General features: G+C 42.6%; 7 protein-coding genes and 3 long non-coding RNA genes across 17 annotated transcripts; 5 read left to right on the forward strand and 5 right to left on the reverse strand.

Moving 5' to 3' along the window:
- Positions 1-284: 284 nt before the first annotated feature.
- Positions 285-4,967, forward strand: LOC103996160 (protein TIFY 4B-like). Of its 3 annotated transcripts, XR_672571.3 has the most exons (11): positions 285-685; positions 787-947; positions 1,024-1,220; positions 1,502-1,586; positions 1,669-1,813; positions 1,894-1,959; positions 3,164-3,221; positions 3,323-3,537; positions 4,125-4,470; positions 4,584-4,643; positions 4,764-4,967. XR_672571.3 is itself a non-coding variant. In XM_009417014.3 (9 exons), the coding sequence occupies exons 1-9, from the start codon at positions 544-546 to the stop codon at positions 4,136-4,138; spliced, it is 1,083 nt and encodes a 360-aa protein (XP_009415289.2). In that variant the 5' UTR covers positions 285-543; the 3' UTR covers positions 4,139-4,744. The 3 variants fall into 3 exon arrangements, 1 of the variants encoding a protein (XP_009415289.2); XR_672570.3 differs by having other exon boundaries at positions 4,125-4,643; XM_009417014.3 differs by lacking the exon at positions 4,764-4,967 and having other exon boundaries at positions 4,125-4,744.
- A 442-nt stretch (positions 4,968-5,409) lies between these two features.
- LOC108953513 (uncharacterized) lies at positions 5,410-7,316 on the forward strand. Of its 2 annotated transcripts, XR_001979221.2 has the most exons (4): positions 5,410-5,523; positions 6,518-6,792; positions 6,973-7,075; positions 7,182-7,316. It is a non-coding gene; the product is annotated as an uncharacterized LOC108953513 (long non-coding RNA). The 2 variants fall into 2 exon arrangements; XR_010489571.1 differs by having other exon boundaries at positions 6,518-7,075.
- On the reverse strand, positions 7,214-9,881 carry LOC135619950 (perakine reductase-like). Its single transcript, XM_065122473.1, has 7 exons — positions 9,739-9,881; positions 9,025-9,192; positions 8,601-8,804; positions 8,340-8,512; positions 7,930-8,026; positions 7,678-7,831; positions 7,214-7,582 (listed from the first exon to the last, which is right to left on the reverse strand). Exons 1-7 carry the CDS (start codon positions 9,802-9,804, stop codon positions 7,392-7,394), a joined length of 1,053 nt encoding a protein of 350 aa, XP_064978545.1. The 5' UTR covers positions 9,805-9,881; the 3' UTR covers positions 7,214-7,391.
- On the forward strand, positions 8,691-9,877 carry LOC135619951 (uncharacterized). Its single transcript, XR_010489572.1, has 2 exons — positions 8,691-8,824; positions 8,925-9,877. It is a non-coding gene; the product is annotated as an uncharacterized LOC135619951 (long non-coding RNA).
- Positions 9,882-12,317: 2,436 nt separating the features above from the next.
- LOC103996158 (uncharacterized) lies at positions 12,318-18,728 on the reverse strand. Of its 5 annotated transcripts, none has more exons than XM_018829775.2 (8): positions 18,505-18,728; positions 16,995-17,251; positions 16,753-16,872; positions 16,493-16,651; positions 13,421-13,593; positions 12,861-12,966; positions 12,563-12,642; positions 12,318-12,479 (listed from the first exon to the last, which is right to left on the reverse strand). In XM_018829775.2, the coding sequence occupies exons 2-7, from the start codon at positions 17,247-17,249 to the stop codon at positions 12,613-12,615; spliced, it is 843 nt and encodes a 280-aa protein (XP_018685320.2). In that variant the 5' UTR covers positions 17,250-17,251; positions 18,505-18,728; the 3' UTR covers positions 12,318-12,479; positions 12,563-12,612. The 5 variants fall into 5 exon arrangements, with proteins under 5 accessions (XP_018685320.2, XP_018685316.2, XP_018685317.2 ...); XM_018829771.2 differs by having other exon boundaries at positions 16,995-17,286; positions 18,505-18,678; XM_018829772.2 differs by having other exon boundaries at positions 16,995-17,359; positions 18,505-18,678.
- LOC103996157 (meiotic recombination protein DMC1 homolog) lies at positions 17,208-22,538 on the reverse strand. The gene is made up of 16 exons (XM_009417010.3): positions 22,507-22,538; positions 22,329-22,408; positions 21,940-22,031; positions 21,773-21,844; positions 21,626-21,664; positions 21,466-21,523; positions 21,291-21,336; positions 21,159-21,204; positions 21,023-21,084; positions 20,816-20,882; positions 20,602-20,694; positions 20,454-20,522; positions 20,308-20,386; positions 19,970-20,136; positions 19,679-19,760; positions 17,208-17,251 (listed from the first exon to the last, which is right to left on the reverse strand). Exons 1-15 carry the CDS (start codon positions 22,518-22,520, stop codon positions 19,716-19,718), a joined length of 1,029 nt encoding a protein of 342 aa, XP_009415285.1. The 5' UTR covers positions 22,521-22,538; the 3' UTR covers positions 17,208-17,251; positions 19,679-19,715.
- A 6,589-nt stretch (positions 22,539-29,127) lies between these two features.
- On the forward strand, positions 29,128-33,583 carry LOC135619953 (ATP sulfurylase 1, chloroplastic-like). Its single transcript, XM_065122477.1, has 5 exons — positions 29,128-29,856; positions 31,367-31,772; positions 32,026-32,286; positions 32,995-33,081; positions 33,174-33,583. The coding sequence occupies exons 1-5, from the start codon at positions 29,306-29,308 to the stop codon at positions 33,309-33,311; spliced, it is 1,443 nt and encodes a 480-aa protein (XP_064978549.1). The 5' UTR covers positions 29,128-29,305; the 3' UTR covers positions 33,312-33,583.
- On the reverse strand, positions 33,555-36,686 carry LOC135619952 (protein LIKE EARLY STARVATION, chloroplastic-like). The gene is made up of 5 exons (XM_065122476.1): positions 36,252-36,686; positions 34,784-35,442; positions 34,436-34,632; positions 33,981-34,358; positions 33,555-33,867 (listed from the first exon to the last, which is right to left on the reverse strand). Exons 1-5 carry the CDS (start codon positions 36,661-36,663, stop codon positions 33,855-33,857), a joined length of 1,659 nt encoding a protein of 552 aa, XP_064978548.1. The 5' UTR covers positions 36,664-36,686; the 3' UTR covers positions 33,555-33,854.
- Positions 36,687-37,359: 673 nt separating this feature from the next.
- Positions 37,360-40,772, reverse strand: LOC135619954 (protein LONGIFOLIA 2-like). Its single transcript, XM_065122478.1, has 4 exons — positions 40,343-40,772; positions 38,923-40,266; positions 38,613-38,805; positions 37,360-38,436 (listed from the first exon to the last, which is right to left on the reverse strand). The coding sequence occupies exons 1-4, from the start codon at positions 40,502-40,504 to the stop codon at positions 37,835-37,837; spliced, it is 2,301 nt and encodes a 766-aa protein (XP_064978550.1). The 5' UTR covers positions 40,505-40,772; the 3' UTR covers positions 37,360-37,834.
- Positions 40,773-44,306: 3,534 nt separating this feature from the next.
- Positions 44,307-46,708, forward strand: LOC135618408 (uncharacterized). Its single transcript, XR_010488993.1, has 3 exons — positions 44,307-44,622; positions 44,747-45,927; positions 46,002-46,708. It is a non-coding gene; the product is annotated as an uncharacterized LOC135618408 (long non-coding RNA).
- Positions 46,709-54,624: the final 7,916 nt, after the last annotated feature.

Here is a 54,624-nt window from a genome sequence, read left to right on the forward strand (position 1 = left end):
GACCTATCTATCACTACAAACTGTGATTTGAGATAATGGGTTACTAATAATAGAGAGACTAATAAGTTAACTATAAATAACTTCACCCTTTAAGCATTTTTAGTTTATAGTTAGCGACACTTTGTAGGCCGGTCGTCACCGTGAGCCGTTTAACGTTAATTATCCGATTCCGTTACGACCACCAAAGATAACGGCCGTAGCAGGGGAGGGAAAGGGGTAATTTCGTGAAATTGAGCGGGAGGCATTCATTGGTGGGAGCAGCGCACCGACGTGGCGGCATGGGGGGGTGGGTTGCTGCGGTGATCAGATAAAAAGAAACCACCCTCAACGAGGCGGAGACGCCGCGGCCAATCCCCATCCCTCCCCTCTTCCCAACAACAATATAATAATACTCTTCCAGTGATGGAGTGACGTTTTCCCAAAGCGCGCGCATGGTGCCGAGGTGGCTGTTTCGATAGAGAGCGGGACGAGGATGTGATCTCTGCCTCCGCCCGCCGAGACCCTCGCTAGGCCGTCCCCGGAACCCTGGCCCATCACGACGGGATGCCTCCTCCGGATCCCGCCGCCATGGGCCCCGGGGAGGTCGCCTCCCGCTCGCCGCTTGACAAGCCCTTCGCTGACCTCACCGACGAGGACATCGCCCAGCTCACCCGCGAGGACTGCCGCCGCTTCCTCAAAGCCAAAGGTCTCTCTCTCTCTCTCTCTCTCTCTCTCTCTCTCTCTCTCCTGCTACTTTATCGGTAAGTGGTGACTTCGGAGTAGCCGAGGGCTAATGGGCAAGTGCAGGCATGCGGCGGCCGTCGTGGAACAAGTCGCAAGCGATTCAGCAGGTTATCTCCCTCAAGGCACTTTTCGAGGGGCGGCCGGGCTGCGACGACTCCCCCGCAGGCGGAGGGATCCTTCGGAAGCTTCCCCCTGTTACTTCGGCGCCGGTGTCTCCGCGGCAGGTAGTCACTTCCCTTTGGCGAGTGCTAACGTGGCGCCCTCGTTTTGATCTCTGTCTCTTGCTGTTGCTTCTTCCAGAACTCGCCACCTCCGGCGACGGAGGAAGGCAGCGGCGGGGGCGGCAGTGGAGCGCAACCTCCGGCGAAAGAGCCCTCGCCGTACCGGAGGAAGGATCCGCTTCCCCCGCCATTCTTTGCCGGAGACCTGACCTGCAGTACCCCGATCGCCGAACCAGACCGTCCTCACCCGCCGGAGAACCGATGCTTCTCCCCCAGGTTCGTCTGCTTGCGCGCCCCAAATGGTCCCCAAACCCCCTACCGCAACCCCCGGCCACGATGCCGCTAACATGCGCCGGGTTCTTGATCCGACGGCCGTGGGGCGTTCGTCCCCGTACTAAGTGGGCCGGTTGCCCCATTTGCTTGCATGATGGAGGACGGAACCTCCCCTGCTCGCTCTTCTCGCATACGGATTTTCCTATGCGGTGACGAACCGGCGGCCTTGATCTCGACGGCCGCGTCATGTGCTTCGGCGACCCTTTCATGCTCTCCATTTACAGGACGACGGCGGACCTACCGGGAGAGCAGATGACGATCTTCTACGACGGGGTGATCAACGTGTACGATGACGTCTCGGCCGATCAGGTGAGTCGACGATCGCGAGCTCCATACCGGCACCGGGGACCGTGACGGGCGTTGCACTGACACGGCGCCGCTTTGTTCGCAGGCGAGGGCGATCATGGAGCTCGCTGCCAGCCCGGCCTGCTTCGAAGACCCGACTGATCCGCTTCCTCCGGCCCGGCGGCCGGTCTTCCGCCTGCCCCCGGGCCCCGCTCCCCCTTTCGCCCGAGCCTTCCGAATCCGGGCGACAGGTGAGACCTCCCTGTCCTCCCCCCTTTCCTCGGTCAAGCAAAGCCGCCAGATCTTGATCGGACGGTTGCCTGTGGTGCAGGCAGGATGCCCCACCGTGTGGCGGGCGGGTTGGAGGGCCGGAGGGTGCCGCGGGAAACAGAGCCTGGTAAGAGAGCGGAGCAATTTACCGGGTAAACATGCGACTTTTTTGTTTGCTGGTTCATACCATCACTGATTGAGGGACAAATCTTGACCCACGCTGGGACCCATGACTGCACGGCACCGGGAGTCGTTGCCTTTACCTGGGCCCCACCTGCAGTAGTGGGTTATGCAGTCAAAATTCAATGTTGTGCATGCGAAGTAGCGTACTGCAACGAAGATGGGTTTCATAGCGGTAATGGTGGGTGCTGTGGGTGGCACAGGGCAAGCCCGGGTGCCAATTATTAATCGTGTCGGCTTTACCTGTGTCAATGGACTGGAGGCGTCGGTTCACAAGTGTCGAGTGGTCCATTGATTGGTCTCGATGCCCATTGAGATCGGATTGCCCGCCATTGCTGTGATCGTATGGTCCCGGTGTTCTTCATGGGTCCCCTGATCCAACCCACGAGAATCTTCAGTGAAGAAAGTTGGTGGTTGTTTGCAAACACCCAACCTGGTTGGACAGGTTGTGTCACAGGCCTACCAGGCTTTGATATCAAAGAACCTTTAGTTTGAGTTGTGTGTCTGGAGTTTCCTCCATGCTATTTTTGCTGATTCAGTTGGACCAGACTGTGATTCAACTGAATCAAATGGCTGTCTTTGTTGTGCATCTCATTTTTTAATTCTTTGTAGATAGATAGAATCATGTTTTCTGTAAGTCATAGGAACATTCAGAATCTTTACATTCACTGTTTTTGTCACGTATAGCTACTGATGTGAATTTGAGTGTTCAGAATCTTCTAATCTAACCCTTGAAATTTTCTAACCCATTAGTTCACTTACCTAAAAGGTGATTTACGTGAACCCATATAAACCGAGCTATGAGAACGTTGTATACATCGGGTTCGTGAAATAAATTTGTCTATCCTGTATGAGTAACTGAAACTTGAATGTAGAAGTTGGCCGTCAATGCATGATCTATGATCCCAGGTTTTTATTGGCTGTAAACACAATTAGGCTTCATGATTACTTGCTGAATCTTGCTCAGGTATTTAATTGTTTATTCTCACAGCCTTTACAAAATACTATGATATTGACTATGACCATAGATATGTAAGCACGAAGGCAGTTCATAGTGGATTTGTTCATTTTAGCTTCATAATGGCAACCTAGTCAATCAATCTAAGTCTATCTATTTTTTCCATGGACTAATGCTGGTTTTCACTTCGCAGAAGTTCCAACGAGTAGAAAAGCATCATTGCAAAGGTACTTGGAGAAAAGGAAAGATAGGTATGACCTTTTGTCTTCAGAAATGATAAAACAGTGCCTATAAGCCATATTACAATCTTTGGTGAGAAATGCATTCCATCATTGTTTTTTCTTCTATGAAGGTTTAAGGGCAAAAAGATCCTCGGAGGTTCAACTTCTTCCGATATGGAGATGATGTACATTAGCCAAAAGTTGAGATGCCTGAACCATAGTGAGCTCCCGAACCTGAATGAAACAAGCTTCCCTTCTCTGTCGCAGTCACCTCAATCACCAGCAAGGTGCAGCTCGGCAGAAAACCAAAGTGGAGACAAATATTTCATCGATCTCAATGATGACAGTGAGTGAAGCTCTTATTAGTTGTTCAATTATCACAATTCTCAATTTCACTTTTGGTATCAAATTATATCTTACATATTTCATAAGATGCATGTACTTATCCAACAACTGTTTGGCAAGTCTCATCTATTTCTGGGTCTCTCTTACGCCAAAGGTCAACAAACAGATATTATGTTTTGCATATCTTTATTTCTTTTTCTGCTTGAAATATATTAAAACTTGCTTACATATTTTCATGCACTTTGTTTTTAATTTTCTTTACATCTATTGATTAGTGGTGCTAGGATAGACAAAGGAAGATTGAGGGAACTGGTTGGGGAGGCAAAAAGATCAGATAGATACCCTATAATTGATTGGTGTCATATACGGTTCATCGGACTTAATTCTCTGCCCTAAAGAAGAGCATGCATCGCACGTCATGACATTTTCCGATCAATCACATCTTAGTTATTTTCCTAGTACAGCATCTATGATGATGGTCCAGCTTGGAGTTAATTCTGTATACACAAATTTGGTTGGTGTTACTACTATTGGTTTAGTGTTGCATGATTGTGACTCTGATATAATTGTATCTCAATTTCTTAACAGGCGGCGGAATTTAAGATTGTTGGATGACCACCAAACGGGTCCCAGGAGCTGAGAGACCCTGGTTCTGTGGCTTCCTGCCCTGGGTTTTGATATATCCAAGAATCTTGGCTTGTATGCTTTTGCAATGGCAGCCATGCTTGGCAATTAATAATGTTTCAAGATGCCAACCCCATGGATGAGATTGAAGACTCAACAGAAGCTGTGATTTGCCCTGGTCCTCATTCGTACATCAAGCAATTTGCATGTGTAAGATCAGCCTTCCAGTTTCTTATGGCAGTGCAGCCCATCAGAGGACAGTCAAAATCCAGATCATTATTCTCTTCGTGATCACAGCCGCCAGGTGAAGGTAATTACAGTCCGATGATCCTATTTGACCGGAAAGAACAGATCATGTATCCTTTTGTTGGAAGTTCATGTACTAAAAAGACTAACACAGACTCTTGCGGTACTTGCTACAAGTCCTCTGGAGGTTGCGGCTACCTTCGAGTCACGAAGGCTTTGCTCTCGAGGGATGCTTGGGTATGTATTGGATACCTTCAATCCAAACAGCTATTTCGCAGGACTGGTCGTACGCTGAGATTCTTTTTATTCTTTTATGATTCCTTAGAGATTCTTTTTCACGTCACTTCAATTTCACAGGAAACATCAATCGAATGTGATGATTGATGCAGTACAAGTCCTTCACCCACTCGATATATATATATCGCCTTCAGTCTCTCAAGGAAGCAAGCTCGAGCGCGCAGTGAAAGAGGGGATTACTGCTATCAGTAGAAACTCACCAATCTGTAAATGAGGCATCACAGAACTTAAAAAAGGCAAATTCCAATTAAAACAGTTCAATCACATCTAGTTCTTTTGTTTTGTGCCCATGGCAACTTGCAACCTGAGCATTGTAGCATTATCACCTTCATAAAGAGGGAACTCCGAACTACAAGCTTTTGATCCGTTAGTTTAGTGTTTTCTCTTCTTTGGGAAAACACAAACAAAAAAAAGGGGAAACAACCATAAAATGGAATCAAGAAAATAAATGAAACCTCTTCAGGGATGCCGATCGAATCACACCCCCCGAGTCCAACAAAGACTCCGCGAGGGCACGAAACTAACGTGTTCCCTCTGTTGCATCGTTCTACGTGGCACGATCCGGTATGGTTAATCGTCATCGTGGATATTTTAACGGACAGAAAATCGAGCGTCTCTGTAGTTAATCCATGACCGACGGAACATATGCGTCCCGGCTTCATCTATATAAACCCTTATGCAGTCCCCAGCACGCCAGGAAGATACAGCGAAGCGCAGAGCGTTTCGAGTGATCCTACTTTCTTAACTAATCTTTCCGTTTCTGATTCTTGATTTGTTCTTCTTCTTTTTGGTTTCTAGGAGTAAACCGACTCTGCAAGAGGTGCGCAGTCTCAATCACGATTCCGATATGTTCAGAGAGGATCTCAGTTTCTTTATTCTTATTTTTCGAATTGTTTATAGGTTTTTGAAGTCTGAGACATGTTAGGGGAGAAACATCCAATGTTCGCGTGGAATTTTCTTGTCAGCATTTGGTGTTAGGTTTCTTTCTAGTTGATGCCACTTTCTGTGCAGAAACTGGCCGATCGGCCAACTTTTCTGTTCCCTGATTTTTTATGATCCTAAGTTGAGTAGATCTGCCAAAGGTTTTGGGCCGTTCGCCTATTTTCCTGTTGGTTCACATTGCTTGCTCGCTACTTTTAGCGATTGGATCGGTTATCTTTCCATCCATGAGTCTTCCTGACAGTTTCTTGATGTAGATCAAATATTTTATGCTCATAGAAATTGTTGATGTGCAGCATATACCATCTAAGTGCTTTAACAATTTGGATTATAGAGTTTGTGCATTCTCTCGCATGAATTAGTTAAAACATAGAAATTTGTTCTCAATAATGAAAATATATCAATGTAGTTGGGATATTACACACAAACATAGAAATTTTTGTATGTGTGTATGTATATGTGTATGTGTGTATATACACACTGAAGAATGAACAAAGGAAAGAAGAGAAATAAAATAAGGGAGCAATGCGAGAAAGCAAACTCAACAAGCAACTATTCCCAAAAAAAATATTATAATTTAAGAGATAGATAACTACAGTTGAATGGAGTCGAGTGAAATGTTAATTGCTATACTTCATAGGTGGATATGCTTGCGTCCTCAATTTTTGAACAGTTTTCTTTGGATGGAAATATCAGGGATAACTCTTGTTTTTCCTTTAGATCAATCATTTTGAATAATCCATTCTCCTTTTTTGTTAACAATGAATTTTCTCTGATCTATGTTTGTAGTGGTTGCACTTACCGCTTTCTGGAATCAAATCACAAAATGAATTCTTAGTAGTTAATAACCAATTTCTCTTCTCCATTTGTTATAGGGTCACATGGAAGAAGTTCTCCAAGCATGGTGTATGGATGACAGTGAGGAAGACCAGAGGCAAACTTGCAGGTTGTGTGATTTGATGGCAGTGGTCCAAGGCACAATCACAGTAATGTGTTCACTCTATAAGTGCTTGCAAGGTCGGGAAACAACAGATTATGCTTGTTTCATTTTGGACAGCTTGGAAGATGATTGATTGAAAGAATGGGATCTTTCTTGGAGTCCTATAGCTTTCACACATAGATGCAAAGTGCTGTTGTCCATAGAATTCAGGTGAGTCTCCAAGGAAACACATTACTATTTAGCTTTGTTTGCCTAAGAATTAATTCTCGTTGTTCTGCTGTGTATCCCATGAGGCTGCAGCCCATATTGTTGGTTCATGGTATAGTTCTTTTGTCTCTGCTGTCAAATTTCATATATGTTGAAGGTAAATCCATTTAAAATCTCTCATAGTGATGCAGAAATTGAGGCTCTGTTTAACAGGCAGGCTATGGAGAGAAGAGAAGGGATTGTAAAAAGATGAGAAGATGGAGGGAGAAGCGAAGAGGACAAAAAGGTAATCGCATTTGCTTTGCCATGTTATTGAACCCCCTGCCTGTTCATTTATAATCTTAAGCTTAAAAACAGGGCAGGATAAATTCATTGGTTTCCTTTCCAAGCAGGCTGCAGTGATGGCTCATTCAGTGAATGTGTCTTGAAGAAATAAAATCATTCATTGCCTCTCAGGACAAACGGATTTATGCAAACACACCATCATTCTGAAAGTTTATTCAGTTTTTGACAGGACTGGTAGGAGCAAGTGTGGTCAGCTGAGAAAACCTTATCTGCTAGAGAACATGAGTGCTTTTTTCACTGACATTTCCTCAGCTGATTTATTCGAGTGGGGTGGCAGGAAGTGGTGTGTTAGCAAACTTCCATGAGCAACTGGTGAAGAGCTCGATGTCCCTCTCCCCACCAATCTCATCCACCGGCATCGCATCAGAAACCTCTTTCAACTCCTCTTCACTTAGCTTCACATCAAGCGAGGCGATATTGGCATCCAGGTGCTTAACCTTTGTCGTACCTACAACAAGATGGAAAAAGAAAGGTTGGATGCTAGCATCAGTTGTTGATGATGATGGTGTGCATTGCAGCATTCACAGAAAGTGGACGACATACCTGGAATAGGCACCACGTCTTCTCCTTGGTGGAGAACCCAAGCCAGAGCTAGCTGGGGGGGAGTGCACCCGTGCTTCTCAGCCAGTTTGGTGACTCGCACGAACAGTTTCTTATTCTTGTCAGCATTCTCCCCATTGAACCTGGGATTGAGGGCCTGTTCGTAGGCAAAAGGATCAGCTCAAAAGGCGAGGCTTTGTAGCTGAAAGAAGAGAATAAAATTACTGGGATGGGCTTCGAAGACTAGTACAATACCACTATGCTCCCTTCAGGTAATCCTTCTGTGCCTGCTCTTCCAGCAAAGAAACCGTGTCCAAGAGGGCTATATGCAATTACTCCAATACCAAGCTCTCTGCATGGGAAATGGGTAGCTTATGCATCATAAAAAATATTTTAGAGCCTTGAAGTTGTGTGTTCGTATGAATGAAGCAAAATATGCTTTAGAAGCTTTAAATATCGGCTACAAAAATAATAGAGAGAGAAGATGAAGGTCTGGCACACAGTAGAAATTGCTTTAAATATCAGTAAGTAGGTCGCTGACATAGTAGCAATTTAATGCTATTTATTTCTGTCATGTGTTTAGCAGATTGCAAACTCTTTCTAGCGAAACGTAGAAATTGCTGTAGTTCGTGTATCCAAAGCAGTAAGAGTTCGACAGAAGAAACCGGCAAAGGGGAATTATCTCGTCCTCGATATCACGAGTCCACAGCGACCACTCCATCTGCACAGCTGAGATGGGATGCACAGCATGCGCACGCCTTATCGTGTCGGGACTTGCTTCGCACAGGCCGATGTACTTGATCTTCCCTTCCTCCACTAATTTCTTCAGTTCATGCATCTGCCTCGGCGAACAAGGTAATCAATCAGCTTGATGATGACTAAGAAGAGTTTATGAGGTAAAGATGAAGTCAGCAGTTAATACTCACAGTATGCTCTATCGGCACTGTTGTGTCCACTCGGTGAGGAAAGTACAGATCGATGTAATCAACACCGAGGCGTTGGAGACTGCCTTCACAGCATTTGCGAGCATATTCCGGCAAGCCATTGATCAGCAGCCGGCCGTCCTGGAAACCAGCAATGCCGAACTTGCTTGCTATCTGCACTTTTTCTCTTGGCAGATGCTTCAGAGCCTTCAGTTTTCGGACACAGAGTTAAGAGTTTACAATAACTCCTCTTAGTTACAGTATTTGCTAAACTATTTGTGTTTATGATACCTTAAAAATCACAGTTTTTGTTTTTTGTTCATGCAGATTAGCCATATAACTTGCAAAATCGTAGCAGCAGTTCAATAATGTATGCATGCTAAACTCGTCTCATGGCATGATCAAGCACTTGAGATGGGAGACAGACCTGCCCAATAAGGTTTTCATTGTGTCCGTTGCCATAGGCATCAGAAGTGTCGAAGAACGTCACCCCCTTATGGAAGGCATCAATGACGATGGCAGCACCTTCTTCGTAGGACAGAGGATCGTTGAATATCCCTGAGAGACCCGAGCAACCAAAACCCAACTTTGAAACCTGTTAAAAAGACGGAACAACACGGAGCATTACTACAAGTCTACAAGACTGCTTGAAGGTTGAAACATGTGAGAATCCTTCATTATGAGGCACTTAGAAGGGATGTTTTTAGAAACTTGATGCTGCAAATGTTGGAGTTCAATGAAATACAAGCAAGCTTTACGGGGAGCTCCCAGCAGCATATCAAGTACAGAGGACATGAGGCGGTTCTAAAGCAGGGATGTCAAGCTCCTCTTACACATCCTTTTTTCGTCGACAGGAAGTTCCTCCTGACATCCATGTTCTAAGAAGTTTCATGCAAGCATGGAAACTTGGCACAAAGCGAATGAAAGGATCCAAGTGCCTTTGGGCCTACCTTAATAAAAAGGTGTAAGACATGAAAGTTTTCACATGTCGATAGGGACTCAAGAGTACAAACTAACTGAAGGGTGCTATGCTTCTTCAGCCCTTCAGGGCCGAAGCACAACTGGAGTTTGAGGCTTCATGTGTTGGAGAAACAACACAATGGTGCATACCAACCCTATGATGTTTCTTCTCAAGGCCTACCTCCAGTCCTTGTGTCCCAAGCTTCACTTGTGGGACTCGAGTCCGCTGTTGTGCCTTCTGCTCCATGCTGTCCCGTCCTCGAGGCTGCCGCTTGCGGTACCTGACGCCGTCAAGATTTCTGAGCTCTACAGAAAGTAAATGATCCATCCATGTCGGGCGTTGCTACTTATAACCAGAAAGCAACGGAGTTCCTGCATCCACTTTGCTAAAAGTGAGTTTCGGTTTGAAAGGTTGTTGTGGTGGTAGCTGAAATGTGTTTCATTCTCTCACCTACTGCTCTCCCTGAATCATTCATCTTCCTTGCAGCACTCATAGTTACTGAGAACATTTGAGAGAGAGAGAGAGAGAGAGAGAGAGAGAGGGTGATGGGCCAGTGCATAGTTTATATTCGGTAGATCACGTTGTGTGCAAACTGGTTGGTTTAGCTACTCGCAAGCTCTTCTTGGCCTTTAGCCTGAGCTCAGGAATATTTCATGTGGACAACAGTAACTCAATTCCGTGGTGGCGACCACTTCAAGAGTTCTGCGTAATTGGTCAAACCTAGGAGGATTTTGGCCTCGTTATGGTTGATGTGTTACGGACGATGGCGAATATGAGACAATTCCTGCTTCCATCACCGGTTAGGCAGCACCGATAACAACACTTTTTCTTTTTCCCTTTAACGGGTTAAACATTTTGATAATATGTTTATATATATATTTTCCTTATATGTATATATCGTTGTTTTCATTTGATGATATAAAAGATGTCTTCCACTCTCACACACTATTAGCCACATTTAAATTGTAGCGGCCGTGAACGGTTTTTTTAAATATATTGTTACTCTCTATCCACGCTACTTAAATCAATAATTGAGATTCGATTTATTAATTTTTTTTATAATAAATAGTTATATATATATATATATATATGTGTGTGTGTGTGTGTGTGTGTGTGATTTAAGCTTTAACCGGAATCGTGTCCGAACGGCTTCCCTTAATTACGAGAGCCAAAAAGAATGTAAAGAAGTGGTCACAAGTGACTGTCCCCCGTTGAGGTGCTTGTTTTCATTAGATATGTGGTGAAGGCGATCACATGCACAGAATTTCTTACTATAATTCTATGTGACTGAATTGCCTCAACTTTTATTACGTAACAAATGTTGAATTATTTACGGTCCAATTGTGATGACTCTTGCATAGGTTAAAAAATAAATTGAAAAAAAATCTCGGTTCAAAATATATTTTTTTATTAATATTTAGTTTGTACAAAACCATTAGGACTACAGATCATGAGATTTATATTATGTATTATGACTTTTTTGTGCTTAAATTAAATGATATCATGCGATATCAAAATCATGATTTAGGAGGCATAATTTTTCATTAGTGAATTTTGATTCTCTTATCATCGATTAAAGAATTATGATTACGATGAATTCAGTTGCAAAATAATCATTTAAGTCCTACCATTGAATATGACTTTTTAAGTTGTCCCAATATGTCTATGATTCACAGTTATTTATTTATTTATTTATTTTAATGTCACAAAACCATAATATATCGATTAAGATGTTTAAATATTAACAAATTAAATCTTGATTCGGACGTGCCAAATAATACATATTTATGATTATGTATGTATCCAAATTCGATGGTCCGATTTGGGCATGCCACCTAAAATATCACTTAGCTATCATTTTGTTTAGGATGGTCGCTTCACTAAGCGACTACAGTCTTCGTCATCGATGCATTCCGTGTGCATCCATCGTTTTAAATGCATACATGAACTAATGAAATCATTGGAGGTGACTCATTTATCGATTCATTTCTATCGATCTGGCCAATCCTCAGCATCCCGTCATTGGTTGATTCGTACCACCCGTTAAATAGAATATTCAGCTAAAAACATTATATAAAGTCATATAAAAAACATAGGGATATCTTTAATATCAATGATGATGATCAGTTTGTTCATAACAATAAAAGAATTTTATCAAATATAAGTAGAAGAAAAAGAGAGATTTCCAGGCATCCATCCTAGTCACAAAATATTTTTCTTTTTACAGCCAATCAACCAGTTTGCAATTCCATGACTATGGAAGTTTGTCCATATAAATCTTTAAACCCTGAGCAACCTCTTTTCTCGAGTCTTGTTTTCCTGCATTCTAAAACACACTGTATCAACTTAGCATTGAACTGATCAATCGTGTAGCCAACATCTTCAAACCCCTATTTGGAGAGAGAAACCGACTAAAACATGTTTCTGCTTACTTGGAGGAGACTGAAAATGCTCGGTCCAGTACATGAAGATATGACATGAAAAATAGATGGAGGAAAAGGAGGAAGAAGCTGCAAACCCAGAGCTGAGTCCAAAGCAGATATGATGTCAAACCGGAATGTGCCCAGATGAATGAAAAAGCTACTTCCAGCCTGGTATATGATTCCAAACTAGATCCAGAGAATGTGTACTCACTCATATGATCTATCATCAAACCTACAATTTACCAAATCTAAATACAAGACTATCATCAGACTAATCATCAGACTAATCACAGCATGGAAAATGGGTGAGAACTGCTACTGTGAACAACTGAGAACTGATACAGGATCTGCACATAGGGGGTTCAATTGCATAAACTTTCTGTACATTGACACCATCCAATAGCATGTGAAATTTACATGTATTATTTGGAAGCTCTATGTCCCAGACAGAAACTTATACAGGAAACCTTCCGATCAATGTCACATCCGATTTGATACCTACGAAAGATTTTGAAATTGAATGAACTATCATTAAGAAAATTTCACTGGGAATTGAGTTGACATGTCACCGAGAAGATTACCATCATGGAGTATCGGTGAAACTTGGGTAACAAAACAAACAACACCTAAGTCAAACTCGTGGCCACTGAGGACTGACTACCTGCAGAAACCAAAATGATGGCATCAGAAAATTTAAATCACAATTTTCCAGATCCTCAAGTAATCAAAAGCCAGACAAGCGATGAAGGAAATTTGTTGGTTTGATTACATGTGTTTCTAACACAAACAGATGCATAGTATTCACAACACTATAATGTGCATTAGAGTGGCAATGATAAAACACTGATCTGGTACAGAAGTTGAAGAGCACCCACAGACCTCTAGCGTGCTGAAAACTAATCTCATCCGACTTGCTACAACAGCTGGTTCCTCAGAACTGCCCATTACCACCATTTGTTCTAGCTGCAAAGTCTTCACTGGTAACCTGTGCTAGCATATAAAAATAAAAACATAAAACACAGATCAACACAACTCAATTTACATACTTTCAGGTGACGTTAAAGACACAAAATTCATTAAATGACATAAAGCATTAACAAGAATAATCCCATTCTATAGGCATTTTATCAAACATAATAGTGTCAGGATGATTATATGAAAACTAATTATTTAGTATTAGCATATACGTGTGTTCATACAACATTCAAGGATAATATTGAGAAAAAGCTTTATGTCGTCTATGTTGTAATTGACCAAAAGAAAACTAATTAATATTGAAACCCTCTGGTAATGCAATGTTAGTACAATGATGAGTGTATCAGCCACAATGATGAACTGTATCTTTAAAAAAGCCTCTTTTTTATTTGATTATTATGTTGACAGTATGTTATAGAAGAAGATGAAGAAAAAAAATAGAATAGATCTTGTCAAATACTCACCATGCCATTCCCCTTGTATAATAAGCATTTGCAATGATAGCACAAAATCCTTTCCATTGATGCATGGTTTCAGCTGACACCGGCGGCGTAGATGACCACCTGACAACTGTGGGTTGTGGCGTGCACAGGATCGTGATAAATACAATACTCAACCATAAAATGCACTCATTGACCTATATCAAACAATTAACATGAAAATTAAAAATTCTTAAAATTTTGTCACACACTATAAATAGCTAATAAAAAAGAATGAAGCCAGCTTACTTTTAGGCCATCACCTACTATAATGATGATGACAACAACATTGATAAGCTATTGATCTCTACTGAGAGAGTCACACTAGTCAAACTAAGGGCAATCAAAGTCCTTGAAATTGTATTTATGAAAGACTGCTTGACCTTCCTTTGTCTCTCCTCGGACTATTAATCTGAATAACTCTCCTTGCCAAAGTACAGTTACAGATTCCCTTCAGAAACGTCCAAGACATCTTCAAAATTTTCATCATTTTGTTTTTACTTGTCATTTCCTTTAGTTTTTCATGTATGCAAACATTTCTTATTCTGTCTTTTAAAATAAACTCATAATTCATCTCACCATCCTCATTTCAGCAAAAATGAATTTGTTTAGATAAAATATTCCCTAAACACCTGATGTTCTAGGCCATAAAGCGTACTGACTTATACCAGTATTATGAATTTTTCTTTAGATCTAACAGCCATACAACAGTCAGAATGCCCTTCTTTAGATCCTATTCCGAAGCTCATCCAGGGTGTCTAAAACTTCTGCATTTTGGACCTTCTCATCTATCAATTCTACCTTGAATTGTCTTCTTGTTCTGCTAAAGTTGCATTTTATATATTTGGTCTACTTAATTCAAAATATCTAATTTTAAACTTGTCTCCATGATTCAGGTTTAAAACTTAAACTAACTTTGGTAGCATCACTCACAACAATATCATGTTAATCCAATACACCATGAAAATTCATACTTCATCTGCCGAGTAAATTCATCTATTACAAAATATATGTCAGTCCTTGAGAAATCATAATTGCCTCTCTGGACTCTCTTCTTGTCCTAAACTAGTGGCTACGCTTATTCAGATGTCTTATAAGGTATAACTACTAGAAGCCTATTATTTTCCTAAATTACAGCATTTTTTTAGAAATTTTATTGCAAGTGTTTCATGAGTCAATAAAAACCAATATGCAGGCCTTTTTTCTCCTCTCTAAATTCTTCATTAATAGGTCAATAAGGAAATAATTTGAACGAATTATCTTTATAGTATAAATACTAAACTAATTTCCAAAGATGCTTGCTTTGTATTCTAATCTCGATTCAATTGCCCTCTCCTAAAGTTTCACAATAATTCATTAGTTAAACTATCTGATGGTTTGAACTTTTTATTCATTAGTACTAAGAATTGAGCTAACCTTCGGTACTTATTTGATTTTCATATTTTGGTGCAACCTAATCTCTGCAACTCTTCCAAGCCTCAATAAAGATGTCATCGTGCCCTATAAACTTCACATTGTTTTGTAACATTTCTTTCAATTTCCCCCAATCATATTATTATATTCTATCTCCATAACCAATAATCTTTAAGCAGTTCGCTAAAAAATTTAGAAAAATAACTATATCATGTTAAAGCACTAATTTAATTTACAAATTTTATGGTTCAAAATTCAAATATTACCTAAACCACTAATCCATATTTCTCTAATTTTGTAAACTTATATATGCCTTTTTCTGAGTATTTTGTCCATATCTCACAGTAAAGAACATCTGGCTGCTTCAATTGTATACACTTTAATGTGGAAGGCCCGGAATGAAATTATATTCCGATCCAAGAAAGGCACCCCTTTGGGGATCTTTCTCAAAGCTCTTGCTTTCTTTGCTATACTTGGAGAGATGCCTGAGGGGATGAATAACTCGATCAATCAGATCCTGGTTAGATGGAGTCCCCCCCACCCTCCTGGCTGGTACAAGCTCAACTTGGATGGCTCCTTGTCTAAGCAATCGAGGAGGTGGGGGGGGGGGGGGGGGGGGGATTGACTTTCTACTTAGAACTGATTATGGGCAATGCATTCTTGCAGTTGGGAGGCTTTGTATGAGGAAAGACAGCCTTTATTCTGAGTTAAATGCTATATCGGAAGGGCTAAGGAGTGCTGCTCGAGAGGGGGTGCAGAAATTATAAATAGAAATGGATGCTGAGGTTGCTATCCAAATTTTGAAAAAGGAATTTGTCTCACCGTGGATTACTGCCAACCTTGTGCAAGATATTTTTTACCATATGAACACATTTACAGATGTAATGGTATCTCATGTATTTACAGATATTTTTTAACCTTCTCCAATTTTTTGTGTGCTGATCTCCAGGGTACAGACTATAGCCATTACCTATCTTAATACTATCAGTTTCTTTTTTCGAAAGAAAAAACATGACTAGTCAATGACTTTCACATTGCGTTTTCAATTTCTATGGTCATCTCCATTCTATTTCTGAATTGCATCATATTTCAACTCTCTAAACAACCAATTAAGTCTAGTATAACTGTTTCCATGTTTTTAACTTTCATTATCTAAAACATATATCCACCATTTTGTCAATGTAGTGAAGTTTCTTTTATTTCTTCTTTTGTTTAGGACATTACCTAATATGCGAACTATATAATGATATATACAACACATACTTTTGCTCAGTTCTAGCATAATGGTAAAAAATGCTTTAGCGTACTTACAGTTTTATGACCATGATATACATGACACATACTTTAACTCAGTTCTAGCATATCAAGTGCACGTATTTACTACTTGGGAGGTCCATAGAAGCAAATATATAACAACTAATATTCCAGTGAAACAAACTATGCTTTGCTAGTGTTTACCAAGGCAAATAAACATGTTGTCTTACTGGTGTCAAATAGCTTAAAGTGAAAATACCAAGATAGTTCAACAATTAGAGATAACAAATATATTTGGCAGGATATTGACAGAAGGATGGTTATATTCATAAAACGACTTCAAAGATGAAGAAAATGAAACAAGTAATATATTTGTGTGCGAGATCTCGCCTCCTCGGTGAGAATTTCAAACTTCAAAGTGGTTCCTCCACTATGACTTTGAAGTCCTTCAATCTCAGCACCAGAATCCTTCATTCTAATAAGTTCTTTTCTTAGACCCTCATCAGTACAACCAAGAGCATATGCATTCACCCCAGCACTGATAAACTCCTGATAAGATTCCAATGAATGTATCAGTTGGAAAAATGGAAATATCCATTAAGAAAAATATTTCACATATGGTATGCAATGCTTGGGGGGAGAGAAAATACTTTAAGGTTGTCTCCTCCTCCACGATCAATTACAATTCTGTACCGTTTCAACAGGCTTATGGCTATATTGCGTGATGAACGATAATCGTGATCAGATGATGCATTACTATCCCAATGACACTACAAAGAACTAGAAACATGTAAGTACAAAAGAACATTTAAGTACTTCAGAAATGCCATTTCGGTTGCACAATGGCATTCTAGAGAAGAACAGAACATATATTCACTAAAGGATATAATACCAGCCAGTTTTTTCTGGTTCCATCTTTTGAGGTTCTCCAGAGGTGATGGTTTCTTAGTCTGCTATAGTGAGACTTTAAGTTAGGAGACATCCAAAGATTTTGTATACATGGTCTCTCCAAACAATGCCGGAAGGCTAGAAAGCCTTTCATGTTATAAGCATGCCGACTGCTGTCTGAACACGCTGGCACATATGTCTTTCTTTCTCCATCAATCCAAAAATTTTGAATGGCTCCCGCATGATGTACTGTCAGCATTGCTTCATAGGCAGAAGGAGATTTGTCTTTTCAAGATCTGAACCAGAATATATAAATATATAATTTCCTGATAAGAAAAGACTGTTTCACTAGCACATAGCTCCTCTCATCTACAAGCACAAAAAATGGTATAGACCAAGGTTCGCAATACCGTACCGTACCGGTGTTTCGACCTGGGCTCGGTACCAGTACGGTATACCGAGCGATACACCCAGGTGTGTCGAGTACTGTAGCAGTGCTACAGTGCTACAGTACACTGCTACAGTGCTACAGTGCACTCGGACCGGTAACAGACGGTCCGTGTACCGACAATCTATCAGACCGGTACGTACTACCCGTACCGGGCGGTACGGGTTGATACTGTAGACCATGGTATAGACCATGACTCATGCAATGAGTACTTACCGGCTCTACATTTGATAATGTTAAGTTATTCGATAAATTGCACATTATACAAAAAAGGAAAAACATAAAGAATCTTTTTGTGACACTATTAACTCGAGGAATATTCATGCAATCTCTACAGTTAATGGAGATTCGCCCAACAGTGACGAAGAATAGATGGATGCAGAAACATAAGTGTCAGCCAAGTGGGATGCCCTTGTCTAATACAATACCATTGTACAGCTTAAGTAACTTTATGTATATTCAGAATCAAAACATGTGAAGAACCAAGGATTACCACTCAGCGGTGAACAAACACATTCCTTACTTATGTCTAACGACCGAGACACAAGAATCGAGTAAATAATAGTCAATTAAAGTTTGCTTATGCTCGCAATGGTAGCTTCAGGCAACAAAGAATTTCACAACAATTTCAACTACTTCTAATCTCTATTTAATAGAACAAGTCCAAATCAAGTCATAGCAGTGACATCCAATGAGTAATCTCCCAAGACAGATTCCGTGTATACAAATTCTTTTTTAAAAAAATAGTAATCAAAATCTGAAGTGAACAATATGAAAAGTTGTATTATTCGAATCGTAAATTACAATCCTAACTCCAAACAGCATATGCTCGAAGTACAGTCCAACGAAAAACCTAGAAGAATGGACTGTATCAACAGTTACAATCACATTTGTTATGCCAACAATATCCACGCAAAAGTGATTCAAGAAAAATAGAATAACGTCATTATTTTGACAAGGTTGAATCATCGGTGGCAAAATTTAGCACAGGATTTAAATAAAAGACCAGTTAACTCACAAAATTATCCAATAACCAACCAATAAATGATCAACTAGGACAAACTACCTCTATCGTACGCTAGAGCGATGGCTTCGCAAAGAGGCCAGAGGAGGAGGAGGAGAAGGAAAGAAGGGTCTCCTCTTGTCTCTCCGCGGCCACAAGATACGAGTGGCGAAGGGAGAGGGGATCGCAAGTAGAGGCGGAGAGGAGCGGAGGGGCCGCCCTCGCTCGGGCTTTCGCTCTCATAGAATCTGATCGAAGAAGGTCGTACGAACCCCTGCGTTGGCCATTGAATTTGGGCCTCCGTTACAGCAGGTGGTGAGCGGAAACATACTGGACCGCACTGGCCCAGATTAGTCTCGTTGGTGATGGACTGCTTCATTAAATATTTTCTCAAAAATATAAATTCAAATATATATATATAAGAAAGATAGATTATGGACTGTGCTGCTTCATTTTTTATCCTATTTGTCTTGTCTTCCCATGGTGTTAAAATACATCAAGTTTGATATCAATTCATCTTAAAAATTTAAATTTTTAGGTCATGGATCATATTATATATGTATATATACATATATATATTTATATATTTATATATTTATATATATATATATAATCAAACTCTTTTAATCCTAATATTATAAGAGTATTCACTTAATATATCTTACAACGTGCCTCCAAATGGATGACAAAAATCAATCTACAGATGCTCAATATTACCCCCGGGTCCCGCATTTGGGCCTTGGTTGTGTTGATTTCCAGCCGGGAGGCTTCTTTTGTCGCATGGACCCTATAGGTGACAACCAATGCATATAAAATTAAATTGTAAAGGACGATGATAAAAATGATCTGGGACACTTCATTTTGTAGATTGTACGTGTTGGTCAAAGCATATTTTTTGTCAACTTATGTCATGCAAGTTCATCAATATAATAGTTGGGGAAGTACATCAAGACCAGAGGAATCAATCACGAAGAATACCACAAGGATCAGTCCCAGCTTCTTTGGATGGTTAATGATGCTTTGAAATGGATTAGATTGAGAAATCAGAAGCTATGATGAGCAACGTAGTCTAGGCCTCAACCATACATATACATGCTAATCTTTTCGTAGAAAGATGTACCAACAGACTTTATAAAAGATAGTAACTACAATGGAAACTTTTCGCCTATTGCCTCACTATAGAGCATTGATATGTCAAAACGCTACAAGAGAGTAAAATGCTATTTCTTTATGTAACCTGTAAGATTAGGAAAGAAACATAGTTTTGAGTGTCATCAATCCTTCACGTCTGTGATGCCTCCTGGGGTTATCTGGAAAACGTGATCCCCTTGGTCAAGGTTCAACTATAACCAGTTCCATTTTTTTCTTCGATAGCAAGCTAAAAAAATTAATTATCTGCTGTCTTTTCTTTTTGATCTAATCGCTGATATAGGACTACCTATGATTTCTACCAGAATAAAAATGACAAAAATAATATGATTATATATATATATATATATATATATATATGGCTGGAATTCAAGGATATGGCTTCGGCTTCGGGAAGGTTGGGAGCGTCATAGATCTTGCAGACGCGCTGCTCGCCTTTGCCTTTCCTCAACATCAGCCTGATGGTAGCTGAGTGGGCCAGCACGTGCCCTCCCGCTGGCTTCTTAGGATCCGATATGAACATCCCTCCTCCAGGATCCGCAATCACTACCGCACAGAAAAATACACTTCACAAAACTATAATTTCACACAAGTTCAGTTTATATGATGCGAGATGAGATATAAAAAAGGCGACTAAAGCATATGCTATTATTAACAAGTGCGAGCTTCCTCGGACCGACCATTGGTCCATCATGAGGTCGAGGTCCATAAATTTACCTTGGTTCGTTATGTAAACCGCGACGTTGAACTCCTCGGCGATCTTAATGAGGCGAGAGAGCATTTGCGCCAATTTTTGCTGAAGGTGCAGATTTTAGTGCAATGCAACATTACGGAGAAAAATTGCGACTAAGACAGAGACATACCTGGCGCTCCGCGAGCTCGCCGCGCCCGCTGAAGTCGACGCGGAACAGCGCGATCACAGAATCGACGATCTGCATGCAATCACGCTAAAAATATGGAATTGTGATCTAAACACAGCATAATTAAGAGCCAGAAAGAGAAAGGACGGACCAGGAGCCTGAAAGGCTCTTCGGACATTTTTGCGGCCAAGCCCAAGAGCAAGTTGTACTGATGCTCGTAAGTATAGGCACGCGCGTATATAATCTTCTCTTCCGCAGACACACAACGTTTATAACAAGAACAAATAAAGATTAATTATCTTTTACTTATCATCAAGGTTTTCAAAATAATTTTGAGGATAAAAAGTAAAGGTACATAGCCTTACATTGTCGAGAACGGCACCCGCATCCATTCCAAACCTCTCCGCGATGGGAACGATCCGATCTGGACGGCTTGAAATCCATTAAGGCTAAATATATATATATATATATATATATATATATATATATATATATATATATATATATATATATATATATATATATATATATATAATTCATCACAAAATTATTATCCTACAAGATAAGGATACAATGTCCCCTCGGTATCAATGTAGGCGACCTTCCCGTTTCCGCCGTGCATTTGGATGGGTAGCTGTGGAATACAAACACGAGTGGGTTCATAGATCTTATTATCTCAATCATTATAAATAATTGCTTTTCGCGCACCTGTGTGGAGACGCAGAGGGTATGAGCCAACTGAGTTTTCCCCGATCTGTTGGATCGTCGATAAACGATCACAATTCCAGTCTAATATAATTACGTTTAAAAAATAATTAATTAGACTGAGAATTTTCTGACCGGAATTCTCCAAATGCCTCTGTTATTGAAAGCGTCTCGATCCCACCTATTTGATTTCGAATGGATTATGTGTTTAGATTAACATTCGGAAGGTCTATGATTGTACAGTAACCGTTCGATATTGATCAAATGGCTCTGTTTTTTTTTTTAAAAGGATTTTGTTTTTGAATCTTACCGCCAAGTAGTTCATCCAAAGCTTGGCTCCCCGTCGAAATTCGAACCACCGCCTTCCTCTGGTAAAAAGAGAGAAGTAATGAGGAAAGGGAGGGGGACGAAATATCAGCACAAGATCAAAGCCGTTATATCTTCATCCAACGGATCGTAACATATCTTACCCTCAGAAGCAGATCGCTCCCGGTAACGTATCCCATGTTCTGCGACCGTGAAAGCAGGGGAACAAAATGCAGATCAAATGTATCAGAAGAACGCCGCAAGTTACAAAGATTGAACAAATGTTGGATCGAAGGATGGGAGCTTCTTACCACGAGCTTCTCGGCGGCCTCGCAGATCTTATCTACCTTGGCTTCGGATAATCCCTTGATTCCCGTCAAGCTCTGCGAAAGGTCAAGACCCACAAAACTGATAGTGATAGGTTTGGTCGGTGTCTCAAAGGATCCTTTGGATACCTAGCACGAAGAGGAGAACAAACCTTCTTGGTGTGCATCATGAGTCCGTTGCAGGTGTAGATTCCTGCGTCCTGCAGCTTCTTGATGTCGCCCGCGTTGATGCCTTGCACAATTACTGCAGCGATCCCATGGATCGAGAAAGCGAGAAATTCCTAAAGAACTAATCCCAGATTCCATAGATCTAAGAGCAAACCGTCTTATAAACTTGGATCGACTTATAAGGAGATCAGATCGAACGATCAAACGTGAAATATCAATCGGATATAACCCCTTAATTATCCAATCTATTAGCATCAAGACCGGAGCATATGATCTGAAATCAAAACCCTGAACAGGTTCATGAGAAGCGAAACAGAAGCGAACTTATGACAGAAAAAAACAAATGCGAAACGACGAGCCGAGAGATACTTACGTTTGTCGATGGGCTCGAAGCAATCATCTTCCTCGTCTTCCTCCCGCTCCAGCAGCTGCAGCTGGCCTTGCTCTTCGAATCTGGGAGCCATCAGACACCGATTCAAAGAGATTGGTATCCCTCGACGGATCAGAAACCAAGAAGAGGAAGGAGAGGAGGATGGGAGAGATCTATTAACTTGAGGTCGATCATCTTGGCTTCTCGAATTTTGAAATCACAGCGCGCGCGAAAGGAGAGCGAGAAGCTTCCAATCTGGACTCCGCTCAACCTTCCGATACTTATAGCCTCGGACTCGGTGGCTCTTCCTCGAACGAGTTAATCCCAAGTCTCTCGAGTCCGGAGCTTCCGTTCTCATCACTGCTCGAAATTGAGTTGATCGTAACCCAACGGTTAAATTGCATCATTGTCTTTTATTATTTTTTTATTTTTATAAGTCAAAAAATTTTGCTGCATATTTGTTAATAGAAAAAAATGTAATATAGAAAACTCTTCTCTTAAATTGAAATTTTAAAGAATACCATTCTTGATGAGAAATATTTTTTAATCATTATTTTAAATATATTTTAAAGATTCTTAATTTTATCTCCTAGATATCAACTACCTAACAAAATGGTTTTAGACTAAAAATATATCATCACAATTATTTAAATCATTGATAAGGAATATTCTGATAATAAATCCCAGCTCACCGATTGATCGCTAAATAAGTGCTAATGTGGAAGATGAGGACCGGGTCATCCTAATGAAAAAGTGACATGGAGACAGTTATAACCGATCAGCCCCGTGGATAATAATCCACGGGTCAATAAGACTAGCCCTATCAGCCTCTATGGTCAATTGTCCCATGGATAATAGTTCTAGCTTGTACACCCCCCCTCTCGATTGGCCTCCATAGATAATAGTCCACGGGAGACTATTCAGGCATATCGCTCTCGTAGATGAAATGCTAGAATGATGACGTTATAACCTTTACAGATGAATGAGGGGTTGTTTAGGCCTATCACCCCCTTTGGACTAAACGCTAGGAGGAAAGTGTTGCGATTGTTACAAGTGATTCCCTCGATTGATTAAGTACAAAAATCGGATATCTATCTAAAAAATTCATTTTACACTACATAACACGTAAATAAACTAATTTGAATGTCGGAGGGGTCGATTTGAGAAACTCCCTCTGATGCCAATCTTTGTGGAGGAGCCCACCAACAAGTTGGATTTCACCTCGGCCTAACCTCGAGCTTTCGAAAGCCATCCGAAGATCTTCTCAGAGTCACCTTGGACACGTCAGTGCCCCATCAACTGCCTCGCAAGACTATTATACGGGTTCCTCAAACACCCTCGCACCTTCCGATCCGGACCGAATCGAATTGACTCACGATCGATGATACTCTTTCCACAACAATCATATGATGGTTTGTATATGAAATTAGTCAGAAAAATTGAATCAAATTGATCCACGATTATATTAAAATATTTGTATTTATCCACCTATCCATCATAATGTCTCAACTTTGCTTGATGTTACTTCTTAAAAAGCATTTTAGGTTCCAAGCTTCTGAAGTTTGATACAGAATCTAGCTAGGTGGTTATGGCTTGTAATGTAGTTATAGAAAGAAGTATGAACCCTATATTGTAGCAAAACATTAGATTTAGGATTAACAAAGAGGTGAGAAGGGAATTAAAGAGCACAAAGTTGAAACATAACTTGGTCCTTGCTTCAAAAGATAATATGACTCAATTTTTACCTTACATAAACATGGCTGAAGCTAATATATGAAAAATTCAGAATTGTGGTCAATTCCTGAAACACACAAGTTAAGCTGATGTGAGTAAATTGTACCTAAAATGAGGAAACTCTCTTCATGATGAACTACTCATATTTTGTAGGAAACAGGCTAGAGGAAAGAAACTAGGGAGAGATGACCAAAAAATATTTTACTTTAATATTTAGAGAAAGAAAAGAAATTAGTTGATAGCTATATAGGTGGTAGTGAGATAGAGACCTAAAACCTTGGCGAGGTGAACCTTCAACTTCTTAGATGCATCTTGACACTCTTTAATCCATTAAAAACCTTTAAGGTTCTTCGATGCTTAAAAGAAACATAGACATTTTTTATCGGATCGAGATAATAATTGATTAAGTGTTGCTAGCCAATCTATTAAATATTAAACCTCTCTTACCAACAGTACATTTTTAATATGGCTTGTGCCTTTTTAGAATTTGTATATACTCTTCTCTAATGCATGATAAACCCGAGGAGCTTTCCTATATTAACTTTGAAGACCCATTTAGTTGAATTGAGACGCATATTGAATTTTTTCAAAATTTTTGGTCATCTAGCTCTTCACTATCAAGTCATCCATATAAATTTTCACATTTCTCTCGATTTGATACTTGAACATTTTATTTATCATCCTTTGGTATATTGCTCTCATATTTTTTTAACTCAAAAGATATAACTTGTCTGCAATATGTGCCTCGATCCATTACGAAAGAGATATTTTTTCGATCATCCAACATCATTATAATTTAGTTGTACTCTAAGAGTATATCTATAAAAGTAAAAAGCTCATGACCAAATAAAGCATCAACCAATTAAAAAATCGAATGAATGGGGTAGCTATCTTTTGAGCATGCTTTATTAAGATCGATATAGTCAATACACATTCTCCAGTTGTCATTAGATTTTCTAATAAGTACAATGTTAGGGAGTCATTAGGGGTACTATACTTAGGTAATGAATTATGCTCCTAACTAATTGCTCGCTAATGATCAAGGGCAAACTTATAAGGCCTTTGCTTCATTGGTTGCTCATTGAGAGAAATATTTAGGTGATGTTGACATACATTGGGGTTGATTCTTGTTATGCTCCTTGACAACCATACGAACACCTTAGTATTCTTCTAGAGGAAATTATTGAGTTGCACCTTCCTCTCCTCGGGAAGGATTGCTCTGACTCTTTTGGGTTGCTTCTTGACTTTCTGATGTCAGCTCTTCTTAAAAACTTTTATCACCATTTGGTAAGTCAACACCATCGCCCTCGGTTTATTTAGTGTGGGTCAGCCTATAATCATATCATGAGGGAATATTCATCATCATGAACTTAGTCAATATTATTTTGGAGTAGCACTCATCTCTAAATATGACATGCACTAGAGGGGAGATGGAGTTGCTAATAAACCCTATCAATAAAGAAGTCATTGAAGTAAGGTTATTAATTGACAACCCAAGTTTTCAGGAAACATTAAAGTAAAGAATGTCGGTAAGGCTACATGTGTCGATCATGACCCTTTTCACCTAAACATTAATCACCCTCATAAAGACCACCAAGGCATGATCATAATTTAAGTCGAGGTATCCTACCTCTTCCTCCTTAAAAGTTATCTTTATATCACCCTTCATCATTGAATGTTTTTCAATAGTAGCTCAGGCATAAGACTTACAACATGAGAAAATGTACCACCTAAGGTAGGTCTACTATTAATGATATTAATTTATTTCTCCACTAGCACTTTAGGTTGGGATGATGATTCTCAGTACTTTAGAACAGACCACCTAAGGTATCCTAATTGTATGAGTTTTTCAATATACTCTTTTCAAACACGATATTATTCAGTGTCGTGGCCATGATGATCTTAGTAGAATTGATAGCACTTGAACTTGTCTCTTTTTGCTAATGGGTCTTTATTGGGTTGGGTCTCATGAGAGTTCATTCTTCTTTATCTATAGGAAAATTTGGTTCTAGTCATATTTAGAGAGGTCAGCTCAGGCATTAGGTGAGGTAATTCAGGTTGTTCATTTCTTTTCCATCCCAATGACCTCGAGGTTAAAGTTGATTATGGTTGCTCCTACTTTAGCTTCTCTATCATGACTCCTCATGCTTGTTTGAGCCTAATGCCTCAGGTACAATTATCAATAGCTTCTCTATCAACAACAATAAAAGATAGGAGGGCCTTAGCCCCATTATTAAGATCTATATTATAAGTGATGGATAAGCATATATTATACTTTGTATCTCATTTGTAAACTGAGCAACGAAGTCTATGAGTATTTCTTCCTCTCTTACTTAAGCCCAAAGAGTATTGTTGCTAAAGGTTGAGAGCATATGTTCTGAAGTGAAGTTCAAACTCTATCACCACCTAAGCAAAAGAGTAAATGAAAAATTACTTTAAGCGAGCATATTGTCGGATCTCTTAATCTGGTCGGGAAAGTGTGACACATTAAGACATCTAAGATATCATATAATAATATTTAGACATGGAACGTTGTAATGTACTCCATCGAGTCAATTCTACCATTGAACCCTTCCAAGGATGGGAGACGAAAGTTCACTGGAATTGATTCCTCGTAGATATTTTTGATGAATGACGATTAACTTGATATGGGGTAGACTAGTGCCTTCCTTTTGATTGTTAAAACTCTCATTGTATCTTCTCCAAATGCTAGACCATCTACCATTGTTAGATTTGCAAGGAATCCTCTATCAAGTTTGTTGATTAGGTCTTGGATTCAAGTAAAGCAAAGTGAGGGTAGTACAATTCATTGAATTTCATGGTTGGAGATATTGGCACCGCGTTGAGTTAGGAAATCTCAACGGGTACCAATGGTGATGGAGCTAGGGATTATGGTTGAGTTAGTGGTATTATCTATTAGACCAGTTAGGGTAAAAGTAGAGCGATGATTTATATCATGTCCGTTAACATCTATACTTATTGAGTGAGGTTTAAAAATACCTCAACGGGGACTAGGAGGTAGCCTAAGGTCATCCCTAGGAGAAGAGACCCAAGTCGTTGAATAGACGCCAATATCGTATCGAAGTTTGCATTAAGGTAGATGCACCAATGTGCGAAAAGGGTGAATGCTGTCCTGGTTGAAAGTATGATGGGTCAAGAGTAATACATCTTCGTTCCGATGTTTATTAAGATGATTAATGGGTGAGTGTTCTTACGATATCGAGCCATCTTTCTAACTCCAAAAATGTTATAGGAAGATATTATTAATAACCAGGTCAGCATGATGTGGTTAAAGCTCGTATGTATAGGGTTATCCGAGGTGCCTTCGATGTGGATATATCGAGCACTCAAGGAGATTGCCCGAGATGCCTCAGGTGAAAATGTTGAGCTCTCGAGGAGATCATCCAATGTGTCACTTGTGTGAAGATCGAGATCAGGAGAAGTTTCTATGCTGGTCCATCTGATACCCAAGTTAGTAACCTGAGGTACATGAGTACAATTGTCAATGATAAAAAAGTGATCCTATAACTATATTAAAATTATGCTTTTATATATAATATTGAATGAACGACGTATTATGTGGAATATTATTTAAGAATAGTTTTTAATCATCTTTAACAATCCGAACTAGTTTCTTTTTCACTTAGGAGACAAAAGTAAAAATAACCCATAACTATTTGTCTGATATCCACATAAGTAGATAGGTAAAAACTAACTTTACTATCCTTCTTTCAGCCTAATTATTATACGAAAAACACGTGTCATTCTATAATAATATTCTCCCTATCAAGCTGTTTTTCCATGAAAAATTAGCTAGATAGCAGTTGTAACGTTCAGATAGATACAAGTTCTATTCTATATTAAGCTAGATGTGATTCATCGTATGCTTTCTAAGATCTGAGGCACTGCCAAATAGAAGAAAACAAACTTTGATGGTGGATAGAGCAGTCACTTTTGTGAATCACATAACCTGAAATATAATTTTTTTTTGAGAAAAAAATAGTCTTTCTTTTTCTTTAATTCAAGTGGCAAGCATTGACAGCAGCTACTCCTGAACTGGCTTCAACCTCACCACCCTTTCTTTCTCTTCCACCGGTAAAGTTCATTTTAATTATCACGGTCCAAATCTGCGAGCTTTTGCATTAAGCCATTGCTGTAGCTACAGAGCTGAGTCGAGGCAGCCTACGGAAGTGATAGTGGACATTTGGACGAGTATTTTAGAGGATGCATGAAGAAGGTGGGAGCGGTAGTGCCGATAGTGCAGTCCTGACATGGAAAGCGGCATCCACATCCAGAGTCGAGTCCCGCACCTGCTTCGCACGTGAACCTATTTATGAAAAACCATAAATAGATGGCTTATTTGAAAAATATTAAAATATAAAAAAGTATATAAAAAAAGTAATTTTTTTAATTTACCTTCACAAGTTATATGGTCACTTATGTTTCGTAATATATTTATTAACTTTGTATGTATTTATATGCAATGGATTATTACTACTCTGTTTCATGATATAGATATGTGTTTTTCTAGTAAGGTAAGTAAAACTCAATTAAATTTAAAGTAAATAAAAATAATATATTTTTTTATCATTAATTTTATTTTCTCTGTTGTTTCACTCAAAATTGAGTACTTCTGATCGATGTCAAACCACAATTGCAGTCAAAGCCGAAGCATCCATCTCGAGTCGTCACTTAAGCCTTTAAATAGAATGATCGACGGAGACAATGGGTAAGATATTATTGTCAAGTATGCTTCTAATGATTCATTCAATTCACCTAAGATAGGAAGTAAATTATATATGTTGAGCCACCTGCGATCTAAGCTTTGCATGGGCTGCTGGTCAAACCTAGGCATTTCCGTTTCCCTCTCGATGAACCTCTGTCTTCGCTTTGTCTTACCTTAATCACGAGAAGGTCCACCATTGGACTTCTTCTTCGTCCTCTTCTTCTTCTTCGCTATCCAAGGAAAAGAAAGAGAGGCAGCAACATCAAAAAGGTACCCAAGTGCAGATAAGTACTCACAACACGATCACCTCCTCCGTCCACGTTCATCCCCGCTAACAGTTCCGCTTTCGCGAGAATGAACCTGCCCGCCGCGCCCGTCGAGGTTCGTTGCTCCCACTCCTAGGCATTAAACTATATATATACGCCAAGTTGGACACGCTGTAATCCCCACCCGAATCCAAATCTATTAGAAGAGCCGGGGCGATAGTAGGGGGGGAAAAGATCTCATTTTTCCTCCAGCAATGGCTTCCATGGCCGCCTTCATCGCCGTCATAGCCCCAAATTCTCTCCACTCGATCTCCAATCCTCTTAGGCCGCAGCTCCCTGCTCGCCTCCGCCGCGCGCTGCCCCCACCCGTCCCCGTCCCCGTCCCCTTCGCCGTCGGCAAAGGCCGGAGCACTGCCCTCCGCCGCGCCGCCGCTGCCGCGTCCTGCAGCCTGATCGAACCCGACGGCGGCACGCTGGTGGACCTCGTTGCGCCGGAGGGCCCGGCGAGGGAGGCGCTCCGCCGGGATGCGGCGCGGTGTCCGCAGATCAAGCTCTCGAGGATCGATCTCGAGTGGGTCCACGTGCTCAGCGAAGGGTGGGCGAGCCCGCTTTGCGGGTTCATGAGGGAAGCTGAGTTCCTCCAAACACTTCATTTCAACTGTCTTCGCCTCGGAGACGGGTCCATCGCCAACATGTCGGTCCCGATAGTGCTCGCGATCGACGACGCCCAGAAACGGGCCATTGGCGACCGCCGCAGGATCGCGCTTGTTGACGCCCGGGACAAGCCGGTCGCCATCTTGAGCGAGTAAGTAAATTTCGCTTCTTTTACCTCTGTATGTAGGAAAAGAGTTGTCAGTTACTATAATAATGTGATTTGTGTTGGCCGACATTTCTTGATTGATATTAGTTGATGGTTAACTGTGGTGGGAATGCATGATTACTTATCGGAGTCAGTAGTCGTCTCTTTTCTTTTGCCTCTATAATTTTGAAGCATTACGGTGACAGTCTCTTCAGTGTTATTGGGTGTGTCTTCCATTGAAGTTTTGTTGCCCTTTTGTGATGTCTTAGAAGTTGACAGCACTTAAATTCGTGTTACATTAGTCGATAATTACCTGTGATTGTAGATAATAACTAGGCTTTGTTGCTTTATTAGTTAAATTGTCGTACCTTGGTAAATCGATGGATTGTTCAAATTTGATCTTGCCTTTTTACATGGTGACAGTGCCATTGTGCCTTCTTCATTCATGCAAAATCCATTGATTCTGGGAGGGCAGTAGATTGATTTGTTTTGCTTTATTAATTTAGCTTAGATGTATTGTTTGATGCCAAGGTTCGTTAATAATAATTTAATTTTGATCTGCACTGGTGGTCTTTGTTCTAATGACACATTGACTAATAATACATCCAGTTGATAAGAGTACTACGAATAAAGAAATGCTTACTCATCAAAAACACAATTGCATCGTCGAGTAAGGATTCCTAGGTCCAGATTTCAGAATTGTTTACTATTAGTTAAAGTTTGCTTTTTTACGCTGAGAATATCTAATGACGTCGGGAACCTGTCGACACTAGGGATTCACTCATACAATGGGTATTATGGGACACTTACAAGCCAGCCAGTGACATACATAAATTTTTTAAACTATGATTAACTATGAATGACTCATGGAATGAAACTTGTATAATATTTCTATTCATTGTGAAACTATAATAGTGCTGTTTCTTGCAATTGTAACCTTTTCTTTCTATATAACAAAATGATTCTTTGAGGCTGAAGGCCAAATAATGCAGCTTGAGAATTTTTTTTTTCTATTTTTGAGGGTATACCAAATTTGCACCTTTTTCATCATGCTTGCAACACCAAGTCCGACTCATCTAGTTATGCATTCTGTAGATGCTGTTTCATGATGACTACTTAGTGTCATAAGAGTTTGAAATTGACAAAAAGTAGCCTGTTTTTTTCATTAGTTACGTTCATAAAAATTATGCTGTTTCCTGCCTCTATTACTTGTTCTTTGCCTCATTGTTTCTCTTCTTTTACATTTTCAATCAATCTTCAAATAAAACTAATATGCGGTTTTGGCACACTCTAATACTTATCTTTCGATATCAAATAAGGTGCCTAATGCTACCCTATTACCTTTGTCAAACACTAGTCACCAGCGACTTAATATTGATCGACAATTCACTGGTTTTTGTAATAGGCTGCATTTGACAAGGCTGTTCTGTCAATCTTGTTTATCAAAGCCCATTAATTTATGCATATTCCAACATTATTTTAGATTTTTAGGAACCTTGTTGATTGTGTTTTGAAGCATTGAGATCTACAAGCATAACAAAGAAGAACGCATTGCAAGAACATGGGGAACAACAGCTCCTGGGCTGCCATATATCGAGGAAGCAATAACAAACGCTGGAAACTGGCTAATTGGTGGAGACTTAGAGGTTATAGAACGAATTAAGTACAATGATGGTCTTGATAAATACCGCCTATCGCCAGCTGAACTCCGTGAAGAATTTTCTAGGCGCAATGCAGATGCAGTATTTGCCTTCCAGCTGCGCAATCCCGTACATAATGGCCATGCCTTGCTTATGACAGACACTCGTAGATGCCTTCTTGAAATGGGCTACAAAAACCCAATTCTTTTGCTTCATCCCTTGGGAGGCTATACGAAAGCTGATGATGTACCCCTTCATTGGAGAATGAAGCAACATGAGAAGGTTATTACTAATACAACTACCATATATTTTTCCTTATGATAATATGCACATCATCCAGGGTCTTTTTCTTTTTCATTTATCTTCCTGTAGAATTCCATACTCAAATGTTTGTACCCTGTAGCAGTCTTGGCATATATCCTTCTAGATACTAGGTTATGCATCTCTATCCCCACACACACGTTATCTGAAATTTAAATCATGCCTTTGTAGATATATATATATGCTTACCCCTTTGCAACTTTGGTATTCATAGGTTCTCGAGGATGGTGTTCTTAACCCGGAGACTACCGTTGTTGCGATTTTCCCTTCCCCCATGCACTATGCTGGCCCAACTGAAGTTCAATGGCATGCAAAATCACGCATAAATGCTGGTGCAAATTTCTACATTGTGGGCAGGGACCCAGCAGGTATGAGTCACCCAATAGAGAAAAGGGACCTTTATGACGCTAACCATGGGAAGAAGGTGCTCAGCATGGCTCCAGGTCTCGAAAGGCTTAACATCCTACCGTTCAAGGTATTTCAAACGCTTGAGAAATTTCAGTTTGATGATTTGCTTAAGTAGCTGTATGGTCTTTTCGAGATTAAGCTTTTTTTTTTCTTCTCCTGAATTAGATACATAGCTTTACCGCCTACACTAGATTTAAGGATAACGGAGACAAAATACAATTCCAAATGTAAAACCCTTGCTTGATCCATATGGATCAGAGGTTAAGCTGAAATAAAGGAAAACGTTTTCATAGTTGGAAAACTTGGTGGAAGCTTAATCCTGTTACAAGCTATTCTTGACACTACATTTATAAGCTTTTACAACCATGTTTATCCCATTTTTTCACTTGTACATTATATGGTACCTGTTAATACCGACATTGTGTTGTTTATGTATCACATGCTAGGCCTCAGCATGACCCGTTAGTTTATTTCGTTGTAGGAGTTCGGTATGATATAGATCATTAGGTGATCTATGATTTGGGAAACCTAGTAGAAACTTTAACTGTTTCATAGGCTTTCTGTATTGATGTCATTGTTTGATAAACTACAAGTGGCCCTATTGTTATATTCTGAAATCTATGGAATTACCTACCTATCTTCACCAATTCCTTCACTTGTTCCTTTTAACAATGCATCCTTTACTGCTGATTAATGCAACACAACAGATTTAATGCTTCAAGTATCTTGGGGATCGATGTGGGTTCTAAGCATTTGTTTCTTGATACAAGTTTAGGTAGCTGCCTATGACAAGAAGCAGAAGAAAATGGCTTTCTTTGATCCATCCAGACATCAGGATTTTCTTTTCATCTCCGGTACAAAGGTAAATTCTGTTTTGCTGGGGAACATGCTAATCAACACCATATAGAACTGCTTTTGAGGTAGCATTGTTAATACGCTAAATTCTTCTTGTAGATGCGGACTCTCGCAAAGAACAGAGAGAATCCACCAGATGGCTTTATGTGCCCGGGTGGATGGGACGTATTGGTCGAGTATTATGATAGCGTGGCTCCACAGGGAGCCAACAAATTCCGCGAAGCTGTTCCGGCTTGAACCGAGAAAGGTTGCTCATCAAGCAGCATATTGGCTCTCCGTGTATGATAAAGAAATGGATGAAGAAACCCTGTACTACTTGCAATGTGTGTACGTACTTTGTATGCAATAACTCCTTGTGTGTGTGCAAGCGTGACGATGAAGAACTCGATGAAGCTGTGAACTGTTACCACAGCATGTATGTACAGACTCTGCATTCACTGACTTACGTGTGCTATGTGAAGCAATGGCTGCAATAAAATGTGTACAAACACCGATATCCATTGCAACAATCGTGTCGTTTTGTTGCATGAAGTTTATGGGAACTGATCGAGACCGTGACGAGCTAAAATGTCACGAGGTATATATTCTGCATGTGAAATTACGAGAATCGACTCGAGTTCTTAACAAGAGCTATAAATGCTGATTCTGCTACAGTGATCTTACCGCAGGAGGAACCTGGAAAAGCTCGCTCGATTCAAGTCATAGCAATATCAACCATCGATCAAACTGCAGTTGTATATCATCCGTCTCGACCAAAAAAATGTGTAACCAGTCTCTTCCCTATGACTGCTTGCTGATGACAACAGACAAACAAACACACGAGACACCGATCATGGTTATCACTCTGGATATGTATGATTGTATGACGAAGAAGAAGAGAAAGGAGCGATTTGGTCTGTCGTTTACGGTGCGTCGTCGAGCGGTCTGCGAACCGCGCGCAGCTGCAGGGAGTTTTCGAAGCAGTGGTCGAAGCCGTAGTGCGGGTGCGTCTCGCGCCATGTCTCTTGCTGCACATGCGTGTCCCAGTGTTCGCCGCTGCTGCTCTTGCCGTACTTGTGAACCCACCCGGTGCCGTTGTGCTGCTCCCCCCAGGTGCGGTTCCACCGCTCCCCCCCGTGCCGCCCTTCCCACCACGTCTCCCCCTGCTTCACCCCGTGGCCGTTCCGGTGGAAGTGCTCGTCCCACTTGTCCCCCCATTTCGACCACCCATCGCCTTCCCACCGCTCCGCCCACTTGTCCGTGTACTTCATGCTGCCACCTCTACCGTCGTACTTCTCCCCCCATCTGCAGAAAACAACATCGGATCATCGTGGTGTAATCACGAGGTTCTCTTACGACATCAAACGAGGCGAATCAAATACCTCTCGTGCCAAACGTGAGCATGGCCAGCTTGCAATGGTGTCCTGGGGTCGATGCAACACCATTTATGGGCCCATTTTTCAGCTTGCCCGGAAGCATCATAGTGTTCCCACCACTTCTCTTGCCACTCCTCGCCCTCGACGTTCTTCCCCCATTTGTCCGCCGTCTTTTCCATATGGATTAGCCCAATCCTCGTGTCCTGAAAAGCCAAAAGACACACGTTTCACCACTTCAGAAATCCTAACCCATGCTCGATGAATATGATCAATTGCGGTCATGAGGGCAATCCATGTCTTTCTTCTTCTAAACTACCCAAATAAACCAGGAAAAAAGGGTAGATATATTCTCACCTCCCACATCGATTCCTTCCAAAATTCACGCCAAACGTTTCCAAACGCATCACGTCCAGACTTCTCCGAACCGAGCTCTTTGTATTCATACTCATCAGCAGCCTCCCAAAATTTGTCTTCCCACTCGACAGTTCTGTCTGCGCTCACACCCCGAGTCAATGTCCACCTGCAAGTCACCCCATCAGGTCTTTGTTCTATTCCTGTCTCTCTCCACCACTTTGAACCATCCGGATTAACACCATGATCTGATTCTTCATTGCTCTTGCCGAGAGCTTCGGCGGCCTCAGCTGCATTTCTTGAGAATAGCTCATCGACCTTTTTCTCCTCTGCTGCAGTAGACAGCTCCTCTGTGGTGCATGTTTCCACTTTATCAACCTCTACGAGGGACTGAAGTGGAGGAAGAGGAGGATTGTGTTTGACTTCAGATAATGTGCTCTCTAGAGGGATTGCTAGAAACTCTGTAGACTTCTCCTTTTCGATCACGGAATGGGATGGATGTGGTTGTGAGTTTAGTTTCCGTGCAGACTTGAGGCCAGTGCCATCGCCGATTGGTTCTCTCTGGCTGTCTGAAGGAGGTGACCATGACCAAAAATCCGGGCCAGGAGATCCATTTTGTGCATTTCCTGATTGATAGAACTCTGAATGTTCTTGCTGCAATCCTGATTCAAAGGAAGAATTCTAGTAAAAGCAATCACCAGTCCAAGTTTCTGCTTTACATTAGATATGGCTCAAGTGGCGGAAAATGAACGTTGTCATCATTTGTTACACGTAGTAGACAAGAAGAGAAACAATCTACATCAAGCTATCATTATCGTATCAGGGAAAATCCATATTCAAATGTTGGTGATAGAATGCATGTAATGAACAGCAACTGTGACTCTCCAATCCAGCCCCAAGCTACAAGTGGGGGTGTTGGAGGATAGTTGCAATGGTATTTAGGGCTAGTTAAGCATTTTGGGCAACATGACGAGATGTCTATCAAGTTATCAGGTCCAAAATTCCAACGCAATTGGACTACTCACATATCATATACTAGGGATATTGATTCATTAACCTGCAGAAGTGATACCTATATGTCAAGTGTGCATATGCCACTGGAGAAATGAAGAAGATGTGAAGCACAAAATGATGTATTGTAAACCACAGTGTTGTGTTGTCAATGTAAAACATTGCTTATGAAGAGTTGGAAGTGCTCCTACATGTGACTTATGCCTTCTTACAAGAAATATTCCCGAGACTTGAAAGAATAGAGTTGCAAGAATGCAATCTTGCTGAATTAGGAAACATGCAGACTAAATTTTCAGTAATGAAGAGAGACATCATTCGTTATTACGGGAAAAAAGATGTGCAAATACTGAGATGAGGAACTAATTCTTGATTGTTTATCGATTAATCCCAAGAAAGTGCAAGGAACGAATCTTTAATGGTGCAACCCAGTCGAAGCAGAAAGGGCGGCGGGGTTACGCACCTTGTTGAGTCGGAGACGCATCGGGGGGCTCCGAGGCGGCGGGGAGAGGGGACTTGTCGAGGAGGGCGCGGGCGGCGGCGATGGCCGCGGCGGCCCGGTCGATGACCTGGAGCCGCTGGATCCGGTCCCGCTCCTCCGTGGGAACCTGGAGGAGCTTGTTGAAGTGCTCCGTCTTCGCCTCTAGCGACGGCTCCACGCTCCCGCCTTCGCCCCCCTCGGCGGCGATCCGACGTGACGCCAGGACCCGGCGCTCGCGCTCCATGGCCTTCTTCCACATGTCCAGGTAGGAGCTGCCGTCGGGGCCGGCGGCTGTTGCGGCGCACCGCGGTCTCCGCCCGCCGCGCCAGGGCGCAGCAGGGAGGAGACCGCTGCGGAGGTTGGCGCGGGCGCAGGCGCTAAGTTGCACCGACATCGTCAAGAATTGGGGGAGGAGTTGGGGAATGCCACAGAATGGTCTTCTTATAGAGGGAAAAATATTCGATCGTAAGTTTCTGGGGTTCGTTATAATCCGTAACTACTTTCTTTAATGCCAACGGAAAAGTTCATGCTTTGCTTGGGATCGAAGGGAGGGAGCGATGCGTCGTTCGCTTTCTGTTGGCTGTCTCATCTTACCCACTCGTGAGTTGGAGCGAGCGAGTTGGGCTTTGGGCTTCGTAATCCGAGAGCGGTGCGAAGTTGCCACGTGGAGGTTCCTACGCCGTTGGTCGGCTGCTTCCTGCGCAGCCCTCACAAAACCACGTACCATTCTGGGGGGATGTGATACTTACCATATGCTTAATCGTGATTGATTATATTAAAACTGCACTGCAGAATATATTATGGAAAGGATTAAGGGCCCGACTTATAAAATTGTTTCAAATAATTTAGGAAACAAATAAGAAGTGAACTTAATTATTAATTTATTTATTTACATTAAATTTTTTTAGATCAAGCTATTATTTTTTAGGACATTTTCTGGACTAGTTAATATCAATTTCACTCTTTAGCACACTTAGTTAGCCGCTCGTTCTTCACTAAATCAAAAGATATATCTTTCCAATAAATCCAAATGAGTTAGCCGCTCGTCAGAGCGAAAAAGCTTTGATTTGCTTGTGCGGGTTGCGCCCTATTCTCCAATTACATCGATCAAACCGGAACGTCACTACTTATCGGGGATCGAGTACCGGAGTTCTCGCTCCGTTGCTCCTCCACTATTATGGAATCATAACAAACCATGTGCATGTCAAGATGGTACTGGTTGAAAGCAGGTGGAAGGGACGTTCTAATGGTGCACACGACGTGTTTGTGGTAATTATTCTCATTAAAGTTGGGGCGGGGTCCAAACGAACTCGGGAAGAGCAGCAGCGACATCGCTCTTTGATGGCAGAGCGGAGGACGTCACGGTGGTAGCCCCACCGCATCTGCGGACTTGTACAGCTTTGCACCCGCAACAGGGGCAACAACATGTGCTGCCACCTCTCCCTTTCGAGGCCTCCCACCACCGTTCGAACTACCGTTACATCACAACTACCGTTCGAACTAACTGCACGCAAGCCTTACCGCCTGTTCTCCATCGCCACGAACATGTTGCCTCCGTTTCCCTTTCAGAAGACGAGCTTGCGGCGGGGGAGAAGGGGACGGCGCTCTGCCGCGCAGCCGGCGTCGGCGAGGTCGCGGATGGTCTCGGCAACGAGGTCCTTGAAGATCAGCCGCTCGATGTGGAGGACGGCGTCGGACATCTCGGCGGCGGGCTGGGCCCACCCGTCGGCGCGCCCCGCGGCGATGTCCTTCCGCACGGCCCCGCACGCGGCCCCCTCGTGGTCATCCGCGGCCTCCTGCACCCGGACGCGTCGGAACTCCGCCCACACCTTCGGCAGCGCTTCCTCCTCTCCCCCGGCGCGCGAGAAGGCGTCCCAGGGCGACACGTGGCGCTTGCGTTCCAGGATCTCGGCCACGGTGTCGAAGACGAGGCGGTGGTGGAGGCAAGCGGTCTTGGACTTGTCGGGGGCCTGGCGGCGGCATCGGCGCTTCTCCAGGATCGCGTACACGGCGTCGGAGGCGTCGCCGTAGCGGTCGGACGCGCGGAGGACGTCGCATACGTAAGCGTAATCCTCGTCCGCCATGTCGGGCCCATCGATTCCGCACCCATGATTCGTTGACGCCGCGGAAGACCAATGCTCCTCTTCCCAGTCGTCCGCCACTTGATCTGCGGACCAGATTGCATCAAGTTCCTCAAATATCAAGCAAAAAGGGTCCGTCCTGATTAAATCTAAAGCAGGAAAAGCCGCAGTCTATTAAAGAAAGCGAAATAGACAGGTGCTCTTGCCAGGTTGGCCACAGCTGGGCGTAGAGAAGGGCGGGGAGTTGGTTTCGTTACACTACCTTTGAAGTCGATGGAGCGCTTGGCGAGGGGCGAAGGCGAGGGTGAGACCTCCTCGCCGAGGTAGGACAACGAGTCGAGCACCGACACGGGGCTCGGCTGCTGGTCCGTCGCGGTGTCCTGCTCCGCCCCCGTGAACGCCGCAATGCTATGTAGTAGCTTGTCGCACCGCTCCAATAACCTTCGCCCCGATCTCTGCAAATGCATCGCCGGTCCTCCAATTAACAAATCATGTCCAAAAAGAACAATGCCAAAAGACTTGTATTTATGAGGAGAAACAAGCAGCAGTACTAGTCGATGTTGTTATACTACCTCGAAGTCTAATTGAGGGGAGGCACAGATGCTACTCCCAGAAATGATAGTTGTGGCGTCGTCCTCTGCCGGCGGGCAAACCCTCTCCCTAGGTGACGCATCCGCCGTTGGCCTCCGGCTCCTCGGCGATCGGACGGCCAGCGGATCCGGTCCCGTCCTCTTTGGACTCGACCTTGGAGAACTGACGGTCGACATTCTCCGCTGGGGCTGCGCGCTCTTCTGGGCCACCGCATTTAAATGTCTCCTCTGCACCGGCGAGCTCGGGCTCTCGGGCGACCTAAGCGCTCGATTCCTCCGCTCGTTTCCTCCCTTGATGCTCCGATCGACCGTCCCCCGCTCGCGGCGGACTGGCGGAGCACTCTGGCGACAGGAGCCGGGTCTGGGCGGCAGCGGCTCGCTCCACGGACGCTGCGGGGGCTTCGAAGCCGGCTTCATGATGACGATCGGGGCGTCGCTGGGGATCTGGCTCTGGTAATCGTAGATGAGAGTTCGATGGCCGGTGGCGCTGCTATCACGGGGTTTGGAATGGAGAAGCCCCCTCAAATGGAGCGCCTCCAGGATTTGTTTCAGAGTGTCCAAATCCCTCGCCGGTTCGTCGATTCCTCGCATCCTTAGCCGCTTCTCGATCTCGATATAGAGAGTTCCTGACTGCTTAGGCTCCGGGAAGAAGTCTTCCGCATCGAAGAAGCTTTTCCGGTGGAGCGGCGGGAGAGAGTTCGTTCTTGGCGTCGGCTCGAGCTTCTTTGTCTCATTGAGCCTGAACTGGGCCAGATTCACCGTCTTAAAGAACTCCTTGGTGGAGATCGGGGCGGCCTCGCATGGCAATGGCGGCCTCTTGTGGAATGAGCCCGCGTCCATGAACCCGTAGTACGACGGGTCTCTCCGAACCCGGGACTCGGAGGCAGATCGCCGGAGTTCAGCCATTTCCAACTCTGTTCTACAGACGCCGCCGACGCTGGGCAGGGCGTCGAGCCCCATTAGCCGCACGACGACACTTGGGGAACGACGCTGCTCGTCCGCCGCCTCAGAAGCGTCAGACTGGTCCCCGGAGGGGACCGGAACAGCCGTCCGGATCTCCCGGGGGCGGAGCTTGCCCTTTGCGTCGACCACCGCGCGGCTGTCGAGAGAGAGCCTTGGGCCTTCGCGGAGCCTCCAGGTGGTCCTCGCCCCATCCTTGGCCTCGAAGACCGGGAATGGCAGCGGAAGCGTCCGCTGCCCCGGCGTCTCCGCCGCGGCGCGGTTCTCCGAGCAGGCCTCTGGCGACGACGGCGGCGGGTGGCTCTCCTTCAAGAACGACGAGGACGAAGCCTCCGATCTCTCGGACGGCGACGTCGATCCGGCAGTCTGATACAAGCCATCCGACCATCAGAAAGGCAGCCAAAAAAACATGAATCACATGTTTTAACTCCAACATTCTCACCGAGCAGGTGGCGAGGCGGCGGGCGGAGTAGTGGCGCCTTCCGGGGAGGACGTGGTGGCGGTCGAATATCTGGAGGAACCCAGCCATGCACCCCATCTGCCTGTCGATCTGCCGCTCGAGGCGCTGCTCCTGGGCTACCCCATTGCCGACGCCGGGCGTCATCTTCCTCCGCTTTCTCCGGCGACCTTCTCAGGTCAGATCTCGGCCACTCTTCCTACCTCCAACTCCTCTGCTCCCAAACTCAGCTGCACCCTTTTCGCGCACACACACATGCAACGCTTGTGCGCAGCCTTTATTCATCGCAACTCCCGCTGAAGTGCTTTTAGAGACCAGAGCTCGACAACTAAATGACGTTACTGCCCCTAGTGATTCCCTATAATGCCCAACGCATCCCCGTTCTTGGGCGCGATGGGGCAGTATAGGATTTTGCGCGGGCAGAGTCAGGCATCAGAGCGAGAGGGAGCTTTAGGGGCGCCCCTTTACGCCTTTCGAGCTGCAGGCGAGTTTGACCGCTTGACGACGAGACGAGACCCTCCCCAGCTCTTTCTTACGCGAGTCGTCTCCATCTCGACGAGGCGCTCGGTAAAAATTATTTTACCGTATGCTCCGGTGACAGCCACTTCTATCACATTAATAACAATATAATGATAATATAATTTTCATATAGGTGTGGTGAAAGTAATCAGCTATGGGCGTGCAAATGTTTCGCCAGAGCGGTGCTTCCATTTCTAGGATGTCACATGGCAAGCAACACCTGATGTTGATGTTGGCTTTAGGATTCGTTTTATCTCCATTATCATCCAAAACTTTTTTAACTTTGCGCCGGTGAGTGCGTGATTCATTTTAGCCTCACTCGATTGAAGAAACACTTGAAGGATGAAGTTGAGCCATCTCCTCTTTCTTCGCTACTTGAATGTAGCCAGCCAGCATCTGTTAGGCTAAGGTGTTCGCATTAACGCGCTTCACGTACCTCCCGGTGACCGCACCACTTTTAACCTTTTTCACTCCGTGATAGTGAGCACACGGAACCTTTCGTCGGCGTCACCCGAGCCTCGAGTCTGTACAATGTTATCATCACCAAACGTATGGGGCACAGCATTTTGTCGTCTGTTCTCGTGTATCCACTCTTCACGATGGCCTAGAATTAGGAAAATAATAGTTTGGCTGGGATGAAATAAGAAGTGCGTAGGGCTGCCTCAAATCTGTAGCTCTCAGAGGACCATGGATCAGTACACTCTTACGTACTCCCAATTTGAGTAACTACGCGAAGGCTACGGCATGCCGTGTGACGCGAGTCACGTGACTCCTCCGGCGGTAGAAAAGCCGAGGGAACACGCAGGGCGTGGATGCGACGACCATGTAGCCTTTCGGTAGCAGCAAAAGTGGGGGGAGTCGGCCGTGGAATGTCTCGATGATCATGATGAATAGGGTCATCTCCTCTGGGCCGATGACCGCCGTACGCGTACCCCCTACACGAGACCCGCGGCACCTTCAACCTCACTCGGCCAGAGTTTGGCAGGTCCATATCGCAACGTCTATCCTTCTTTTATAAATACAATTATGTGAGACGGCTTGTATTTGTTGACGATAGAATCCGGAGCACATAAGACCCAACTTAAAATCCTAAAAGAGGCTGTTAGCGACACAAATTATAGGATGTAATTATTACAGACTGGACCTGCTTCTTGTGGAGGGGACCATATCGATCGATCCTAAAAAGATAATTTTGGAAAATTCCAATGGTGGAGTATAATTATGAAGCAACTATTAAAATAGAAATGACTACATTGCAAGACAGCTGTTAGGATTTTGCAGAGAAATCAATGCCACTACAGAGGCCATCGGATCCATATTTATATCATATAGACTGTTGATTTGCCTGCTTAATAATTCATCTGAGCACACACACTGTACATTATGGGGACACGGCCAGCTCCTCTAACAGCGACGCATTCTCTACACCGCAACATGCTGTTCCTTTATGTTTCTATCGCACATTTATAGCACAATGAACATTCTTTGCTTGGGTCTCTTGTGCGTTGAGGTTGGCGGTCATGTGGGGTGGAAGCCTTTAGCATTAGATTTATCCCTTCTCTTCAGATCTCCATCTCCTAAAACATACGTTCAGACAAAGCAAAAAGCTGAAGGAACAAAAGGAAGGCCATCTCCCTTGCTTTTCCATGTGAGATCCAATCTTTCTTTTTTTCGCACACTCGTCTCTCCTTTACATGCTCCTCACACATGGAGAAGGTCTCATAAAGCATGTATGTATACTACATGCATGGATGGCTTTGTTCCGCTGTATAGCTTTTCATTGACACCACCCACTCCCACATGCATCCATCCATCCATGCAGGCGGGTGACGTGTACCATTTGGTTAGGCCAGCTTTAACCCTAGCACACTCATAGCCATCTGATCCATATCAAGGGGAGGGATATCAGGGCCTCAGAATAATGAGGTACGTGCTCTTCACTAGTTCCCATGCGCTGGTTCTGTGATTGTGGAGGGCACAAACACTCAGGCCAGTGCACGGCTCCATTGTCCTTTGATCAGCCACCCAGTTCTCTCTCTTTGCCTGCATTCCTTGTATCTTCTTCCACCCCTTTCACCCCACTCTCACATCCCATCAGGCCACCATTTGTTCAATTACTTTATCCAATTGCCCATGGAGATCCTTTTTCATATTCTGTGACGGATCTTACAGACACGTACAATTTTTGTGTTTTAACAATGGTGAGGCTTGTGGTTGGGCTAAACCAACCTATTTAAAAAAAAAACTCTCCTACCAAATCTAGATAGATTTCTTTGGTACAGTTTTATATACTACGATCTCAGAGGCCATTCGGCTAGAGATAGATCTAGGGTTTCTGTTGAGCAGCTCTGAACCATTCTCTTCTCTTCCTTTGCTTCAATAAAGAATGGTAGTAGTGTTAGGCTTCTTGGCGTGTGTAATCTCCTCCATGATTTCAATATTTACGATGATCATGAGTGCTAAGGCTGAGCTTATATTTTGTAGACCTAGGTTTCCAAGGAGAGGAGCGTAAGAAACCTGTCCATCATGATTGGGGGTAAAGATCTCTTGGAAAATGCCAAAATTCCTTGTAGGCCATGACACTTGAAGAAGAGAGTCCCTAGCAAAAAATTTAATAAAGTAATCAAACTTTAATTAACTGGAGAAGGATTGGGGCTTGGAAATCTATCCATCATCAGTAGTATCATAGCCTATATATATACATGACAGTACACGAGGTCTGATTATGTGATTTCATATGGCTGGTTATGTTGTAATGGGATCAACCCAAAACTTTGTGTCGTTATCCCAATCAAAGTTGGGTTAGTGAGGATCAAACTTTGGCATGAACATCTTGTCAAGAGCAGCAACACATCTTACACTTGCAAACTCAACAAAGCATATCTTTTTGGTGGACTGGCATCCGATTTAGTCAATGAAGCATCATCCTTGGTCGGCACTCTAGTTTAGAGAGTCCATCATCTCAAGAGATGACCATGTGATAGAAAGATGGCCACAGTGACAGTTCTAGTTAACAAGGAGGGAATCTTTTGGGAGTGGCATACAAGGAAACAACAGCATTATGACTGGAATTGGAGTGAGGGCCAGGGCATGTACCCCTCACCCTGCAATCTCTGCTGTGATGACAGTGAGCACAGGGGCTCGGTTCTGGGGAGAACCAATGAGATGAGGGGCATAAGGCCCCAAGGTTACATCATCCCCTTTGAATGGATGGGGGTGATTTGAGGTCTTGTTACTCTCCCCGCCATGCCTGGGAAAATGAAACCAAAGCTTAAGCCATCTTGTGTGTGTGTGTGTGTGTGGCCATGAGACGGTGCCCACCTCACGTCTGCCTTCTTGGTTTGTGGATACGAAGCTGTTCATGTAAGACATAATACATGGTGATGAAGCAAACTATAATAAGCACACACTCATGTCATGGAAATAACGATAGTGATGTCAAGTTACTTGACTACTAGAAAGTAGAAACTATTTATTCTCCGTCTCACACTCGCTAGCTTGATCCGTCTGTTTCATGATTCACATATACACACAGTTGGCACTGTGGATATATATGTTTGCGACTTAATCTGACATGATTGGCGGCCAAGTGGGCTACTGGCATTTCCAGAGAGTCGCAAGGTTATCTCTGAAGACAACAGTGTGACGCATCCGAAACAGATTATTGAAGGTGAAGGACAGCTTCACTTGCTCGTGATCCCTTCTGCCCTTCGGGTCGATGGTGATGTTATCATCAGCCCACTTAGGTAAACGTATCAGATAACTTACTGTGATTTGATGTTCTTTCTTCAGAGCCATGTTCAGCGAGTGCCAGAATCTGAATCCTCTTCCATTACCTTCTTCTTTGTATATTTGTTTGCATGATATTAGCTGCGGGAATTGCTCGAATGTGGATAGTCATGACACATATGAGGAGCGGAGGTGCATGCTTTACTTGGAGAATTATCCCTCGCAGGACAACCGTAAGGAAGCTGTCAGAATGCTGAGATCCATCCAATGGCAAAGCAACAGGTTCAGTAATGAGCCACTCCCTGCTGAACCTACCTTTGGGTGGGGGGGGACAAAGATTCACACTGAAAGCCAGGTGGATCATTATTGTGGCTCTGAGGTCACCAGGTCAATCAGTCAAACTGCCAAACCTGGTATCTATGTGGTGTCAGGAGTGATGACAAATAAGCAACCACTGACACATGAACATCAGCTGGTTTATCCGATACAACATGATGATGTTGATGATGCAATCGGAGCATGCAGCCCAGCTGCTTGACAATATGACTGAATCAGATCAATATTTTTGCAATGACTTGAGCATGAGCTAATCTTGCACAAGGAGGAGCAGCAACCTTCCATGTCCCAGAGCAACTTGACTGAGCCAACTTTTGCGCCGATACCAGAAAGTTTCTGCTTGCCTTTGTCAGCTTGTGACTGTCTAGTAGGATTTACAGGCTTCTGAATTGAGAGTTATTATGCAGCAAGGACTTGGATTGTTCTGTCCACCCCACTCATTCCATTATTGCAGTCACTAGGACAATTGTCAGCCTACAAGGTGGCACATTCTGAACAAGCATTGAAGAGCGGTGGAGGACCATCGGCTGGCTGCTTGCCTGCAGCAGCGGTGTGCATCACCTTTAAAGTTTCATTGAGTTGGATCCCAGCTATAGGGGTGATGGTCCCAAGAGTCTCCAACACGTAGGCCTTGCTTGTGCATCGGCACCACACTCCCAGTAATTCATCCGCACTGTTCGATTAGGCTTCACCGGAGTCTGGAGAGACTAATGCATTCTTCAATTGCTGTTGCAGGTGAACTCGGATGATTGTGCCGGCCGTATCGGTAGGAGGGGAGGACCACCGGCCTTGAAGGCAAACACAGGGTTGAGCCAGCATTGAAGCGGAGTGCGGCAGCAGGCTGCATCTCTTGCACTGGTGTGTACCTTCAAAAGCTCTACATATTTGGATTCTAGCTGAGCATGATGGTCCCAAAGGTCTCCTGCTCCGAGGAGGAGAGGGTGACCTTGTTCAAATGGATTCATTGATCCTGGCCAAACTTGTAGGTGAGCTCCAGGTATTCACTTACTTTAATCCAAGAGATACTCCGTGATTCCACCATAATTATATCTATCGGCAGATCTTTCGATGTGGAACAGCAAGATCAAAGCTTGGGTCGTAAGTTTCTCGGCTCCCAACATTGGTCACCCTGCTCGCATGGAGTTGTCAGTCTCATCTACACGGCTCAGTGTTTGCGAGAGAAATGACCAACAAATGGGTTCTTGAACGGAAACGAGATGTATAAAATGCTGCTGTTGTCATGGCTGGAACATCAAAAACCATGCAGTCGGTATCTTCTGCAGGTTTAGACTACTAGAAGACTCGTCTCGGAGAATGTTATAATGAGCATATGGAGGGGAAAAAGGACAGTTTGTGGCCAAGTACGAGGCGGCTTGAAGCCTTCTTCGACGGACAAATTAATAGGTCGATGAGCTTTCGCGGCTCACGAGTGGCGGAGGGGGATAGGTTTATTTGGGAAGACCAGGAACCAAAGACGACGACTGTGACTCTTCTTCGAGGCTGTTGGACGAGATGACTTATCACAATTGTCTGCAGTCAAGCTGAAACACTTTCTACGGTCCGCGGGAAACTGTGCGAGTGTTCATCCCTGAGCTTACGGCCAATGAAATGAAGTGATGAGTCGGGCGTCTCTGAGCCCGTGAGTGACAAAGCTACAGGATAATTATGATTACACCTCTCTCTCTCTCTCTCTCTCCCCCCGCGATGCAGAGGACCACCACGGCAACTTCCTTTTATGTGCGCACAAAGTTCCGGAGTTCCCACCTTCACCAGGTTCACACTTCTCTTTGTACTACGCTTTTCCAAACATTTAGAGCCTCCACGAAGGATTGAACTTATCTTTTTCTTACAACAAGGATGACATGTCGCATTGTCATCGTTTGCAGAATGAATCGCATAATGGAAGCTCTGGTTTAGGGGGTCTTCAAGATGGGCTGCAGAGCTCTGGTACAACACGGTTGGATCCATCATCCCTGATTTCATGCTTCATCGGTTCTCAGGTTGGCTTTCGATGTCAATAAATTATAGGATTTACATAAATAAAGGAACATCAATTCTTTTTTCTTAGGGAATATCAAATCTCGTTAATCATCATAATCAATGGGTATTAATTTTATTTTATTTTTTTATGTAGCAACTCTGACATCATGAAAACATAAGACAGCTTAGTAGAAACCAATTTAAAATTGAAACCTAATAAATTAAATTATCATGATGATCATATCTTGGTAAATATGTCTTGTTGATGATGAATAGTAGTATGAGAACTTATGTCAAATGATCCAAAATCAGCAAACATGCCAAAGTATTAGAGGGACTAATAGTTAGATTATCAGATTGTGAATAATAGGGTCTCACTGGGGACAGACATGTTGAGAAAAAAAAAAACATATTAGAATTTATTCTGTGCTTTTAAAAGTTTACATGATTAGATTTATAAGTTTGAAGAAAACAAAATAGGTACACCCAAAAACTTTTAAGATGGAATAGCTGAGAGTATTATCACAAAGTTGGTCATATCAAATTGATGAACAATAACACAAGATGAGATGCCATTAATTTGCATATATGGCGGTAAGAGCATAAGTAGATTGAAGAAAAACATGAATTCCAAATATATATATATATATATATATATATATATATATATATATATATATATATATATATATAAAAGCTTTTGTGTTGCACATCCATTTTGTTGAAATATTCCTAAGCATGAAAAACTAAAAAATAGTTTCATGTTGATTTAGATTTGCATCTTTAGGCATTGTTAGATTGAAGGATTTTAATGGTATGAGAAAATGAAGTTTGATTTTTTTTTAATATTTTTAAATATATCAAATAACTAAAATCAATTACACATCAAATAAATCCATGTAAAACATAAAAAATCATCAGCAAAGATGACAATAGAATGGACATTCATCCATTACAAGTAAAACGGATAGACACATACATCAAGATGAACTAAATCTAAAGGTGTATAATAAATAAAATACTAACAAGAAAGGACAGAACAATTTATTTTTCATTTAACAAGATAATATTCAAAATAATGAGAGTAAATGGACCGTGTTTCATAAATTTAATGTAGTATGTAAAAGATTTAATGATGCATGTTTTATAATAGAAATAATTTTCTAAGTAGATACGATTATTATAAAATATGATAGAAGGATATTATTATCATTTATCGTTCAATACGTGTCATTCATGTGGCATCTAGACTAAAAGAAAGACAAAAGTTGCTCTTCATCGATCTGCTCATGTGGACATCGATCTAAGACAAGCGATTATAGACTATCTCTACTCTTGTTGTATATGTGGACAAAAGACCAAATTGAGATGATTAGAGACGGCTAAAAGTTACATTTTCAAAGAATATTTAATAGAATATGTTGTTCCTGGGCTATCATTTATAAAAGCTCACTTTTAACATAGCTAAGGAATCACTTTTCTACCATTAACAATTGTACTCATCTACATTAGGTTATTAACTTAGGGCATAAGAGAGATCGGCTCATAAAATCTCTTTCGACCTCAATTTTCATATAAGTGGCACCTCAGATGACTTCCTTAATAGCTCGACATTTCTACCTTAGAGGCACCACAAATAACCCTGTGCATATGGGTTTGAACCATGAGTTGATTTGGACGTCAACGACATCTTCTTATAATATTTTTGGTGCTAGAAGGAGAGCTCAATTTCGTATGAATGTTTGTCCTCTGATCCTCTCAATCAATATTCAAGTAAAGAGATTTTGCCCCTGACCCACAGTACTTTCATCCAAGGGGCTAGCAGCCACCTTTTCCACACATCGATGCACCTATATCAACACAGACTCCAATGTGATATTAGCACCTATTCAACGACTTGGGTCTCTCACCCCTGAGTCACCTCTTGTCTTGGTCGAGATGTTTTTAAACTTTACTTAGTAAGTATAAATGCTAACAGAGATAATACAGGTAGTTGCTCTACTTTTGCCCTAGTTAGTCCAATAAATGATACCACCAACTCAGTTGCAATATCTAACTACACTACCATTAGAACCCATTAAGATTCCTCGATCTAACATGATATTGACATCTCAGGAACACCTGAGACTTATCGAACTATCAATTGAGGGGGTACTTCGGTCCCTGATCATGGAATTTAGCAAACTATACTACCCTCACTCTGCCCAGCTTGAATCTGAGACCCAGTCAGTGGACTCGATGGAGGATTTCCTATGGATTCAATTATAGCAAATAGACCGACGTTTGGAGGAAATATGATGAGAGTTCCAACAATCAAAAGGGGAGTCGTTGGTTGACCCCAGCTCGAGTCGATCACCATTCGCCCAAAAAATCTAGGAGGAATCGATTCTAGTGAATTTCTATCTCCTATCCTTGGAAGTGTTCAATGGTAACGTTGACTTGATGGAGAATATTGTATCGTTCTATGCCCAAATATCTTTATATGGCACCTTGGACGTCTTAATGTGCCACACCTTTTCGATTATATTAAGAGGCTCGACACGAGAATAGTACGCTCGCTTGAAGCCACTTTCCATCTACTCTTTCATTTTATTTGCGAGGTAGTTCGAATTTCACTTTCTTAGAATGTATGCCCTCAGCCTTCAACAGCAACACCCCTTGGACTCAAGCAAACAAAGGAAGAAATGCTCGCAGTCTTTGTTTGTTTGGTTCACAAATAAGATCCGAGGTACAGTAGATGCTCGTCCATTCCTTATAATATAGAAATTTATGATGAAGCTCAAGCCCTCTCACCTCTTTTGGTTGTTGATAGGCAGACCATCGACAACCATATCGGATATACCTCAAAGGACCAATCAATATATTATTGCTAAGGCAATGGTCATGAGCAAGCGTAAGGAGTCACATAAGAGGTCAAAGTATGAGTAACCACAATTAGCCCTGACTTAAAAATTATCATAGCAAAGAAAAAAATAAACAACCCGAGTTACCCGCCTAAGGCCCGAGTTTACCTATCTAAATATGACTATAGCCAAAATCTTCTAGGAGATAAAGGAGAAGGGGGCTCTTAAGAGACCCTTATCTAACGAAGACCTCGTTGACAAAATAAGATAAGTCCAAGTACTACCGATTCTACTAAGATTATGGTCACGACACCAAAGAATGTTGCCACCTGAAAGAGTATATCGAAGAGCCTATATGGTAGGGGCACCTCGAGTGAATTATTCGAAAGCACTAGAAACCCTCACCTTGAACTTATGGGTTGGCGGAAAAGTAGATTGATGTTATCATTAGTGAACCTAACTCGGTAGGGGGAGGGGGGAGGGGATAGCTTCTCGAGTCATAAGGCTTATGCCTAAGCTACCATTGAAAAGCACATGAGGATAGAGGGTGACCTAAAGACAACTTTCAAGGAGGAAGAGACAGAGTACTCGACCCGAATGATGATGCTGCATTAGTGGTTTTTGTAATGGTGATTAATGCCCAGGTGAAGTGGGTTATGATTGACATAGATAACTATGCTAACATCCTTTACTTTGATGATTTTTGAAAACTTTGGTTGTTAACTAATGACATTATTTCAATGACTTCTTTACTTATGGAGTTTATCGGCGATTCTATCTCCCCTCTTTGGACTATGAATCCACATGTCACATTTGAAGACGATCCTTGCTCCAAAATAATAAGTCTACGGTGACAGATATCCTCTCAACGTACAACACGATCATAGGTCAACCAACACTAAACAAACTGAGAGTGGTGGTGTCGATTTACCATATGACGATGAAGTTCCCAATGAGAGTTGACATTAGAGAGCTGAGAAGCAACCAAAGGGAGTCATGCCAATGCTACCTAATGGTGTTCTCCCTATCAAAGAAAGCCTAACCTAAGGCACCACCTATGGACTCCCGAGATCTGGCCAAGTTTGTATCACATCCTGAGTCAATGGAGTTGCTGATTGAGGTGCCCCTAGATAAAGCCCGATTTGATCAAACCATCAAGGTAGGGGTGACCCTTCTCGAGGAGAGGTCGGTGTAGCTCATCAACTTCCTTGAGAGAATACTTAGGTGTTCTCATAGTTGCTAAGGGACATGCAGGGAATTAACCCTAATGTAGCTTAACATCACTTGAACATTTCTCTCAATGCTTGATTGCTCCTAACTACCAATGAGCAATTAGTGAGGAGGTAAACAAATTATTAGGTGCAGGGTTCATTGTCGATATGTAGTGCCCCCAATGACTTTTTTAATATGATACTCATTAAAAAATCTAATTGAAATTAGAGGATATATGTTGACTATACTAATCTCAGCAAAGCATGCCCAAATGATAGCTACCCCTTTTCTCGGATTAACTAGTTGATTGATGTTATCTCGGGTCATGAGTTTCTTATCTTTATAGATGCATTCTTAGGGTACAACCAAATCAAGATGACATCGAAGAATCGAAAACATGCCTCATTCATCATATATCGAGGCACATTGATACTAGGTTATGTCCTACGAGTTTAAAAATGTGAGAGAAATAAACTAAAGGATGGTGAGTAAAATGTTCAAGCATCAAATCAAGAGAAACGTAAACATTTATATGGATGACATAATAGTGAAGAACAAGATGGTCGACTTGCTTATACCAGATTTGGGCAAAAAATTTCAAGTTATGAAAAAATTCAACATGCATCTCAATTCAACCAAGTGCATCTTTAGAGTCAATTCAAGAAAGTTTCTCGAGTTCGTCATGTATCAGAGAGGAATATATGCAAACCCTAAGATGGTACGAGTCATATTGAAGATACATCTACTTCGATCAATAAGGGAGGTTCAACAATTAATGAGTCGACTAGCAGTCGTGACCACACCCGGCATCGCCATCAGTGCAGGTGTGATCGCACTCGAGGGCCTATTTTGGTGCGGTCGGTTGCTCGCCCTCGGTAGTGGATCCCTCTCCAACCCCTGCTCGCTCCTTCCCTCTTCTCCTCCATGCGGCCTTCTGTTAGGATCGGAGCGGCACTAAGAGGGGGGGGTGAATTAGTGCAGTGGATTAAAACTCGTAAGTTTGAAAACGATTTCGTAAATGTGTAGAGATTTCGATTCGACAAAGAATGACTTAGTAAAAGTAGCTCGAGTAAAGTAAAGAGATGAAAACTAAGAGCTTGCTGCTAAGTAAATAAAGCTTTCAGAAAGTTAAACACTCACACATCTAAGGAACACAACAATTTTAAAGTGGTTCAGTCAAATAACCTACATCTACTTGCAGAGCCTTCTTTGATGAGGTTCTCAACTTCCATTAGCAAATCACTTTGAAGGGGAAGGACCAAATACCCCTCTTACAACCTTTTTACAAGTGGTTCACACTCTTACATATTTTTCAAAGAGAAAGAGGGAGGTGAACATTTAAGCTATTGAAAACAAGACTTTACTAGACTTTTTCTCACTTTCTAACTTCTCAAAAAGGTGTATTCTCTACTGAGAATTGAAGGATATTTATAGACCCCAGGAGGATTCAAATTTGAGCTCCAAATTTTGAATTTCTTTTGGGTTCCCGGAGCTAGCGGTGCCACCGCTTGTCGGTGGCACGGTGGCACCACCTGTCAATGTCGCATTGACCGTTTACTGGCAGTGCCACCGCCCGACCTTTCGGGTGCTGGGCGGTGCCACCGCCCAATCCGGCGGTACCACTGCCTGACCTTTTGGGATCTGGACGGTGCCACCTCCCGTCCTTATGGGTCACTGGTTGAGCTCGCCCAAACCAGTCCATATTCGAGCCCAGTTGGCCCCTAACCATGTTATAGGATTAACTCTTAATCCTAACCTTAATTACATACAAACTACGAAATTAAAACATAGTCCTAAGCAGGTTTTTAACCGGCAACGTCGAGTTTCCTTCCGCCGAGCTTTCCGATGGACTTCCGATGCACCATCAGATTTCTTTCGGCGAACTCCCAATAGGCTCCCGGTCTTGTGGCAAGTTCAACGAGTCTTTGGCAAGTAGTCGAACCTTCTCGGTGATCTTCACGAACCTTTGACGATCTCTCCGGCGAACTTCCAAAAACTTCGACAAGTCCCCGATTTCTTCTCGGTTAGTTCCGACAGCACTTCCGACGAATCTTCAGACTCTCGGCAGACTCTCGAACATCCATCGAACTTGACTCCGGTAGACTTACTTTATGTCTTCAAGCTATCGTAGTTAATCCTGCATAAAAGTAAAACACACTTCGATCTAGACAATTAATCCTAAGCATTTAATCAAGTTATCCGACATGTCATTGGTCCCTCGACGCTTCATCCGATTCTTCGGCGCATCGTCCTCTCCTACAGCCTATTGCCCAATCGGCCAGTTGACTCCGTAACTTCGATATCCTTGGCGCAATGTCCGCTCTTCTTGGCCCGATGCCCGAATCTACAACCTGAAGCCTTCTGTCGATATTTCGACCGATCCACCGGCCCGACGTCCAATCTTCTGACATGTTCCTCCGGCATAATATGATTTTCCTGTTTTAATTGTCTCATCCTGATTGAAGCAACTTGCATCACTCAAAACGTAGATTAAAACATAAACACATATCGATTAGTTTCATCATCAAAATACGAGATTCAACACCTTCTTCTTCACCGACGTCGCCTGCACCGACCCTAGGCTCGGGTTGTCCGTCGCCATAGCATCGTCTTCATTAGACTGTGACATGCATCAATCGCAGCCCGCTGCCTCGTTGTCAACTGTCAATCCTCAGCTCCTACTAAGAGTTAATCGTTGTAGATTTCTCCACCAAATCACTGCAGATTCCTCCTACTACAGCTTCCTCCTCTGCTGCAGCATCGTTGCAGCTACCACCTCTGTTGTAGCATCGTTGCAACTACCTCCTCTGCTGTAGCATCGCTGCAGATTTTTTTTCTATTGCAACATCACTGTAGCTTCCTCCTCTACTGCAACTTTCTCCTCTACTATAGCATCGCTGTAGCTTCCTCCTCTGCTACAACTTTCTCCTCTACTATAGCATCGCTGTAGGATTTTTTTTCTGCTGCAACATCATTGTAGCTTCCTCCTCTACTATAGCATCGCTGCAGCTTCCTCCTATGTTATAGCATCACTGTAGCTTTCTCCTCTGCTGCAGCTACCTCCTCTATTGCACCTCTACTACAGCTACCTCCTCTATTGTAGCTTCCTCCTCTATTGTAGCATCACTGCAGCTTTCTCCTTTGCTGCAGCTTTCATAATAACCGTAACCGCAGCCGCAGTAGTCGTAGTTGTCGCCATCGCAACCGCAGCAGTAGTAGCGATTTGCTCTTGCCCTACTCACGAAGCCTCTCGCTCGTAAATTGCTTGCTTTGCATCGATCCAAGATTGGTATCATTGATAGGAGCATCATCTTGCGGAGGCATGATAACATATAAGAAGATTTTCATAACTATATGAGTAAATCTCTTTACTCTGATAAGATTTCCTTAACTGTATGAGGAAATCTACTCTGTTGAGGGAAATCCTCATCTTAATCTGTATAAATAGGGGGAGAATAACTTCAATGTAAAATAACTTCTTCAATAATTCTTCTTGTCTGCTTTGCATCGATCCAAGATTGTATCATTGATAGGAGCATCATATTGCGTTACTCTGATAAGATTTTCCTAGCTGTATGAAGGAAATCTACTCTATTGAGGGAAATCCTCCCTCTTAATTTATATAAATAGGAGGAGAATAACTTGAAC

The sequence above is a fragment of the Musa acuminata genome, chromosome BXJ2-8, assembly GCF_036884655.1.
Source record: "Musa acuminata AAA Group cultivar baxijiao chromosome BXJ2-8, Cavendish_Baxijiao_AAA, whole genome shotgun sequence".
NCBI classification, from domain to species: Eukaryota; Viridiplantae; Streptophyta; class Magnoliopsida; order Zingiberales; family Musaceae; genus Musa; species Musa acuminata.

Excerpts from the sequence above, each read along its gene's own strand:
- LOC103996160 (XM_009417014.3), top strand. The coding sequence starts at position 544 with ATGCCTCCTCCGGATCCCGCCGCCATGGGCCCCGGGGAGGTCGCCTCC. Across the intron at positions 948-1,023 it reads CGCCGGTGTCTCCGCGGCAG|AACTCGCCACCTCCGGCGAC; the intron begins GTAGTCACTTCC and ends TGCTTCTTCCAG. Across the intron at positions 1,960-3,163 it reads GCCGCGGGAAACAGAGCCTG|AAGTTCCAACGAGTAGAAAA; the intron begins GTAAGAGAGCGG and ends TTCACTTCGCAG.
- LOC135619950 (XM_065122473.1), bottom strand. The coding sequence starts at position 9,804 with ATGGAGCAGAAGGCACAACAGCGGACTCGAGTCCCACAAGTGAAGCTT. Across the intron at positions 8,805-9,024 it reads ATGAAAACCTTATTGGGCAG|GCTCTGAAGCATCTGCCAAG; the intron begins GTCTGTCTCCCA and ends CGAAAACTGAAG. Across the intron at positions 8,027-8,339 it reads GAGATAATTCCCCTTTGCCG|AGAGCTTGGTATTGGAGTAA; the intron begins GTTTCTTCTGTC and ends TTTCCCATGCAG.
- LOC103996158 (XM_018829775.2), bottom strand. The coding sequence starts at position 17,249 with ATGCTGACAGTACATCATGCGGGAGCCATTCAAAATTTTTGGATTGAT. Across the intron at positions 12,967-13,420 it reads TATACAAGGGGAATGGCATG|GTTACCAGTGAAGACTTTGC; the intron begins GTGAGTATTTGA and ends ATGCTAGCACAG. Across the intron at positions 12,643-12,860 it reads TAGTTTTCAGCACGCTAGAG|GTAGTCAGTCCTCAGTGGCC; the intron begins GTCTGTGGGTGC and ends TGGTTTCTGCAG.
- LOC103996157 (XM_009417010.3), bottom strand. Across the intron at positions 22,032-22,328 it reads CTTCGAGCCCATCGACAAAC|TAATTGTGCAAGGCATCAAC; the intron begins GTAAGTATCTCT and ends GGATCGCTGCAG. Across the intron at positions 20,523-20,601 it reads AAGAGCCTTTCAGGCTCCTG|ATCGTCGATTCTGTGATCGC; the intron begins GTCCGTCCTTTC and ends GATTGCATGCAG.
- LOC135619953 (XM_065122477.1), top strand. The coding sequence starts at position 29,306 with ATGGCTTCCATGGCCGCCTTCATCGCCGTCATAGCCCCAAATTCTCTC. Across the intron at positions 29,857-31,366 it reads CCGGTCGCCATCTTGAGCGA|CATTGAGATCTACAAGCATA; the intron begins GTAAGTAAATTT and ends TGTGTTTTGAAG. Across the intron at positions 31,773-32,025 it reads GAATGAAGCAACATGAGAAG|GTTCTCGAGGATGGTGTTCT; the intron begins GTTATTACTAAT and ends TGGTATTCATAG.
- LOC135619952 (XM_065122476.1), bottom strand. The coding sequence starts at position 36,663 with ATGTCGGTGCAACTTAGCGCCTGCGCCCGCGCCAACCTCCGCAGCGGT. Across the intron at positions 35,443-36,251 it reads TGCGTCTCCGACTCAACAAG|GATTGCAGCAAGAACATTCA; the intron begins GTGCGTAACCCC and ends CCTTTGAATCAG. Across the intron at positions 34,359-34,435 it reads GCTCACGTTTGGCACGAGAG|ATGGGGGGAGAAGTACGACG; the intron begins GTATTTGATTCG and ends TGTTTTCTGCAG.
- LOC135619954 (XM_065122478.1), bottom strand. The coding sequence starts at position 40,504 with ATGACGCCCGGCGTCGGCAATGGGGTAGCCCAGGAGCAGCGCCTCGAG. Across the intron at positions 40,267-40,342 it reads GCCGCCTCGCCACCTGCTCG|ACTGCCGGATCGACGTCGCC; the intron begins GTGAGAATGTTG and ends GGCTTGTATCAG. Across the intron at positions 38,437-38,612 it reads GCGCTCCATCGACTTCAAAG|ATCAAGTGGCGGACGACTGG; the intron begins GTAGTGTAACGA and ends TCTGGTCCGCAG.